Genomic DNA, 70,914 nt, shown 5'->3' on the forward strand with positions numbered 1-70,914 from the left:
CATGTCACTCCCCGTCTCTCCCCCCATTTCCTGTCAGTCTACTGTCCTATCAATAATGGCGTAAAAGCCAAAAAACTAATCTTAAAAAAAAATAGAGAAAATAAAACCTTCCACTGAGAACAGGGGCACAAGAAGGTCAGTGAGTCAGTTCACCACTATTATAGCCAGTGTTATTTTTCTTTCCATTGCATTGCAATGCATTTTTGTTGACTTATTTTTTGACAATATACAGTAGAATAGTTTGAATTTGTTCACAAAATATTATAGTGTGACATTTAATATATTATTTATTATTTATTATATTTGCGGAGCAGCAACTGTTATATTTATTATATTATATTAAGTTGGTACACACACGTTTGGCGTTAACTATAATATGTAATAATCAAATTGTTTCCTGCTTTTGACTCAGTTCATTGATCAAATATTTGTTTCTTTTCTTGTATTGTTTTCATGTAATCGTACCTGTTGTTAATGTCTGATGATATTAAATCAGTTTTTGTTTTACAGATCAATCCCCTGTTTTCACTAATCTAATACCTTTCCAATTATCTTTTTTTGTGTCTTTGTTTACAGAATCAAATGATAAAGGGCAATAACTTTAGTTTCCAGATATTGTGTGGGAGGGTGGGAGAGAGAGAGAGCCAGTGAGGGAGATTGTTGTGTTTGATTGTTGTCTACTGTAATCTGTTTGATGAGCCTTGATATTTTGCAGCAGTTCGAACTTTTTCCTTCATTTATTTATTTGTTTTTTGTTATTTACTCCACCTAAATGACATGAGGATATTTGAGTTCTGGTTATCATTTGAAAGAATACCCTGTCTTTATGTGTTGAGATACTCTGGTTTTGCAGAAGTATTATTTCTTTTTTATTTTATTTTTCTCCACTCAAATGACATGAGGATGTTTGAGTTTCAAGGAGATCCTTTCTTTATGTGTTGAGATTGTTTTGCTGAGATTGTTTTGCTGCTTTTGGAATAAAAGTTTGGAGCATTGAAATGTGACTTGTGAGTCCTTCTGTCATCTAACATACTGCGCTTCAATCATGGAACAAACATTATTATGTTCTCATATCTTTTGAAAATTATTATACAGTGAGCTAAAACATGGGCTACATTACATTATTATTATTCTCAATATATATACCAGTAAGACTCCCTAATCGGGAGATAAGCGACCGTTGGTCGCTTATCTCCACAAATAGGCCAAAAGTTTGTTTTACCAATTATTACACTCTATGTGAACATTTACATCAACAAATCCCAAGTACTATGCAGAACGACCCATTTCAAGTTTTTAATGTACAACAATATTTAGAAAATAGGTCTACAAGCTCACAATGCTACGCATTGTCCTCGTCCGTTATATTCCCATAGGTTATATGGAGATCTCAGTGTTTGTCAGTCCTTGTTCATTTATGCCCATATATGGACATCTCTATATCTACTGTAACAGTCCTTGTCCCTTTATGCCCGGAGATCTCTTAACTGTAAGTCCTTGTCCCTTTTATGCCCATATATGGATATTCCTGATGTCATCAGTATATGAACATATGGGCTTTCTGATATGCCCATATATGGAGATCTCTTAACTGTAAGCCCTTGTCCCTTTTATGCCCATATATGGATATCCCTGATGTCATCCGTATATGCCCATATATGGGCTTTCTAATATGCCCATATATGGAGATCTCTGTATCTCCATATATGGGTATAAAAGGATTCTTCAGGTCTGACATCAGGTTTGTTTATATTGGGTTGCTAGGTTTGACATCACAAACTCCATGGGCCATCTGACCTAGAAATCTATATTTGGGCATAGATGACTCATCGTGACCTCATCATGATTTCAATGGCTATAAAAGGACTCTCAGTGACATACACTCTCCACAGATAAAGCAGTCAACCAGCCTACCAGTCAACCCATTCTTTGATTACTTTGTACAACTAGATTAACTTTTCAATGGCATCCCCACTGGAATTGACCGAAATGTACGACAGACAATGCCGGTCTTATACCAGGAAAGAAGCATTTCTTCGACTCAGACCTTATCGCCAGGGTTGATACTAAACTGCGACCTTACGGTCGCAACTATAACTATACCATGGAATAACATTGCCTATCTCAGCACCAACACTAGAAGAGTCTGTAAGCTCATATCAATTGTTATCTGAGAACCATGTGGAATGGCTTAGTTGGCTCAGCACTAGTTGCTGAACATAATACAAGTTCTCCTCGACAGTACAAAGGCAGGGCCCTTAGCCAAAGGGTAGATCTTTGTATTTCTAGTTGTTTAATTGTTTGAATTTTAGTTTTTGATTTTTGAACCTTATTTCTTGTGCCACGTTGGAATGGAGGATGCAAGTGAGAACAAAATACTTTATATTCTTCCCTGTGGTGCTGCTGGGGTACTGAGCAGGATGTACAGTGTCTTAGGGGGTAGGTACATGACATGAAAAGTTTTAAAAGAAACTAACGCAAACTGGTCAGACGTCAGATGTCTCACACAACAGAAGCTGATGCCGAACAATGTCGATTTGTGCACATTTGCCCATTTGTGCCGATGTCGGGCATGTTTAGCATATCTGCACACCCGCCACAGACAGACCCATAGACAGGCAATCTTCCACATGTTCCAAACTCATCTTTAGATGGGGTGCAAGCAGAAATTGTGTCGCTGAAAGCTGAGGTCTTCTCATCCCCGCTGCTTAGCGCAATTTCTTCAGAGCCTAATATTCACAACAGCATTTCAACATCTTGACCATAGACATCGCTCCTCCAGTAATGCCTTTTTCAAGCCTCATCATTCTCATATCATTTGTCCAACACCAGCACATCCCTGAGCTCATGTTGCAGACGCGGAGACTTTCCTACTTTAAGACGGTGCTAGTCGCCAACGCATTGTGGGCGATGCTGGACATCACGTTTGTCATGCTGTACATCAACAAGGAGGGAGAACTGCGAGGGCCCCCAGGCCTCCCCGGGGAGGGAGGCAAGCCGGTGGTTATTCCCCCGGAGGACCAGGAGAAGATGAAGGAGATGTTCGAGATCAACCAGTTCAACCTCATGGCCTCAGGCTACATGGATGGATAGAATACATTGATATAAAGCCTGTGGCCCTACACTTACACCACGCCATGGCGACACTTTCGTGTGCGAAGGAGAATTACATTGCTGTCCGTCCATTTGTCTGTGCCAAAGATGATACGTCGGCGTGCCTTGCCTTCATGCACAGCTTTTGGGTGTTGTTGTCATTTATGCCAGTTCTTACGGCTCTTAAAGGGGATGACAGGCGCCACGCTGATTCGTTTGATTAAATTAGCCAAACTCGCCCGTGAATAATAATTATTCGGGCCTCCAAATCGTTATTCGATTTTTGGAATCTCCTTAACACATGCGTTAAATACCACGATCTTAATAGGGCCCAAAGACTAAATCAAAATTTGCTGACAAAATGAACACTGCAGCAGGGACACAGCCCTGCGTTGGCCTTGACATGATGTGATATGAGACTCCACTATAGCCAAGAAGAGACCACCCGTTAATCATGTCATGGTCCACTAGTGTTCCATGGACCACAAGTTGAGAAACAGGTCACTCAATGACGCAGTTGTAGCTGACAGAAGTTGTTACTGGGAAGCAGTGGTGTAAGTACTTTTACTGTATTTCCATTTATCAGTACTTTTACTCAACTACATTTATTTGAACACTTTAGTTATTAGTTACTTTACAGATATCAATTATAATATTATTATAAAACATACATTAACCACCTAATCCTATTTTATACATAGGCTATTTGAATTCCGGGCATTTATTTGTAAGGCTGCACCCACAACAATGTCCCTACAGTATGAGAGTGAATTCCCCATTCCGCCAATGCGTTTCAATGAGAGAGAAATCCAGAAATCCTCTGCAGGCATGAAACGGCTCCATTCTCATTGAAATGCATTGGCGGAATGGGGATTCCACTCTCATAGGTACTTTGGTGTGGGTGCAGCCTAACAGAGTATTTCTATATTGAAGTATTGATTCTTTTACTTAAAGGGGAAGACCACCCATTTTCAATTTTGAACTATGTCATTAATATAACTTAGAGGAGTTGTGTGGAAATAGAAAAAAAGTTCCCCCCTTCTGTGTTGCGTAGAACTGGAAGATTGATTTTGAGGTTTGTATTGTAAAGTACTGTACAATGGTGTGATGTCATCAAGTTGTACTTAACCATACAAACCCGAAAATCGATCGGGTATATTAATGACATAGTTCAATATTGAAAATGGGTGGTCTTCCCCTTTAAGTAATAAGTGAGTACTTTTGCCACCACTGCTGGTAAGTAGGAGGACAAAAAGGGCTAGAATCTCAAGAAGGAGAAGTGATACCAGATTGCCTCAGTTATCATTATTATGAATTGTGTCCATGTAATAAGGTGTGTCTGCTCACTCATACATAAGTAACAAAACAGTGTATCAAGCTGGATTAAGAAATTCAAAGGAAAGAAAAATGCTCTGCTCTCTAGTGTAATATTCCAGTTATGTTTTAAGAGCGTGTCCATGAGCAATTGGTTGAGAAATTGGTCTTATAGAGGGTTATGTGTATTGTAGTTCTTATAACTATTATCATAACATGGTTATTAGCTGATTTAATGCATTATAGACATGGGATGCATAGCAACACACACACACACACACACACACACACACACACACACACACACACACACACACACACACACACACACACACACACACACACACACACACACACACACACACACACACACACACACACAAGGACATCCGAAAATCTTCGCGTGACAGCACCTATGGGTAAAATGCAGAGGACAAATTTCACGTAGCCTATGTGCAAATGTACTGTGACAAAAAAAAAAAACACACCCCAAGGCATGGGGTCCATATTAATTTCATAGGCAAGGCCTCTTTTTCCCTGTGCGTAATTGTTGTCTCTATCTAAGCCTTTGTAACAATGTTAGTTTATATACATCCAAAGAAAATGAGAAAGCATTAATTTTCCACGACATCCTTTTGGCTTCCAAGGTCCAAGCACATCATCTCCATTTGCACACTTGTAATCCATGGGTTTAATTGTGACTGTTCAGGGGGCCCATAGAGACCCCTGGTACCCATATATGGAGATCCATGCACTGTATATGGAGATATGCTGTGAGAGCCCAAACATTCTTACTCAGTTATTGTCTCCACCAGCCGAAGGCAGGGGGAGAGTATGTTTTCGCCCCTGTCCGTCTGTGCGTCCGTCCGTCCGTCCTCCGAGTTTGTGTACAGCTAATCTCCGGCACCGTTGGCCCCATCGCTGCTAAACTGAGCACACACACTCCCTGGATGCCAATTCAGAACCTCTGCCCCACATTTTTCAAATGGCCCTGTTCTAGCGCCACCATGAGGCCGATGTTTGCAAAACACATTTCTGTACACTACTCCTACAGATTTTGTCCAAAAATCCTACAAATCGGTAGACAGTATCTCTACAGTCATGTGATCATCATGGATACGTCCGAATTTCCATATTCCATCCTGATTGGCTACAATTGGCTTCCAGAGTTTGCAGGATTGCTCCGTTTGGAACAAAATGCCTCAAATCATGAACACAGCGTGCAATCTTGGTGAAATTGAGCGTGCACGTTCCCACTAGGTAGAGGAAGAAATGCCACTTCAAATTTCTCAAATCAGCCTCATGGTGGCACTATAACAGGGCAATTTGTGTGGCCTGGTGGAGACCTGTGCTCGGAAGAGCACTGCTTCTAGTTCGTTATGCGAAAGTCTTATGATGTCATACACTTTTATGCCCATACATGGAGATCCCTGTCTGTAGAACCAGCCACACAGATATGGGCTGTCTTGGCCATCTGTCTTGGCCATAATATGGATTCTGTTAGTGGTATGTGGCCGATGTGGCCTCCATATATGGGCATTCCTATATGAAGTCCTGTTAGATATGGGCTTAATATTGATGACATCGGGGAACTTCATATATGGGCATAAAAGGTATTCTGTTAGTGTGACATCACAGTGAAGCCAGAGCGTGATGTCTGAGTAGAAAACCCATTCTGTTAGAGTGGTTCCCCTAACATTACAGTGATGTCAGAGCGACAAACCCATAGACCGTAAAAAAAGTGTACACGTTCGGACGGACGGAATCAGCATGTGCCGTTTCACATCGGTTCCAATTACACATAATAATGCAGGAGGCAGCAGGACGTTGTGTTATTGAAAACAAGCGCTTCCAAACTCCAACCACACAGAAAAATAATCACCTGCACAGAATATATTGACAGAAAGGATTGTTATGAAACAAACACTTTGCAGATAGAGGATAATTCAAGCTTTCCATACCGCTACAATGTTGGTGAGTTTAACATTGTTTAATCCATTCAGATAGGAATTTTCTGTTTGAATGTATGAGCTAGCTGTCAATGGTAGATGTTGCTAGATTGAACTCTAGATTCAACACATTAAAAATAAATCTAGAGTTGCAAATTGCGGCTAGGGGCAAACAATTGACTGGTGCATTGCAATTGGTGTGGGGTAATTGATCACACCACCTGCAAATTGTGTTCCCCATACATTTGTGCTTCCATAACAAGTTTTGATCTCCACTCCAGAGAGTGAAGCTGGTGGAGATATTTGACTAAACACGGGTTTTCTACTTTCAAATGGATATGAAACTATAGAGGACAATATCTGAGGAATGAGTTAGCTGAGTACAGGCCTATAGGCCTACACACGCAGTGCAGAGCATTTATGGAGTTCAGTCTGATAACCGTGTTTGGATAGGACATATCTAAGGCTCAGCTCAGGTTTTTATGTGAAATATTCAAGAGAAATATAACAAAATATATAGCCAAGTAGATAATGGGAACCCTGAAAATTGATCAAATTACAATAATAAGAACTGTCTATCCAGATAAGCAAGCTGTTGTTTTGCTTACTTTGCAACTGTCTCCTAGTTTAATTGTTTTGTTGTCTTATGGTAGGCTACCGTCTTTATTCAGTGTTTAATCATATGTTTATAGGATGATGTTTTTGCACTGTATAAAATCTACTTTTACCAGTATGGCAATAGTGTTTTCAATGTGTTGTTCTGTAGCCCACCTGCTATTTACACAGGGCTATACAACTGCTACATGGCCTGTAACCTACTGTATGCTGGACTCATTTAATGAGTTCATTTAATATGCAACTCTCTGGTATAAAGGATTCTCTGACTGCTATTATTATTTACATAGTGTAGTAATGACTAAATCTTGTCCAGGCTAAAATCGCCTATGCTAATAATACTAATACTCCCTATACTGTTCATTCTCTCTCCTGTTGGAACAGGACTTAATGGACCTACAAAACAAACATCACATAGCCTACCTGTTCTCTGTAACTTCAATTCGGGCTTCAGAATTGTTTCAAACAGTCTGTGTCCATGGTCGATCTGTCCCTCCTCTGACAATGATGACAGAGTTTTGGAGGCCATCGCCTTTCTTTTAAAAAGTACAAACAGTTCCTCTTCCGTCCATTTGGATAGTTTATATTTGAAGCACGGTGTCACCAGCTGGGCTCTGAATCTGCTTAACATTTTATCGAGTACAGCAAGGTAATGTCTTGATAAATTATTGCTAGTCTACTCTGCTGCACCTTCAACAGCGTCTGGCTGATACGCAAGCTTGTCTATGAAGGGAGCGCTCGTTTTATGGTTAGATGTCACAGTTATTGTCCACGACGCTCAGTTATTGTCCACGACATTGCAAGCGGCGCGAAGGCCAGCGGACCTTGGTCCTGCTGGCCTTCGCGTTACGAAGCCGTGGTGAATGCAATCGTTATATTTATGCCCAGGCCTTAAGGCCTGGGCAAGCCCACGATAAACGCCACGATAACCTCCTAACGCATTCTATTCACCTCCTCTGCGCGGTCCAAGTGACTACAATGGAGCGCTCCCTACCTCCGGTTCAGCCAATCACAGGGGGCTCGGCGGGGACCGGAACTTGGACAAGCTTGCGTATCAGCCAGACGCCCTTCAACAACACCTCCGAGGTAGACAAAGGCTGTTTATCGATGTGGATTCTTGTCTAGACTTGAGTCCTCGTGAACTTGTGATACGTCATAACTTGCTGCCCAAGTACCCTTCCAATCTCAAGTCTGCATTTGACCAAGTAGAGACCAAATTCCCGGATGTGAACTTGATCCTCCCACTTTACAGAGGATGCATCGGAGCTGACTTCTGTAGACTTTCCACAGCAAATGGCCCAGAATGCAACACGACCCGGATAGGACCGCCCACAAGAGAGCCAGCAAAAAACAAACCAGTATGGCTGACACAGACGGGCCGCAGTAGCCTACAGTCCGAATATTTTTTTCGTTTTGCCACGGAGTGTCGTTTTATGATTTATTTTAGGCTTGAATGTTGTAAATTAACTTCAAACCGGTGCACCGAACGTGTGGACGCTTGAGTCGCCGCCAGCCGCCGCTAACCTGACTGCAGATGACCGGCCATCAGGACTACACTGTTCCAAGCAATTCCAAGCAAGAGGAATTCGTCCAGAGAAATATGCATGTGTTTATTCAAATTTAGTATTAGGGGTGTGTGAGTGTGTAGGGCCACTGTTTATAGGACTAAAGTTGCATTAATAGTTTTCACACCTCTTGACAAAAGCTGTCAACAATGTGTGTCAATGCGCTATATGTATGAATGGAATATGCATATGAATGGTCCATTGTGTGTCATGCATGCTAAGTAGGCTACAGTATACGAATGGTCCATTGTGACATGTGTGACATACAAGTACAGTAGACTGAAGCAGTCCAAAGATGTTTTGATAATGGATTCATGAACTCATTATTTAGCTTAATACGTCTGCAAGGTGTGTGACAGTTGGCTCCATCCATAATCAGGTAAATAGAATAACATTATGCAGTATTGTGTTAATAAATAGGCCTACACATTAAAGAGGTTATCAGCAATTGTTTACTTCATGTCATATACAGTACAGTACATCATTCATGCATTTCATTCCTCTCCTCTTTCTTTCTATCCATCAATTTCATTCTGTTTATATTTTGAGAATAAAAATTGAGATCATCTATGCCTGGTTTGTGTGCGATTTTGTCTTATAGGCCACTTTATGTGTGAACGTAAGTTTTAACTTGTTTTGATGTGCAGAATTAAATTGTAGACACAGTGATGTTTTCAAATAATACCATTAGTCTCTGCTAAATATTGAATGTTTATTTTGTTTAGTTTTATATTCTATTATATAGGCCTACTTTGTACACAGTGGGGGAAATACATTATTACTAATAGCCACCCTAAACCTACAATGATCAACATTATTCCAAACGAGCTCCCAGACCTTCAAAGATGCAGGCAGCAAGCTTCTCTTCTCACCTCCTCCTGGCTCCAACAGAGGTATGACAACGGATGCAGGATGCGATAATGGAATAATAATAGCCTACACCATAGGTGGGCATGAAATGGCAGTGGCACCGCAATGTAAAAAATGCTTTTGTCAAAATGTTAAATGGAATATTTTATAAATGGTCTGAAGTATGTAAAGTAAGCCTGACAGTATAGGCTACTGTCTCATTTCGTTTTACATAAAAATAATGACACATTATAAATAATGCCACAGGAATTGCTATCCAATGTAAAACAAAGATGAGTTCATAAAAGAATCCCCTTAGAATTGTGGCTGTGAGTGGCCATGCAGTGATAATAACCTGCACTGCAGGCTACAGTGTCGATGTGTTTACAGTAGGCCTATGTAACATAAAGGCATGCCATATAGGCTACTTTCCAAAGTTTGGTGCGCAAATCATGAAAAAAGAAAACAACGCATTGCTATATTGTTCTGGTGGCAATGCATTAGGGTCTGTAGCCTACTAAGGCTCTCATAAATTACACAATCGGGCAGTAGCCAGACGCCTATCATAATACATGCCAAGTCGTGTATTTATTTTCCTGGCTGATAGGCCTAACCCTACATTATAAGCATATTAACAAAAACGTTTTAACATTTATATAAAAGAGAATAGGCTATGTTGTGGTTTTATGTCCTCACTTATTTGAATAGCTCTGGATTAAGAGCACCTGCTAAATGCCTATATTGTACATTGTAAACAGTGGTGTTTGTATAATATTTTTATATTGTAAAGTGCATGTGCCTATGCCTATTTTATACTACAAAGAACCCTGATCTACAAACTAACAATGCTTTGCATTAAGACGAGTTGTTAGTTTGTAGATCTGCTCTGGGCATATCCACACAGAGGACAAGCTGAGGTGGTGACGTCACCAAGTACGCTGCAGTAAGTACTGTTCCAATCCCAGAATCAGCGAAGTGCGTCCTCCCGTCCTCGGAAGTTCTTACTCCCAAGGCGAACTTGCAAGTCTGAACTACCAAGGACCCAAGGACCCAGTTACCAAGCCTGCGATCGAGAAACAGCCAGTCACTTCTCTCCAGTGCGTCCGGCGGTCAAATATGTCCAACCGGAAACGTGCGCTTTTTTTAGCGGGCGTGGACTCTAGATGTGAGCGGGCCGAAGGCCCGGGAACCTCTAGTGTTCTACAAAATGTTATGCCTCAATTAGTTCTCCTAAGGTGTGGGGGGGGGGGGGGGGGTCCCAGTTAAAGGTTGAGAACCACTGTGCTATAGAGCCAGTGTGGCACTGGTCCGGGGACCACCACTCCACCAGGGGTCCTTGAGGGGGTTCCAGGGGGTCACCAGCTAAATGATTGTTAGGAACCAAATGGATCCTTACAGGTCTGTGATTTGGATGTAGTTTTAGTCGAATGTCTTTTGAATAAAATTCCATTTAGTTTTACTCATCTCGTCATCTGTGATAGTTTCAGTATAGTTTTAGTGGACTAAATATCACAAGGTTTTATTCAACTGAATCTACAGTTGATTTTGTCGACTAAAATGTATTTTGGCCAGCGTTGATGGTGTTGTAATGCCTGATTTTGTTGAATGCTGAAAATAGCAGATCTACAAGCTCACAACGCGTCAGTGTGAGCTTGTAGAAGAGTATGTTCAGCATGTTGGTGTTCAGCTCTAACATCAGGTTCAAATGGAAATGATTGATTATCAAATCATCATCAATTTCACCTTCCAATCACATTCATGTGAACACAGTCACACATTGCTTGTACTGTAGGGTAATAATAATAATAAAATAATAATAATAATAATAATAATAATAATAAAGCTTTCTAAGCATGGTGCTGTTCACAGTACATCAGATAGTCTGTACCTCAGAGCACCTTGACAAACTCACCCAAACTCCATAGAAATAAATACAAGGACACTTACTGTACATCATCAATATACATTTATTTACTGTTGTTATTGTTTCAGAAATGCTAACAGAGCATTGGGAATATAATATAATATAATATAGTATAGTATAGTATAGTATAGTATAGTATAATATAATATAATATAATATATGTACAGTCAACTTTAGACAACATTATTACAAAACTATCAACCACTTCAGCCCTATGTACATTTCAGACATTTGAAAATAACTGATCTACAAGCTCACAGTGTGTCTCGATGCGACACATTGTGAGCTTGTAGATCAGCTATTTTCAAAAGATTTTTTAAACATTTTGTTAATTTGAAAACTTGTGAAACAGGACATTCTGTATAATGAGTACTTTAACATTTTCATACTTTAAGTGGGCTACATTTTCATGCCAATATTTTGGTACTTTTACTCAAGTACATTTATAATTGCAGACTTTAACTTGTAACAGAGTATTTCTACATTGTAGTATTGATACTTTTACTCAAGTAAAAAAGTGATTAGTTTTCCACCACTCTATTTTCACAATGTGTGGTATGATTAATATATAGAGATGAAGTGGTTTTTATTGAATGTTTTTACAGATAGAATCAGAATCATCCCAGGTTTACAGGTGTAAAACAGAGGGTGAAATTAGTTTTTGTTCAACAATAAGCTCCATTTAAACACAACCCTGAGTGTACTGAATACATAGAAACATAAACTATATACATAAATATATACAGTACAGAACCCTGACTGTACCTTATACTGTACATATAAACACATCAGCGACATTATCTGTCCTCACAAAGACACACTGAGGAGGAGTCAGTAAGCGTAAACCCAAGGTAGAGTGGTTCAGTGAATGTGGACTGGAAGGTATAAAGGTGTCTCAGTGAGTCAGAGGACACGTCATAGAAGGACAGAGTCCCAGCAGCATGGTCTACATACACTGCTACTCTGTTGGAGTGAGAGCAATCAACAGGGAGGTGAGTCTGCCTACTATTGTGATAGACACTGTAAGAGCCATCCCAACAGACCAGACTCCAGGACAGATCATTCCCTCCAAGCAGAGTACCCTCTCCTCTCCTGCTGATTCCTCTGTAAGACACTCCTATCCCAACCCATCCACTCGTCTCTACCTCCCAGTAACAGCGTCCAGTCAGACCCTCTGTACACAGAACCTGATCACACTTATCATCAAATCTGTTAGGATGATCAGGGTATGACTGAAGCTCCGCCCCCTTTGGCAGAGTCACCTTCCTGTTGTTCTCAGAGAGACAGAGTTTTCTGTTCGCTGTGTTTGGATCCAGTGTGAGACGATGGGAGTCTAGAGAGACAGAGAGAGACAGAGAGAGAGAGAGAGAGAAAGAGAGAGAGAAACACGTACGTACGCACAAACGCACACACGCACGCGCACACACACACACACACACAGTGAGATAGACACAGGCAGAGAGACAGGCGCAGAGAGAGACAGACAGACAGACAGTAACTAGAAATATTCAAATGTTTTACGTATTAAGTAAAAGTAGTAAAATACCACAATGCCTGTATTCAACATGTAATTACAAGTCATGGAATCAAAATATACTCAACAAAATAGCAGATCTCCAAGCTCACAACATACCAAGATGCAACGCGTTGTGAGCTTGCAAATCTGATATTTGTTTGCCAAATTAAAGGCTTTAAGTGGTCCTGTGTGTTTTGTAGGTCTATTAATAAAGTAACTATCAACTGACGCTGTCAAATAATTGTAGTTGAGTAAAAAGTACAATATGTTCTCAGAAATGTTGTAGAGAAGAAGTAATGGAAATACTCAAGTAAAGTAAAAGTACCTCAAAATTGTACTTAGACAGTACTTGAATACAGTACCTAGACTATGATAGGAGTGGACAGATGGGGGGGGGGGGGGGGTGTCCTTGTCTTTAAATATTTTCGAAACGCCCCGATTTCACGACAAGAACAAGCGGAATACGACCTGGCAACGTAAGGAGAGCCAATAGAAAAGAGTTTACCCATGAGTTTACCCTGCACGCCTCGCCTTACTGCCTTTGTGTACTATTTTGTCCCCAAACTGTAAGAGGTCCCCTGCATGACATCAAACCAGCAGTCACATCGTCATGAATGGAATTATGTTGGGATATTAATTTAACCCAATATCGGTGATGTGCACAGTGTGCTTTGAGTTCTTACACTAAAATAAATCAAGCATGTGTTCCCCAATCCCCACAGCGCAGGTTTGGAACTTTGGGTTTTATCATCAGGAAGCGTGTAATCTCCATAGGCTCCTATTCATTGCTGCTGCAAAGAAACGGCTTTATCTTGGAATCTACTTTCAAAAACACTTTCATCGCCGAGAACCGCTTTATTTCAATACTACACTGCTTGTCATTGTAACTTGGAAATAAAATCGGCGCACATGTCCATGATGTACGCTTTTATAAAATATTTCCACAGGGATTATTGTCTCCACCAGCCGAAGGCATGGGGGAGAGTATGTTTTCGTCTCCGTCCGTCCGTGCGTCCGTCCCTCCGTGTGTGTATCCTCCAGTTTGTTACCACCTGATCTCAGTCGCCGTTGGCCCGGTCGCTCCCAAAATGAGCACACACACTCCCTGGATGCCAATTCAGACCCACATTTTTCAAATGGGCCTGTTCTAGCGCCACCATGAGGCTGATGTTTGCAAAACACATTTCTGCACACTACTCTTACAGATTTTGTCCAAAAAGAATACAAATCGGTAGGCAGTATCTCGACAGTCATGTCTGTTGGATTTTGCATATTCCATCCTGATTGGCTAAGATTGGCTTCCAAAGTTTGTAGGTTTGAGCCGTTTTGAACAAAATGCCTCAAATCACAAACACAAAGTGCAATTATCATGAAATCGCACACACATTCCCACTAGAGCATCGCAGCGGAAGTGGATTCCTGGGGTCACTTAATATTCCCCATTCATTTTCGCCATAGACTTTTACAAAAGCATTTATAACAATTATGTTAAGCCTCGAACCAAGCCATCCAGGATGGAGGTGAATCATGACCATATAACCTTTTTTTCTATGAAAAGAATATTTTGAAAATCGCTAAACAAAGGGTAGTTATTAAATGTAGTATATCAAATAATGTAATATTAAAATATGTTTTCACATAGGATCAAAGGTTGTATGATCATGATTCACCTCCATCCTGGATGGCTTGGTTCGAGGCTTAACATAATTGTTATAAATATTTTTGTAAAAGTCTATGGCGAAAATGAATGGGGAATATTAAGTGACCCCAGGCATCCACTTCCGCTGCGATGCTCTCTAGGCCGAGGAGGAGATACCACTTCAATTTTTTTTAAATCAGCCTCATGGTGGCGCTATAACAGGCCGATTTGTGGTTTTACCTATAACTCCACCGATCAGTGTCAAACCTTGTAAGCGCACTCCCTAGAGGCCAATGAAAAACCTTTGCCCTGCATTTTTCATATCTGCCTTTTATAGCGCCACCAGGAGGCCGACTTATGTAAAACACAATTTTTCCTATTATTCCTTGAGATTCTATCCAAAAATCATGCAAATCAGTACACAGTATCTCGATAGTCATGTGATCAAGTCCGATCCGTCTGATATTTCATATTCCATCCTGATTGGCTAATATTGGCTTCCAAAGTTTACAGAATTGCTCAGTTTTTGAACAAAATGCCTCAAATCATCAACGCAGCTTGCGATTAGCGTGACATTTGCCACACATATTCCCACTAGGTCAAGGAACGGTGCTACCTTTTTCACATTGGCCTGTTATAGCGCCACCAGCAGGTAGACTGGTGGCGCTATACATTTTTGGAACACAATGCCTCATATCATCCATGCAGCGTCCGCAGCGCCGGAGGAGACAGAAACGCCGCTGTAGGCAAGCACCGTCGGAGCCGCCCCCCGCGAATCAACCCCCCCCCCCCCCCCCCCCGCGAATCGGCCCGCATCGCCGGTGGGTTTTCTAATCGAAACGTTAACATGGGACATTTAACATAGGGCGCTTCACAAAGTAAAGTGTCCATAACCAATAGGTTTGCTAAGTGTTGTAATCATTAACAAAAACGAATAGCCTATTAACCAACTCCTCAAATGAAATAAGAAAAGTCCAATCTCTCTCCATTAAACACACAAAGGTTAAGTCAGCACTCAGCACAGCCGCGTTGTGCATATAACCACACAAGCACATGACACACAAACTGTGTGCAGTCAGCAGCAGTCACCAAGTTGATCAACCACAGCAGCAAATAAAACAAATAATAATGGGCAGCTGCCAGCCAGGCTTACCTTTCAGAAATGAACACGACAGGCATTACTGTAAAATGAGCCTCTGAAAATCCTCTTGTATAATCATCCTTGCGGGTTGCGGCGGCTGCACTTGGTTTTGGGCAGAGCAGTATAATCATTCTAGGGCTCTGGTTTTGGGTAAATTAATTCCTCTAACTGTGTGCCCTTCTCTGGTCCTGCCTGGTAGTGTATTCTCTCCAGCGCTGCTGTCATTGTCAACAGTTTCTTGAGCAGAACATGACGGTGGACACCGTGGATTCACAGCCTGATTATCTGTATAGTTAGTCTTTTTGACATGTTTGCTATTTATATTCATTCGCTATTACTACCTGTCAGTGCTTCTTCCTGTTTACTTCAGTTCAGACTTGGCGGGTGGGTGTGTGTTTACCAGGGCAGGGCTGCTGCTTGGCCATTACGTGGGCGCCTCTCCCTCCCCCGAGGCGGCTTCAGATGCAGTGATTGGCACATTTATTAGCTGCACGCAGGTTGGCCAACACTGCCGCTGCCCGTTTTTCTTTTTTTTTTGTCTTTCTTCCCTCGCTCGTCCCTCGCTCGCCCTCGCTCGTCCCTCGCTCGCCCTCTCTCTCTCTCTCTCTCTCTCTCTCTCTCTCTCTCTCTCTCTCTCTTTTTTTTCCCCCGACGCATTTTCGCCGCCTTTATAAAGTGCCGCTCTAGGCAGCTGCCTAGTTCGCCTCTATATACGCGCCGGCCCTGAGCGTCCGACTGCCATGAAAGGTCTAAGATTGGCGAATAACACATGCCACCCTTTTTACATTGGCCTATTATAACACCACCAGGACGCCTGGCCTGGTGGAGACCTGTGCTCGGAAGAGCACTGCTTCTAGTTTATTACTGTGTTAGATATACATTTTGGAGTGGATACATGTGTCAGATAGTTAGACAATGCTGCTCCGCATGTCTACAATGGAACAAAGTGGTGTAAGATGAATCCTACACCACCTCAGAACTTTACGTGAGATCTGATCCTACCCTACGCCAACGTCAAAGTCACCATGCGATGATAAATGCCCGACAATTTGCCTAAAATGGCGAACGCCAAAAATATGATGTGCACTACGTTGATAAATGAAGGCCAGTGTGTTTTGGGGACATTAACAGAATGTGTGGCAGAAGGAGAGTTTTTTTACATGGGGGTTGAACATTGCAGAAGACAGACAGACAGACAGACAGACAGACAGACAGACAGACAGACAGACAGACAGACAGACAGACAGACAGATACTCACATCTTCTAAGGAGTTGAGGATCAGGATTAGAATTCCAGAGTTCTCCTCCATGTTTCACTCTGTAGGAAGTAGAACAACAATGCATCAATGTGTGACTGTCTAACACAACGTCTCCACTACCTGACACTACAGTGTTTCTGCTAGCATTATCTTGGACAGACAAACTCACTGTCAGAGGAGTGGACTTGAGACTCTACTTGGACTCCAGTTTTGACTTCAGAGTCGCTTGATCAAATAAAAAACTTGACTCACCAATGACTCATGACTTGACTTGACTTGAGACCACAAGTCACTTAACACCTCCCAACAAGCCAAATGTTTAAAAGGTGTCCCACCAAACATGAATTCAGTTCATATGCTGAGCACAAGCAGACCACACACACAGTGCCTAGGGCAGCACGTTCCTGAAGGGGCATCAAAATGCCAAGCCAATCACCATAGGCTGATAATCTTAAATAAGTAGATGAGTTATTTTAATTTATTAGTAAATACATTTCTTACATTTAATACATTTCTGTACAAAAGAAATGTATGGACATTGAATGAATGATGGTGTGGGTGCGTACATATGTATGTCATATCTGTAAAAATGCAGGAACTTGAAAAATATGTGTTTTGATTTCAAAAGGTGAATTTTGACGGAGTTGATCATTTAGACTAGATTAAGTCTGTGCAGCAAGCGCACGCGCGCGCACACACACACACACACACACACACACACACACACACACACACACACACACACACACACACACACACACACACACACACACACATTTCTTTGTTTTTTTTGCTTCTGTGAGTGAACGTGAACGAACAGGTGAGGTGATGACTTTATAAATTTGGGGTTTATGAAATCAAGTCCCGCAAATTTCACCTGGTTAATTTAATGCAACAGATTCTATACATAAACATGAATCTTCAGCAGGTGTATGACTGTATAAATGGGGTGGGAGGAGGGGATTGTTGGGGCAGACTAGCACAATAGACATTATGCCATTGGAACATGAAACAAGGGAATCACTGCACTAACCAACATGGACACAGTCCAAGTCTACTCACTCCAGAGACTCCAGTCCAGAGAAGTTCTTCAGTCCAGACACTGGCAACACGTTGAAGTTCAAGTCTAATTCTCTCAAATGAGAAGGATTACATCTGAGAGCTGAGGCCAGAACTTCACAGCTCCTCTCTGACAACCAGCAGTTCGTCAGTCTAAATGAGAAATAAAACACACAATGTTTGATTGTCTGCTATAAAATACATTATTCCTGGATAGAGAACTGCTTACAGCCACCTATTAAAGGACCTGGTCTGGATGGAAATGTGGGTTAACGTGTCAAAGGCTGAACATTAATTATCTCAATTATAACATGTACATACTGTAGTTACTGTACCTACTCATGTGTGTTACTATGATATCAATAACCTTATTCATAATCTTCAAATAAACAAAGTATTCATATTACAATCACATGATAAATCACTGATGGAAATAATGATTGTAAATTAATCTCACCGTAGAGTCTCCAGTCTACAATGAGGACTTTTCAGTGCAGCACAGAGTAGATCCAGTAGATCCAGGTTCAGGTGGTTGTAACTTAAGTCCAGGTGTCTCAGATGGGATGGATTAGAACTGAGAGCTGAAGACACAACTTCCATGTGTTCCTTCTTGAGGGAACGACCAAAGCCAACAAGTCTGTAATTACAGATTAAATGTAAAATCAGAGATGATCAATCAGAACAAGTTCACTGTCAATCAGACAGACAGACAGACGCACGCACGCACGCACGCACGCACGCACGCACACACACACACACACACACACTGTTGTGCTGAGGCAGCCTACACTCTGCTGTGCTGAGGCAGCCTACACCCAGAGACCCAGCTCCTACTACAAACAAAGGAGCTGGCTAAGTTTGCTACCTGGAGGATCTAACTACTGTCATGCCACCGAAAAAAACCACTGAGAATCCTGAGGATGCTGTCTCCATGACTCAGGTGCGTGAGCTGCTTGAGCAGCAAAAGGACTTCTATAAATTAATTCTCTCAAATGAGAAGGATTACATCTGAGAGCTGAGGCCAGAACTTCACAGCTCCTCTCTGACAACCAGCAGTTCGTCAGTCTAAATGAGAAATAAAACACACAATGTTTGATTGTCTGCTATAAAATACATTATTCCTGGATAGAGAACCTGCTTACAGCCACCTATTAAAGGACCTGGTCTGGATGGAAATGTGGGTTAACGTGTCCAAGGCTGAACATTAAAAAAAAAAAAAATGGAAGAGGGTTAGACAGACAGACAGACAGACAGACAGACAGACAGACAGACAGACAGACTTTACTGGTCTGGTCTGAATGGAAAAGTGTCAAAGGTTCAACATTACAAAAAAATAAAAAACATAATGGAAGAAATAATGGAAGAGGGTTTTTGTGAAATTATCTCAATTATAACATGTACATACTGTAGTTACTGTACCTACTCATGTGTGTTACTATGATATCAATAACCTTATTCATAATCTTCAAATAAACAAAGTATTCATATTACAATCACATGATAAATCACTGATGGAAATAATGATTGTAAATTAATCTCACTGTAGAGTCTCCAGTCTACAATGAGGACTTTTCAGTGCAGCACAGAGTATATCCAGTAGATCCCGGTTCAGGTGGTTGTAACTTAAGTCCAGGTGTCTCAGATGGGATGGATTAGAACTGAGAGCTGAAGACACAACTTCCATGTCTTCCTTCTCAAGGTCCGGGCCAAAGCCAACAATTCTGTAATGACAGATTAAATGTAAAATCAGAGATGATCAATCAGAACAAGTTCACTGTCAATCAGACAGACAGACGCACGCACGCACGCACGCACGCACGCACGCACGCACGCACGCACGCACGCACACACACACACACACACACACACACACACACACACACACACACACACACACACACACACACACACACACACACACGTACGTGCATGATTGTGTTGACTAAAACTGACAAAAAACTTGTGTTGACTACTTTTCACTGTCAAAAACTAAATAAGAACTACATGAAGACTGATGAGTAAAAGACTAAATAATTATATTGACAATTTTGTCAACAAATACAAGCTAGACTAAAATGTTAGGGAGGGACTATAGTGGAGAAGAGATCCAGTAGAACTAAAATACTAAAAGTCATTTCATGTTTGGTTGCACTGAAACTAAATGACATGACGTCATGAAAATAGCAGCACAACATGTGAGCTTGTAAATCTGCTATTTTCATTACAACACCATCAAGGCACCAACAATACATTTTAGTTGACTAAATCAACTGTAGATTTAGTTGAATAAATAAGATATTGTGTGTGTGTGTGTGTGTGTGTGTGTGTGTGTGTGTGTGTGTGTGTGTGTGTGTGTGTGTGTGTGTGTGTGTGTGTGTGTGTGTGTGTGGGGGTGTGTGTGTGTGTGTGTGTGTGTGTGTGTGTGTGTGTGTGTGTGTGTGTGTGTGTGTGTGTGTGTGTTAATTTGATAACTATTATTGTCTCTTGTTATGGTTCTGTGAATTGATAGATGTTTTATATGATGTTTGTGTACTTTGTGATGTGTCTGGGTCAGATATGTGACCAAAATGAACCATCATGTCTAGTTATAGTGTAGTGGTGTGAAGGTACATTGATTCTGTTCTACTACGTTTTCTATTCACATGACTACTAACCGAGCCTTTCTGCTGTTCCTCACAGCAGGGATCAGTCTCCGTCGCCCCTCGTCTGATGTGTTGTATTTGTCCAGGTCCAACTCCTCCAGAACATCCTCTGACATCTGCAGCATGAAGGCCAGAGCTGAACACTGGGATGGAGACAGTCTTGTCTTTGATCTGTCCCCTGACTTCAGGTACTGTTGGATCTCCTGAAGTACTGAGTGGTCGTTCATCTCCATCAAACAGTGGAAGATGTTGATCATTCTCTCAGGAGAGTGATTTTCAGTGGTCATCTCCTTCAGGTTGTTGATGACTCTCTGGATGGTCTCTGGACTCTTCTGTGTTTGACTCAGTAGGCCTCCTAACAGACTCTGGTTGGACTCCAGTAAGAGGCCATGAAGGAAGCGGACAAAGAGGTCCAGGTGGCCATTTTGACTCTGCTGGGATTTTACCATGACTCTCTTCAGGAAATCTTCCAGGGTCATTTCCTCTCCTCCTCCTCCTCCTCCTCCTCCTCCTCCTCCTCCTCCTTCTTCTTCTTCTTCCTCTCCTCCTCCTCCTCCTCTCAGGAATGCCTTCAGAACCTTCATGTTCTTCTGTGTGAAACAGTGGAACAGGTAGACTGCAGCCATAAACTCCTGGATGCTCAGATGAACAAAGCTGTAGACCTTTCTCTCAGATTGAACAGTCTCTTCTTTGAAGATCTCTGTGCACACTCCTGAGTACAGCGAGGCTTCTTTCACATCAAGGCCACACTCTTCCAGGTCTTCTTGGTAGAACATGACACTGCCTTTCTCCAGATGTTCAAACGCCAGCCTGCCCAGCTTCAGAAGAACCTCCCTGTCCTTCTCCATGAGCTGCTGTTGATTCACATCATGACTTTCTTCATACTTCTCCCACTTCCTCTTTGTCTGGACCGACAGGAAGTGGCTGTACATCGCAGTCTGGGTCTTGGGCAGCTGTTTTTTCTCGTCTGTCTTCAACATGTCCTCCAGAACGGTAGCGGTGATGGAACAGAAGACTGGGATGTGACACATGATGTGGAGGCTCCTTGATGTCTTCATGTGTGAGATGATTTTGCTGGCCAGCTTCTCATCACTGAATCTCTTCTTGAAGAACTGCTCCTTCTGGAGGTCCGTGAAGCCTCGTACTTCTGTCACCAGGTCAACACGATCAGCAGGGATCTGATTGGCTGCTGCAGGTCTGGTAGTTATCCAGAGGAGGGCGTTAGGGAGCAGATTCCCCTCGATGAGGTTTGTCAACAGCAAATCCACTGATGATGTCACTGTGACATCAGAAACAATGGCATTCTTCTGGAAGACACGAGAACCAATGCGAATGTTCTCGAATTTCAACGGAAACCGGCTTTCATCCAGACCATCAAAGATGAGGCCAACCTTCCAGACAGCGAGCTGCTCTGCTGTGACCTTCTTTAATTCTGGGTGGAAATGATGGATCAGTGAGAGAAGACTGTGCTTCTCATTTCTGACCAAGTTCAGCTCCCGGAATGAGAAGGGAACCAGGAGAATGACATCTTGATTTTCCAAACCCCTTGCCCAGTCCAGAGTGAACTTATGCACAGAGAATGTTTTTCCAATGCCAGCAATGCCCTTGGTCAGAACTCTTCTGATGGGTTTGTCTCTGCCAAGGAGGAGGGACTTAAAGATGTCAGAGCATTTGATTGGTTGGTCATGGAGGATCTTCTTCTTTGAAGCTCTCTCAAGCTGCCAGACCTCATGTTGGGTATTAACCCCTTCACTCTCGCCCACTGAGATGTGGAGCTCTGTGAAGATGCTGCTGAGGGAGGGCACTTCAGTGACGTATGTCACACGATCAAGACGGTTCAAACCGACCTTATAATCCTTTAAATCCTCCTGTGGACTGACACCTGCTATGAGAAGACAATGAAGACATTTTAAACATTCAGTTGAATGTATAACTTTACATCCACACAGCTGTGTATGCACATTATTAATTTAACCACTTAAACCCCAGCTTCCGTATTCTGGGGAAAACTTTTACAGAAAATAGCTACAAGCTGATATGTAAGCTTGTAGATCTGCTATTTTCGGAGAAGATATCAGATCACTGGTTTTCATACAGAGTTGATAAGATGTTTAGCATCATTATTTAAACATGGATACTGATGACACATTGTGGACATTTAGTCTGACAATGTCTCCTGTCATTTCAAACATTTCAGTTATTAACTGTGTTCATTAATGTACATTGTGTCTGGTCTTACTGTGTCCACTGCTGGTGTAGAAACAGTCTGGCCTCGCGAGACTACTGCTGGTGTGACTGGGTGTCTTCAGTCCAGCTGTGGTTCTGGATCTCTTGGACGCCTGCTCTGTCACAACACAACCACTCCTCTCCCTCTCTCTGTTGAGACATTAAGACATTACAATACTGTATAATAGTATTTAATATGTAAATATAATATAATACGACATATAACATAATGTATTTGTTCACTCTGCATTGTGTTGATGTACAATAATAATCTCCACTATGTCATGGAACTATTGTATATTCATAACTCTTTCATTCATAAATTACAAAGATATAATTTGTGCATTTGTCAATTGTTTTGACAGGTTAAGCCATATCCATTGTTGTCCTTACTGACAGGTGAGCCATCTATTTGACAAAACCCCTGTCATCTGTAAAAGGACTGCATTGCGACCTCTGTCGCAGTTTACCATGGGAAATGTCACAGCTTGTTTTTACAGTCTATTGGTTGGTTCCCTTGACACATCACTGTGACATCACAGGTGATATCACAGGTGACATCACCTATGTAAAAGTCTATATATGGATATTCCCCAGAATCCCTTTTATGCCCATATCAAACTTTATTTTTATTTTGATTTATGAAGATCCCTGATGTCATCGATATATATCACTGGCCAGATGGCCAAGGCATGGCCCATATCTGTGTGGCTGGTTCAGATAGGGATCTCCATGTATGGGCATAAAAGATATTGTATGTTGTGATGTCATTGAACCACTCTAACAGAATCCATTTTATGCCCATATATGGAGATCCCTGATGTCATCAATATTAAGCCCATATCCAGTGTTGTACCCGAACGTGTTCAATGAACGATCGTTCACGAACGCGTTCATATTTTGGGCGAACGTGAACTGAACGTTCTTTGTTTCCGCTTGATGAACGCTATTGTCGAACACGTTCATTCTGACGTCCATGAACGGCGCTCGTCGGCTCGCTCGCTCGTTCGGTCCGCGGTATTCTGTCCTCGCGTCTTTCTTTTCATTCACATTTCACATTATGCTCCAAAAACACCCAGCTGCAGACTTGAAGACCTCGCGAAAGTTGATATGTGAGCAGATTGAGCGCCTCGGTGCTGTCTGCCTGGGTGCTTCTCTTCCTCGTTACGTCTCGCAAAGCAAGTAAAGCCTGACTACTTCGCCGTATGATGTGTGTTGCATGCCGAAAATAGCTGATCTGCAAGCTCACAACGCGTCGCATCCACAAGACAACGTGAGTTTGTAGATCAGCTATTTTAACCAACGCTTAAACATGCAGATGGGCGCGACGTTTAGAAACCTCTGACTTCACAATAAGCCCCTTTTCGACTGCAGCTTTAGCACCACACCACACTACACTACACCACACCACACCACACCGCATCACATAAAAAATATATGCAGTACATTTTCCATTACACAAAAGTAGCCCTATTGGTAAGAAACAAATTGACCCTTAACTTATAGCACAATAGAATCTATTATCATGTATTACAACTATATCCTGGTGGTCTAAATGAAAAGTCAGTGAGTGGCCAGTCATTATGAGGGTGCAGGAAGACTGGGCACTAGTGGTGGGCACCTAAATATTGTGGGCACTTCAATGTTAAGTTGGATTAAATAGGGTAATTGCTGTGTGTGGTTCTATTTGGGCTGGGTCAATAATGTTGACAACAGCAGTTTGCAGCAATGTAAAAAAAAAACATTTGAATAGCCAAAAGTATACAAATATTATGGTTAAAAAAATAACTAAAAAGAACTTAGTATAGTTCATTTTGGGGAACCATGAACTTTAGTTCAAAATGTAGAATTATGAACTAGGAAATGAACCAGTTCATTTTAGAAGTTTTGAACTTGAACTTTTGAAAGTGAACTTTCCCAACACTGCCCATATCTAACAGGACTTCATATGGGAATGCCCATATATGGAGGAAGACAGCCCATATCTGTGCGGCTGGTGCAGACAGGGATCTAAAAGGGATGTACTATATTCACGATATTCCTGGCCCCGCCCCCGGCTTCCTGTTCATATCCTGAAAGAAAATAAAAAACATCATTTGGTTTCCTGTGTCCTTGCATTAAAGTGTCAGTAGAGGCGCTCTGGGCTCTTGGCTCTGAATGAACCGGTGTTGCCATGTCTGCTTATAATAAGCAATTGGTGTCGTTGTTTATTGGGCTTACTTTCTAATATTTTTTAAACCAGTGGTTCCCAAATCTTTTCATATCAAGGACCCCAGATTAACAGATTTGTCCACAGTCGCAGACCCCCATCTGAAAATATGTGGTGCCAGGGACCGCCACACAGATTTGTGTTGTTAAAATGTTTCAAAAATATTCAAATTATTTTCGTTTTTTCTTTCCTCTATATTTTTTAAATAGCAAATATACAAGCTCACAATGTGTCACAATGTGACACATTGTGAGCTTGCTGATCTGCTATTTTCAAATGTAAATGTAAAGTAGTAAAACTGAACCTAGTTAATTCTATTGGGCTTATTATTCATAGACCTGGCCGCTTGTCTCTGGCAATATCTGGCAACAGACAATTCCCTGTCACTTCCTTGGGATCTCTTGTTCTTCGACTTGGGAGGAAGTGAAAAGATGTTTAAAAATGCTCCAGCGCCCTCTGTAAAAGGAAAATGGCAGCCTCCATAGAATGGCCAGGAATATCGTGAATACAGTACATGGATCTCCATATATGGGTAACTGGTCCGATATACATCACTGGCCAGATGGCCAAGAATTTGTAGAATTGACATGCGACCTCGCCCTAAAGGGCATGTCACCCTGAGGTATCTTACTAGTGTATATTGTTGTGACAGTTTGACAACTGTCACTTTTGCCCAGTACCTGTTTATCAAGGGTGCACACTTGATGGGCAGGAAACATGGACAAACAACAAGCTGCAAGATTTCATTCAACAACGTTCAACCAACAAACCACAAACATTTCCACATTTCCCACCATGGCTCTCCTGTGGATCCCAAAAGAGTCAGGGTGGGGTTCCAGTCATTAAATAGGTGCCGGAGGCACACCTGGGCCCACTGAGTGGCCAACTTGGGCCAAGCCATTATGTCTGTGGACGGGGGAATCTGTGACCACAGTACATGGACATTTAAATTGTTATTTGTCAATGAGGGACATTGTACAATGTGTAGAAGACATGGAATGTCTACATTTTCAACTAGGTTCGTTATGATGCATTTTGTATTGTTTATATTGTTCAAGAACACACACACAAACGTATAGTTATGTTCAACACCTTGATGATTTGGTCCCTCTAGTGGGAGGGGCCATGGGGCTATAAAGGGGTGAGCTAGCCTTTTCTCTGACAAGTCTGTACTGGGGTGCTGTGAGTGAGGTGCTCAGGAGCTGCTGTCATAAGGTGATTAGTTTTGCTAATTAATATTTGTTTAAGTTAAACCATGGTTAAAATGTATTATTTATAATAGGCCTATTGTTTGTTTTGCTAATATTTGAGTTTGAGTGCTTTTTGCTTTATTTAGTTGAGCAGTTAAGTGTTATTATTTTGAGTATTGGGATATTTAAGTATTTCATTATTTTGATTTATATATATGACTAGTATTTTGAGTTATGACTATTTTGAGTTTGATTCTTGAATATTTGAGTTATTGAGTTATTGATTTTGAATATTTCTTTATTTTTTTTCTATGTCAATATGCAGAGCTGGGTCTCCATGTAATTGTCACCTTTTCACCTTTGGGAAATAAAACCTGTTAAAACTTGCCAAATCTGTGTGCTTGCCATCTTATGTGAATGCCTGGGTCATAAAGCACCCGTACCCACGGCAGGGGCATTACAATTGTATAGTGTTATATATTGTATAGGAGGATTGACATACTGTGTGTGTGGAGGTCCAGGTTCACTGAAGTCGGGAGGATAATCTTTAGAGCGGTCACTCTTCATAGACACACAGCTGGGTGTTGGAGACTCTGCTCTGTGACTTCTGGAATCATAAAAATGTTTATACATTTATCATGTGAATGAAAAAGTAATTTTATTTGTATGTAGTATGAGAGAGTAGATCTGTTTTGGGCTCTTCAATGTTCAAAAAACAGGAAAAACTACACAAAATAGCAATACAAAGAGTAAAAGAAAGAAAAAGTAGTTTGTTGTATAGACAGATATTCCAAAGTTGGTTGCATAGATATTAGTCCTTGGCTTGCTGTATACATTTAGATATTCAATAGTTTGATACATTGATCAAAAGGTTCTTAAAGTGGGGTTCAGGGCCCCCAGGGGTCCTTGAGGGGATTCCAGGGGGTCCCAAGCAAAAGTGTTTCATATATAGTCAGGATCAGTTGAACTACATTAAACCTGTAGACATCAATTATTTGATAATAGCAGATAAACAAGCTCACATGTTGCAATGCGAACCATTATGAGCTTGTAGATCTGCTTTTTTGCTTGAATAAAATTGAAGTTTTGAAACATTTTAACAACATATCTTGTATGGAGGTCACTGCCACAACATATTCTCAGAAGGTGGTCTGCAGACAAAAGCATTCATTTGGGGGTCCCTGACATGAACATAATTGTGACCGCTCGTGGTGTTTTGAGACACAACGGGGCCATGGTCATTTTTCTACTTTTTACGAAACTACACTACAATGTAAGCTTTCATATGATGTAACATTAATTGAAATTGGATAATATTTGAAGAAGATACGGTCATTTGAATCTTGTTGATCCAGAAACAGCAAAGGAGAGAAAATGCCCTTCAAAGGTTTCTCATTTTAACACCTTTTCCAGGCCCCAGACAATGGGAGGGACATAGTAGTTAACCCCACCTCTAACCACTCCCCCACTAGCTGTCAACTGTCAGTCAATACTTGAAATTTCACAAGACAGGCCTTCAAGCCAGTAGATCAAATAATACTCATGAATGGTATAAAGTAATTAAGTAAATGTACTTAAGAAATCTACTTAAGTATAATTTTGAGGTTAGGTATTTGTTCTTGAGTATTTCCAGCTTCCAATACTTAGACTCTACTACACTGTGAGCTTGTAGATCTGCTATTTTCAAATTAGTATTTTCTACTTTTTGAAAACAATTTGAAATGAAAGATGGTTACTTCATGATGTATTAATAGGCTACTAGTACTATTTGTACTTTAAATACATTTTGATGGAAATACTTTTATACTTTTACTCAAGTAAATTCTGAATAACAGACTTTTACTAGTAACAAATATTTCTGCATTATAGTATTGATACTTTTACTTGAGTAAAGATCTGAGTACTTTCCCACCACTACTCTCTTATTTCTTTGCCCAAAAATGCGCCTCTCTCTCTCTCTCTCTCTCTCTCTCTCTCTCTCTCTCTCTCTCTCTCTCTCTCTCTCTCTCTCTCTCTCTCTCTCTCTCCAAAGTGATGCTCACTTTACCAGTCGCTCTAATTCACCCGTCATCTCTCTCTCACGGGGAAGTTCGAGTAGCAACGCAACATGTTTTGTAACATGATGGAGACGGAGGGAGGGACAGAGTTACAGCGCGTGGCCGTATGAAATGCATGCAATAATAAGAATAAAGTTAATCTGGCGTTGATTTTAAACCAATTGAACCCCGGATCCTTTGAGCTAAACCCACCGAGCCATGACAAAGAAAGGGGGAGGGGGAGAGAAAGAGAAAGAAATGTTCATCGCAAGCGACTCCTCTACAACTCAGTGAAGCTGGACTTTAACTTCGCCGTACGACATGTTGCATTCTGAAACTAGTTGATCTATACAACACGTCGCATTCGCGACGCGTTGTGAGCTTGTAGATCAGCTCTTTTCACCACGCTAAAACTTGCAGGAGGACTCGGAGATAGAGTCACCGCCGCTGTGATTTAGGCAAAGCGTCCTGTTGTATTCCTGGTACATTCACAGCATTGTAACCCACCACTGATTCTCCCCTGTGTCACCGTTTTATTTTGCGTCGGGGAGTGCTGTAATAAGCGCATCGCCTGATTTTCGCCTCCATTTACTGGCTGTCCTGTACGTTAAAAGCTTTAAGCAAGCGTGCTGATACAAAGTGAGTTGCAAACTAGCCATTATAAGAAGATACATTGATACTGTTGTGTTTACTGTTTAGAAACACGTGTGCTTATGGGCGGTGCTCGCCCAGTGGGGAGAACCACCGGAGAACAATAGGCGAGGCCAATCGCAAGCACTCTATGTAAATATGCGGAGAAATGTTCCACCCCCAAATAACTACGGAAAATGTCTTAAAACAGAGCCATGTTTAAGACTATAAAACGATGACTGTATGAATGTAAAACGCCCATCTCTTGTTATTAAAACCTTCATCAACATGCAAACTGTTTTATTATGCCTAGAAACGAAAAAGACAACAAAATAAAATCGAATGCATTTAGTGCTATTGTAGAAATCCATTACCGCCGAGTTGTGTCTCAAAACACCATGAGGGGACACAATTGAGATCCACTGACAGAGATGTCATAGTTTGTTACATAGATAAATACACACAGAAATGACATAATTTGTTGCATAATAATGTATTCCAGATAGACAGAATCAGAATCACAAACGGAACACAACGTAATCGTAACGATTGATTATGAACATATTTCAGCTTCTGTGCTTCTGTGTCAGCTTCTCTGACATCACTGTGATGTCAGGGGAACCAAATCCCTTTTGTGTCCATATATGGAGATCCCTGATGTCATCAATATCTAGCCCATATCTGTGAATATCTATGGGTACCAGGGGTCTTCATATATGGGTAACTGGTCCGATATACATCACTGGCCAGATGGCCAAGACATGGCGTGACCTCGCCCTTTAGGTCGCTTTTCACCCTTAGGACACTGATTGGACACTGGTCTGTCACAGAATTATTCACGATTCTTATTTGCTCTGTAAATTGTGACAAGTTAACACATCGGGTGCCCACGAGGTGTCTACACGCCAATCTCTTTGATGTCTCTGGAGGCCCACGACGCGTTTGACGCGTTTTACAATAATCTATACTGTACTGTAGTTACTGTACATTGCTACCGCAATGAAGGCTCTACCACGGTGATCAAACGCCAACAATATGGGAAAAACACTACATTTCCCAAAATGCAGCGCGGTACACGTGACCAGGATGTGTAGTCTCCCTGCAGCCAATCACAAGCTTCTGTTCCTATCCTGCACTGCACTCTATCGTCCCCTCGCAGGCTCGCACGACCCGTATGTATCATGGATACTAGTATTTTCCCAGTAACGGAGTCTTGGCGGAGATACACGTAACATGGCGGATTCTTCTCCTAGTCTAGCTTTTTCAATCACCATGTTCAATGCGCGGTCCTTTCTACCTATCGTGACACAAACGCTGTGGCCCAGGTTTGATAAAAAGATGTCCTGACTGAAAGAAAACTTTATCGTAAAAATAAACAGGACATCCGTGGATTACATTTACTCGTATCATGGATACTATTTTCCCAGTGACACGGCGGAGGTAACGTAACATGGCGGATTCCTCTCCTGGTCTAGCTTTTTCAATCACCATGTTCAAAACGCGACCCTTTCTACCGCCCGTGACACACACGCTGTGGCCCAAGATTGGTAAAAAGCTGTCCTGACTGAAAGAAAAGATCATTGTGAAAATAAACTGGACATACTTGGATTACATTTACTCAACGTATTATGGATACTTTTTCCACGACGCGAAGGTACGGAAATGACGTGTTGCCATGGAGACGATGGGCCCCTGCGAGGGTAAACCCTGAATTAACGTGGGCATCCGATGTGTTAATACACTTCTATAACCTCATAGACTGTCTATGACACAGCATTTATATTCATCTACAACTGATGTCTGTCTATGACACAGCATTTATATTGATCTACAACTGATACTGTCTGTCTATGCCACATCATTTATATTGATCTACAACTGATACTGTCTGTCTATGCCACAGCATTTATATTGATCTACAACTGATACTGTCTGTCTATGCCACAGCATTTATATTGATCTACAACTGATACTGTCTTTCTATGCCACAGCATTTATATTGATCTACAACTGATACTGTCTGTCTATGCTACAGCATTTATATTGATCTACAACTGATACTGTATCTGCTCACTGACACAAAGACACAAACAATGTCTTGTATCTGAGATACAAGACATTGTTTGTGTCTTTCCAGTTGAAGTTCACAGAGATCAGTGATCTTACCTTGTGTGTGGAGGTCCAGGTTCATTACTGAAGTTGGGCACAAATCCTTTAGAGCGGTCACTCTTCATAGACACACAGCTGGGTGTTGGAGACTCTGATCTGTGGTCAACACTGCTGAAACTGCTGAAAGATATACCGTAATTATCATGTGGATGATTTTCTTAGTTTCTTTTTTTCTTTCCTTTTTTTATTATGCTATATAGAAGTATAAGGGATCTTGAACACTGAGTCCATAGTTTTTGTAAGCATTTTTTCATCAAATACAAATAATTGTAAACCTGCACAAATTATTACTGTAACATTTCACAGAACTAAAAAGTAAATGTAATCATAATTTACTTTTGTCTCTCCATTGTTTTGAGGGCCCTCAGTGAGTGAAATACCAGACTTGATCACAGATTGGAGGTGTAGCAACCTTTGATATGTACATTGTATTCTAAAGTTTAGAATGTGTGTAGCAACCTTTGATATGTACATCTTATTCTAAAGTTTAGAATGAAGGTTCACAAACCTTTTACCCTGTGACCCAAAAGAGAAATTAAACATTTGCCTGGGACCAAAACTAGTGAAAACAGCAGATCTACAAGCTCACAACGTATTGCTTCGCGTTGCATTGTGATCTTGTAGATCGGCTATTTTCACTACTCCTTAATGATCATTTTCTAACATTTATGACATTTCTTATTTGTATTTGTTTCAAAACGTACTAAAATGTGGAGGGGAAAATGTTTTGAAATAAACAGTACCAGTGGAGTGTTCTAAACTACTGTGTGACTGATGCCAAATCAGAGGCCTAATTTCAGAAAGAATGAAGGCCCATTTCCCATCTTATCTTCATATATCACAGCTATTTTCTGCAAAGTGATTTGGTGTAGAGAGGAAGATATGTGTGGACCAAGTACAGAGCCCTGGGGAACCCCAGTTAACTAAGGCCATGGCTACACAGAGCTGGATATTTCTGAAGCTAGACATTTTTTTGTGCTGTTGGGGCTTGCAGCCACATGAAGCTGGATATTTTGGCCGCAAAGCTGGATATTTTTTAAACCGGATAAATAAGTGAAGACATTGACAAATATCTGATTCACTGGATCCGTGTAGACAGGGAACCCGGATATTTGAAGACTTTACTGTGTGTGTGCTTGTTAGACCTAGATATCTTTGTTGTGTGGACCTAGATATTTTTCTATGTGGATATCTGAAAAAACGGGATATATGAAATATCTAGCTCCGTGTGGACCTAGCTATTTTTCTATGTGGATATCTGAAAAACCAGGATATATGAAATATCCAGCTCCGTGTAGCCATGGCCTGAGTATATAGAGAAATATCACAGTGGAACATGCTGCCTTTCGGCCTGGTGGAGACAATTAGAGCAAGGAGAGTTTCAACTGATGATCAAGGAGCTTCAGAATTATTCTCATCATTTAATTCATTTATTTGACCAATTAATTTCAGTGACCAATCTTGCAAGCACACACTGTTTTATTGGCATTCCAAAGTGATCTTACCTTGTGTGTGGAGGTCCAGGTTCATTACTGAAGTTGGGCACATGTCCTTTAGAGTGGTCACTCTTCATAGACACACAGCTGGGTGTTGGAGACTCTGCTCTGTGGTCAACACTTCTGGAATTATACAAAATGCATCATGTGAGTTTGTTCAGTAAGGTTTCAAGTCCATTGCAGCAACCAGAAAAACTGAAAATAGCATTAAAACAAAAATAGAAATACACTTTCAAAAATAATTTGATTAAAGATAAAGTACAGCAAAACTGTTGCGTAGATCGATATATTCCATATACTGTAGCCCTGGCTATATTTGTGCACACACACAGGTTTGTTTCTCTTTTTTGGGGGGAAATTAGCTTAGCTTTTTGGGGTTAAGGCCATAACTCATTGAAGACATTAATATGTAAAGACGGGCGGGCTGGCGATCAACGAGCCACGCAAACCAGCGGCTCGAGGGGAGTAGCTGAAGTAGTTGAAGTTGATTGACACAGACACCTGTCAGTCATTCTGACCTTATGAATTATTACATTGCGATAATGTGCATTATCATGCATTACGTTTTTGTTTAGGGGCTTTAACTGTCTTGTTATAATACTCAAACACAGGATGTTTTCACTTGCCATCTACTGTTAGGAATGGCCTTACTATGCTCTAAAAGTGTGAAAATCATATTTTTGATTTCACTAGGTCTTTAATGTGTGCAAATGACCGGCCAGTAGGCGGGCTCTAGAACAGATCTGAGCACCGAGCAGTAAATTAGAAACAGTTTTCCAGCAAATCCACAACTTGTTCGCCTCGTCGCACAAGCGTAATTTGATAGGGTTTTTGGGTTTTAAAAACCCAAGGGCCCCCCCTAGTGGCAAAAATAAAATGTGTTTTTAATAGGCCTAAATAAAAAGATGCGCCCATATCTACATAAATTCATACCACTGTGGATTAATCAATGTAGTTTGCGCTTAAATCGCGCAAAGACAACAGACCCGGGCCCCTTTGATCAGGGCCCCCTTGATCTGAAAACCCATGGGGAATAAGGTCTAATTTCGCCACTGCCTGGTCGGCATTTGCGGGAGATTTATGGCCTCTCGGGGGTGTCCCGGAGCGGACGCAAAATCCCAGAAGACTCTCGGAACTACCGGGAAAGGTGGGATGTCTGTTATTGTGGTGTGTACTGTATATGGTAGTGTTCTAGTGTATTGTTCAGGAGGATTGTCATACGTTAAACATGGAGGTCCAGGTTCATCTTCTCTGTGATGTTTGTCTCTTCCCTCCTCCTCTCTCTCCACACTCTCACTCATCTTTGGGTCTTTATTTAACCTGTCAGGGTTACAGAGCATACAATAAACCCTCTTTAGGTCTTTATTTAACCTGTCAGGGTTACAGAGCATACAATAAACCATCTTTAGGTCTTTATTTAACCTGTCAGGGTTAAATAAAGACCATACAATAAACCATCTTTAGGTCTTTATTTAACCTGTCAGGGTTACAGACCATACAATAAACCATCTTTAGGTCTTTATTTAACCTGTCAGGGTTACAGAGCATACACTAAACCATCTTTAGGTCTTTATTTAACCTGTCAGGGTTAAATAAAGACCATACAATAAACCATCTTTAGGTCTTTATTTAACCTGTCAGAACATAGGAAATGATTAATAAATGAATGAATGAATGAATGTACAAACACACGCGCACACACGCACGCACGCACACACACACACACACACACACACACACACACACACACACACACACACACACACACACACACACACACACACACACACACACACACACACACACACGTTAAATGTTAACAGAATCTCTTTCCATCACAGATCTAAAATCAGGTTTTGCTTACATGATGAATCCTCCTAAGAATAATCACAGCATGGGGTGTGGTGGTGGAGGGGATTTGGTCATTATTTATTTAGTTTGTTTTTATCACATTGACACAGCAAACCAGGAGTCAGCCCAGCTCCTCATCATCCAGACATCAGTCATATCAAAACTCCACTACTGTAACTCTCTCCTTCCAGCATGTGCCCTTAAAGGAGTAGTTCACCCCAAAATAACATATTTTTCTATTGATTACTCATGCCATGGAGACTTGAGTTCAATAATATTTTTTTGTGTTTGTCGACAAAAAAATTATTATAGTAAATTTTCCCCCATTGATTCCGGATGGGGACCCAAATGCATTCGGGTCCCCATCCGGAATCAATGGGGGTACATTTATTGTAATGTAATTATTGCCTTAGGAATGCAACGAATACAACAAAAAAATATTATTAAACTCAAGTCTCTCAAGTATAATCAATAAAAAAAAAAAGTCATGTTGGGGGTGAACTACTCCTTTAAACCTCTCCAACGGATCCAAAATGACATGTCTGATAGCCTAGTGAAGTAAATGCATATCGCTTTCCTCCAAGATGGCTCCACGCACGCACACGCACGCACGCACGCACGCACACACACGCACACGCACACGCACACGCACACGCACACACACGCACGCACGCACGCACACACACACACACACACACAGCATCCTGTGCAAAATGGTTTTGACGTCATCACCAGAGAAAGAGAGAGAGGGAAACAGAGAGAGAACAAGGCACACAGCAGCAGCAGCAGCAGCTTCCTGTCAGACAGTTTCTGTGAAACGGCCTGATCTGCGGTAAGCACATGGCACAGTGTTTTTACGGGACAGTGTTTTTAGCAGGTGTTTCAGTCAGAGTGTATCAAAAAGGCAACTGGGTTAAGGCAGACCGAAGCTTGTGATTGGCTGCGCAGAGGTGACTAAAGTCTGGTGGACGGAGATGCACCTCAACTTAACCCTAACCTCAGTAAAACTAACACTGGTGAATGCTAACCTGGTGAATGCTAACCTGGTGAATGCTAACCTGGTGAATGCTAACCTGGTGAATGCTAAACTGGTGAATGCTAAACTTGTGAATGCTAACCTGCTGACACTGGTGAATGCTAACCTGGTGAATGTTAAACTGGTCGGAAGGTGTTTAACCCAGTTGCTTTTTTGATAAACTCGGACTGAAAGACCTGCAAAAAATACTCTCCCGTAAGCGCACACACACACACACACACACACACACACACACACACACACACACACACACACACACACACACACACACACACACACACACACACACACACACACAGTGACACACACACACACACACACACACACACACACATGCGCACCTGCATGCGTGTGTGTGTGTGTGTGTGTGTGTGTTTGCACTATATGTACTATACTTGTGAGGACATCAACATTTTAAGACAGTGATTTTTTTTTTCCTCTTTTACATTTTGGAAATTTTAAACATTCGTCTAAAAACAGCAGATCTACAAACTCACAACTTGTCACGCTGCATCTTGTGATGAGCTTATAGATCGCCTACCTTTCTGTGCATGACATTGGCTGAAAAGTATCGTAACATTTAACAGACTGAGTGGGGCCGGGAGACGGACCCCAGCCCCCCCCCCCCCCCCCCCCCCACTCAGAAGACAGGGTAAGCAACCCTGCACCAAGCGAGTTACGGCCAGATCTCTTGCAGGGTCGTTACAGTATAACATATACTCAACTATCAACCCTTAAACCTCTTAAAAAATAAATAAAAAATCAGCCGATCAATTATGCTTTGATGGCAGATTGATTGATTGTTATAACAACTACCTCTGATCAGTCAAGGCCTCAGCCCCTCCCTGTGATCTTTGATTAAAGTGCTTAATGTTTATAGAATAATAGATTAGGCTACATGTAGGCTATGTGTTGTATTTAATCTAATCTACATTCATGTATTATGATGTATAGAACAGATGGATTAGTATTATTAAACACACTTACCCTCCATTAAACTGTGTGTGTTGGTCCTTCTGCGTTGCTGTTCTTCTCAAAATGGAGCCTGTTTTCTAACTGTCAAACTTGTTGTTTCATATGAAGTGAGGAACTTGTATTATGACTCAGACTTCCTCCCACTGTAAGGAACAGTCCTGGTCCCATGATGCCCTCCAGTGGTCACTGTGTGCAACATGTTTAATGTTTGTTAGATGTGTTGCAGATGTGAGTGTGAGCCAGCATTGATTACTCTATTGTGATTGATAAACTAGAAGCTATGGGTGTTGACAGCACAGCAGTGAGATGGATGCACTCTTACTTGGTGGGGAGGGAACAGATGGTGGAAGTCAACGGAACCCCGGAAGCCTCTGACAGAATAGAAATGTAGGCTATGATATGCTTTTGTTTTAAACATGTTTGTATTTTAGTTTGTTTTAATGTAGCCTACAATGCTGTATCAATGTTTGCTTGCATATTATCTCTGGGCCAGCTGTGGGTCTGGCAGGCTAAAGGTGTCGTGAGGTCGCACCTACAGTGTATATTGGAAGGGGAGAGTGTTTTCTGCTGGTATTTCAGTCCCAGTGTATCGAAGGGTGCGTTCGGAAATGCGCACCGGGTGTATGCTCAGTGTAGTGAGTACCTAAACCCAACCCTAATCCTAACCCTAACCTCAGTAAAACTATGCCTAACCCTAACCATAACCCCTAACCTAACCCTAACCTCAGTAAAACTATGCCTAACCCTAACCATAACCCCTAACCCTAACCACACCCAGTGCGCATTTACGAACGCACCCTTTGATACACTCTGACTGAAACACCAGCAGAAAACACTCTCCCATATTGGTAGAGCGATGATCAATCAGGCCTTCTGGTGTGTGTGGACCTCTTCCTGTCCTTTGATGTTAAGCTTTGATCAGTGATTTCCTATTTCCTGTCATTGCTTGAGTCAGATGACAGCTGTCTATCAGGTGTCACTTTTAGGAGGGTCCATCTCTATGGACCAATACAGTATAAAGTCAATGTATTCATTAAGTTAGACACAGTAACCTGGCTGTCACACCGCGAGGTGGGACAGGTCCCAGCTCTCTGTACAGGCTTTTGCTATGCTGTTTGCCATTCTTGGATTATGCTGTTATTGCCTTCTAAAATAAACGCTTGGACATCTACACGTCATCGTTCTGGAATCATATTCTTATTAGATATAGGTAGGAGCTATAGTCAACTTTTTCTTGAAAAACAAAAAAAAAAAAAAATGTTTCGAAAATATTTTATAAAAAAATAAGCTTCATATATGTGTTTCTATTCAAAATGACCACAAAAAGCGTAAAATAATGATAAAATAATCATTTTGGCCATTGTCAGACCGACACTTTGTTTACATTCTAGTCTATAGACTAGGATGTAAACAAAGTGTCGGCCCTACAATGAAAAAGTTGACTATAGCTCCTTTAAGGTTTTAGAGTGAAATTCTTATTTATCAGCCTCCTTCAAAATTGGTGTGAAAGGTCACCTTCAGACGACCACTACTGGTGACTTGCACATCTGTTGTTTTTATCTAACCTGTTTTTATTATTGTATTTTCTGCTTTTGTAATTGATGTTATCCTATGCAAAGTGCTCTGTTCTATCAGTCTGTCTTTCAATGCTATATGAGATACATGAAGTGGTTCCTGTGTAAATAAGCCATAAAGCTTACTAGGATCTCCTCTCCTTAGTTGACCTTGTACCAGTGATTTGTGCTGTCATGAAACTGTACTTTTATCTATAATGCAAACGGCTAATAAACTCTTCAATTAATCAACACACACACACACACACACACACACACACACACACACACACACACACACACACACACACACACACTATGATAGAAACCAGTAAGACTCCCTAATCGGGAGATAAGCGACCGTCAGGTCAGCCTGATGGTGGCGCTATATGGGACAGATCCATGTTGATGACATGAGTGTAGACATAGTGTGTACCGATTTGTGTGATTTTAGGGCAAAATCTGTAGGAGCAGTGTCCAAAAATGTGTTTTGCAAGAATCGGCCTCATGGTGGCGCTAGAAGAGGGGCATGTGAGAAATGAGGGGTGGGGTCTCCGCGTTGCCTTGGCGGACGAATAGGTACCGGCCCCGGCTCTCCCGGACGCTCCTAGCCCGAGTTACGGCATTTTATGTGAGCTGCAGTGGAGGGGGTCCTCCACTGGGGGCGCCACCACTTTTGCATCCGTTGTGGAGCAGCAGGAGTTGGTGGTCCCCGGGAATTCCCCGTGAGCAGCCCGGTTGGGGTGGTCATTTGGTCATTTTTGCACATTTTGGAATTTTTTTACATCTGGGGGTCCCCCAGGGACATGGGGGTCCCTGGAGCTCCGGGGGTCCTTGGAGGTTGTAGTTTGGCAGGCAAGGAACGTGTGTGCAAAATTTGGCATGGATCAGGGCAACGGTTGCGGAGATATGAGCAGGGCAAGAGTGTGACGTGTGAGGTGTGACAGACAGACGGAGGGAGTTACTTACACTTTGTGGTGGTTTTGATAGTAAGTGCGACCTGACGGTCGCAATTAATTAATGTTCCACAAGGATGAAGGATTTGAAGAGTTGACAAAGATTTATTCAAAGAGGCAAAAAGTTGAACAGAGTAACAGCAGTAGTAGATCCTTTGAGGAGCAGGCCTCCTGGCCTCTTGGTTGACCATTCATTCAAAGAGATTGAATGGAAGGAAAGCAAGTATATCATATACACATTTGTTGCTCTATAAATATTTCTACTACATTCCACACTTTTTTTGGTGAATGAATAATCTATTAATTTACATACAACAGGATATTTATAGAGTGCCAAATCAATAGACATTTCAGACAATTACAGTACATGTTGAGCTATACCTTACAGAATAGTAGATCTGCTTGTTTGGGTTTGAGAGGTTTCTCTCGTTCTTCTAGAATTTAGTAAATGTGAATCTATATTTGTTTGTACTTTGAAACTCTGTATTACAAAATCAAGAGCCCGCATGCACTCCCGTCTGACTCAAGTGTTTTCCTAGAGAATATTTTTGTCTGGTTACGGTCATGCAAAATACTCTATATTTATATCCTAGTCACTTGAGTTTTATGTTTCCGGAGCTGCCCGACAACTCTTCAATGTTGGAATACCAGCGTTTAGACCATAAAACCAAATATTCTCACATTAGTGGCAAATGCCTTGTTGACTCATATTTTAGATATCAACTTTTCCTATATAAATTACTCAGCTTAATATCAAACATATAGTTGTTGTAGTCTTCATGGCGTTGTCCTCCCATCTTCATTTGGATTGAATGGAATGTGGCGGTTAATGTCTCTGCTTCAGCGATCTCCACTGGGCTGGTGGGGTCCAGTTCAGTGGCTCTCTGATGTGTCACACAGCATGTGTCTCCTTGGCTTGGTCTCCTCCTACTGTGGCAAAAGTCTGTTGGTGTTCGACGTGGTGTCGATTTCGTCACCTCCGCTGTCAATCTGTGTGATTTGGTGGTAGGCTTGCTTTCCTTGTTAGCAAAGCTTCCCTCTGTCCATGATGTTGGAGCTGTCTTCACAGGAAAAATCGATCCGCGAGGTTCCATTCTTGTAGACTTGATGAAAGTCAGTTCTTGTTGATTTTGCATAGCTTGCAAGTTGCTTCTGTAGTGGTCTCCTCTTTGTCCTTCATGGTGGTGGACCTGCTTTAGGTCTGCTTTCAAAAATCTCCTTTTCAAAAAATTCCTTCACCCCAGAGTTCTTTTGACCAAGTATCCATCTATGGTAAAGATGACATTTCGGTCCCTGTTCAGGCGCCAAATATGATAGAAATTAATTAATGTTCCACAAGGATGAAGGATTTGAAGAGTTGACAAAGATTTATTCAAGGAGGCAAAAAGTTGAACAGAGTAACAGCAGTAGTAGATCCTTTGAGGAGCAGGCCTCCTGGCCTCTCCTGTCAGCCCCTCCGGGCACAAGCCTCTCCTGTACCATTATCATACAGTTCTTATAGTCCATTCTGACCGAGATGCTATTCTAAACATGTTCTTATAAGGATATGTTCTAAACACAGCAACATAGAAACAGTTACAGAAATAAGGATTTGCTGACAGACTAAGAAGTAAGCTTGGGGGAGAGAGCTCAGCTGTTAGATTGACAGCTATAGTTGAGTTGAATTAGCATGTGCACTTTGGTTGAATGGAAGGAAAGGAAAGCAAGTATATCATATACACATTTGTTACTCTATAAATATTTCTACTACAACACACACACACACACACACACACACACACACACACACACACACACACACACACACACACATACATACAGTGATGTCAGAGGAAACCATGCTTGGCACCAACCTGCTCATCAGGAGCAGTTAGGGGTTCAGAGTCTTGCTCAAGGACTCTTCCACACTAACTCTGGGGGAGCCCGGGATCCAACTGGGAACCCTCTGTGTTCTAATGACGGCAACTCTACCCCTGAGCCACTGCCGCCCACAGACATTCATAGACATTGAATGTCTATGAATTGAGTACAAAGGACCCCAATGTAAACCAGCCATAGTTCTATCTTGGGTTTAAATTAGGGGTGCCACGGTTCGTGTAGTCCACGGTTCGGTTCGTACCTCGGTTTTGGGGTCACGGTTTCGGTACGGTTCGGTACGTGTTTTCCATTAAAAAAAACAAGAAGTTTGACTTTCCAAAAATCTCTTTTTATTTTGCTTCTAAGCAAATTGAATTATGACAGTGCCTCTTAGCCTTAATGTGGGTTAAAAAAATAACAATATAAAATAAAAATAAAAAGGGGGAAAAAGGATTTTCTTTCCTATTATCATTATCATCAATATTGGCCATCGTCTTCAGTTACAAGGTGCTTTATTTATGAACAAATTGTTTTGCACACAACAAGAGATACTATAGTAGGCTTCAAGCTTGAGCAAATAGCCTGCCTCTGTAAGTTTTCAGTCATTACTATAACCAAAATAGACGGGTGTGAGTGTGTTCACTGTGTTGCCAAATTTTGCGAGAGGAATAAGCAACCAGGTCTATGAAAACAAGGCTTAAATAAGTGAATACAGGCCACGTGAGGTCTTTAAACCTATATACGTCGGCTATTTGAAAGTGGCCAAGCCGATCTACAAGCTCACCACCGCATCCACCATATTATTTAGCATACAAGCAACTTTACATAAAAACAAGCTCAACGTGGCTTATAATAATCAGACATGGCAGCACACCATGCGTTGTCCCTCCACTATGCAGCCACTGAGACAAGCGGGTGTCTGACACTGGCTGGGGGCTACGCTACGTTTGGCTTTGTTGCTTGCTAACGCTGCCTGCTATGGCCAGTCTAAAAACAGTCTGGTCGGAATCCGCCTGCTGTATCAATTAAAAGCCCGTAATTCTACATTTACTCGAGTAAAACTACAAAAGTCTTTTTCCATCAAAATGTACTTAAAGTACCAAAAGTAAAAGTACCCACTGAGCACGCCGTCTAAAAGTGGTCTAATAGACGTATAGATTTGGAAATTTATTAGTGGTCTAAACTTAGACTAGACGACTAATAGACTTCTAATAGTCGTCTAAATGTAGACGGTCTACATTTAGACGACTATTAGAAGTCTATTAGTCGTCTAGTCTAAGTTTAGACCACTAATACATTTCCAAATCTATACGTCTATTAGACCACTTTTAGACGGCGTGCTCAGTGGGTACAGACGCATTGTGACCAACGTAACGTCGCTACGAGTTTGAAATGTAGTTTCGTTTACCTGACGTCACAGCGGGGCCGCGGATTGGTCAGCTGACGGCCAGCGGGCCAATCAACGAGCAGCGACTTGGTCTCGTGAAGTGCGCTGCTTTTAAATACACCGCGGAGCAGTTGATCCAGAGCCGTATAATGGATCTGATTAGACGGCTCTGAGTTGATCTGTCAGATGCTCTCGAATCTTTGACAGAATCAGACGTATCTACCCTTGCTTACCAGCAAACACCTGCTACCAGCACACTACCGGACCAGACGACACATCGCCAGACAGACTACCAGAATCTACCAGAATCTTTTGTTTGATCCACTTTTTGCTAACTTTTTTGCAGCTAATTTCTGTTTACCACCGGTGACTGCTTGTTTTCGACGCTTGTCGTCCAACTGTTGCCATTACCGGTCATTTCAACTTTTAATTTGATATTTTTAACACTTCTTTTTGGATTCCGAGTCTTCAGCTTGACCAACTGAACTGAGGTAAGTACGTTTGCTCGACGACACACACACACACACACACACACACACACACACACACACACACACACACACACACACACACACACACACACACACACGGACGTATTTGTAGTTATTTACACCGTTAGAGGCTTGTTTAAGACAGTTGTGGCTCATTTTCAACCATTTTTAGTACACTGTTGTGGTTACATTTGTGGCTTACATTTTGTTGAGGTGGTTTACATTTTGTTGTGGTGGTTAACGTTTGACTGAAAGACGGGAAGCCGTTGTCGTTTAAATCACTGACTCGGTCATCCTGTCGCTTGTTAAAATTAAGTGATCTAATCTAGTTAGAACTGTTAGGTGCTTTTGGGTGAGTTTTGTTTATTTTCTAAAGTTGTCAGGGTTGTCGTTGTCATCATGGGTCAGAGTTGTGTGAAACACTGCAAACCCTCTGTTGGCTGCAGAAGCTGGCGTCGAACAGAGCGGTGGTCCTCCACCCAGCAGCAGCAGGGCACAGACGACGCCCCGCCAAGGATAGAGACTTTGTAGGCCTACCCCTGTGTCAGTGTCTGGTGCCCTCTGTGTCGAAGGTCCAGGCAACCATTGAGCCCAAGGTCGCCTATAGCACCCCTGTGGAAAAGCCCCGGTTGGCCTTCCCCGTTACTTTTGTACGACTACGCTCTGAGTACACTCAGAGTGACCGTGACATGTTCAGGGAACGTACACGGAGAGCCCGTCAACAGGCCAGAAAGGAGAGGACTTTGCACCAGGCCGACCTGCTAATTGCCTTCCTTTCACAAAGGAATGCAGCCAGGTACTCTACAGGGTGTCAGGCATATTCGCCTAGAACATATTCGCCCACACGCATTTGGTCCTTTCGCCTGGCATTTTCGCCTTGAGGAGAGTCTTTTCACCTACCTGTCTGAGCCATTTCGCCTACCCTCAATTCTGCTGTCAGACTGTCCATGTTTTCATATTATCTCTTTGTCATTTAAATATTATAGTGACTGTGACAGTGGTGTTACATGTCAAACCTACACACGGCTATCCTATGCACTCCATAGTAATCACATAAATACAGAGCTATTGGAATCAGGTGCGCCCAAATAATTCATTAATCCATGTCCCGATACTATACATTCTTTGGTGCAGTATTGAACAGTATTGTAAAATGAACAGTATTGTAGCTGTAGGCCTATATTGTTTTAACATTAGGCTATACAAAATATATATGTAGGCTATTAGCCTATAGGTCGATATAAGATATATGCTACACCTAAATAGCCTATAGAATCAACCTTGCCTGTAACAGGCATAAAAAACTATTTTGCCATTTTTTAGGAATAAAATGTGATGTAAATAATAAATGTCAAATAAACTGTTAGATTCACTTGACACCACTGTCACAGTCACTATAATATTTAAATGACAAAGAGATAATATGCAAACATGGACAGTCTGACAGCAGAATTGAGGGTAAGCGAAATGGCTCAGACAGGTAGGTGAAAAGACTCTCCTCCACGGCGAAAATGCCAGGCGAAAGGACCAAATGCGTGTAGGCGAAAATATGTTCTAGGCGAAAGTGCTGGTGACCCTCTACAGACTGTAGAGTAGAGGTGGGATCTTAAGACTTTGAAAAGTTGTTTGTAGGTAATTTACACCACGAGAGCGAGGCTTGTTTACAACAGTTGTGGGGTGATGTTGATAGGTTGTTTAAGTTTTAAAGGGTGGTTGTTGACTTTTGTTCCTGTTGGCTGACTAGGCCTACTTGGTATTAGAAATAATTGTTAAGATCTCATTATCATTTTTATAGCACTGAATTTCGCCACTTTTATATGGTTTAGATTTTTAACTTCAAGTAATAATGGTAGGTATTATTAGAAATATATATGTATACTAGTTGTTGTTGTACCAAAAAAAAACTATAAAAAAAAAACAAAAAAAACACAAAACTAAAACTAACCAAAAAAAGTGTCTGTCTATCTAATGTATTTTCACAGGTTTCTACTGACGTGGCTTCATCCTCTCCCTTTGGAGAGTCTGTCCTGCGTGCAGTATGTGTCATCACCACTCTGTTGGCCTGGCGGGCTCGCTCGAGTCAACCTTCAACCCTGTGATGGTGACTGGCATTGACGTCTTGCGGGGCCAGGCTCTAGGTAACCTCGCCCACCAGGCTTTCTGAGAGAAAGCCTGGTGGTCGTTCACAACAGCCCGTTTGGTTTCCGCCCAACGCGGAAACCACTAGAAGAAGCGGCGTCGATCTGATTTGGTTCCCTCCGTTTGTTTCCCCAATCCCTTTTTAAAAGTAGTAGCCTAGTGTAGTCTTTCCAGTCGCTACGAGTTGGACTAAAAAAAGATGCATATACCAAACACATTTTTCAAAAGCAAAACTACTCCGCATCAAGGAGTTTATTAGGTAGGCCATAAAAAGTATGTCCTTGAGTGCAGGGGAATTATTTTGGGTTAAAACTGTTTCCGGTGGATAGTTCCGGCCAAATTGTAGTCCTTTGAGTACTACAACATGACGTTTTATGGTTTCCGCTCCAGACCGGTTACAAGCCCGAAAAGTGAAGTGATCCCAGACTAGGCTCTAGGTAGCGTCTTGCACCTGAGCCTGTCTGTCTATGGAGCGTGTGGGAGAGATAAAATCACTCTTCCCACCACCGCAGCAGTAACTGCGATGCCTCCAGCTTGGCCTGGCGCTCCACCAATCTAAACACAATTGGCCGTGTTTAGACAATTTACAATTGAGCATTTAGCAGACGCTCTTAACCCAGAGCAACTTAAAATTGGGGTGGAAAGCTGGCTGGATCAAGTGACCGTTCTTTTTGCTGCACTACAGAAGCTACTGGCAAGTGTATATGGGAGGATACACACAGTAGTTTATACATCCCCAGCTGTGGAGGTGTTAGTGCAGCAACAAGGACTGAAAGGACACTTGGGGACAGTTGGGAATTGACAACGACTAAATTGGGACTCCTCCGATGGATTGCCGCCGTGTAGTGGCGGAGGGGCTAATGACCCAATAACCCAAGCTTCTGGCAGGTGCTACCATCATGCCAGACAGCTCAACAGGGTGAGGGATCAGACCAAGAGCAATCCATAGATAAAACTAACATGTTACAGAAATCACCCAGCAGACGTCCACAGAGATGGCAGCCACAGCAACTCCTGTGCAAGGTAGAAGCCCCTCCTGGGAAGGTTTGGGCATGACATGGAATCTCCTGGACTCAAAAGAAACCATCGAGATGGAGGTTTGTAATGTATGAACCATTGTATATTAAACTGCATGACACATTATGCCAAAATTACAGGGCTCTGCTGTGAAGGAAACTTGAGATAACACTTTACTTAAAGGCCGAGTCTATAATGCATTCATAATGTACTTAAAAGGCTGCATAACACTTGTTATACATGTTTATAATTATGCACAAGAACAAGAACTTATAACAAGGTTTATTATAAGTGCTGGTAATAATTCTTCCCAACCCAACCTTTACTTAAGTGTTGGCGAAACCGATTTGTGAGCTTGCATTGAAGATCATGTCCAACCGTTTATCCGGATCCACTGGAACACTGGTCATTTCCTGAGAAGTAACACTTTTGGACATAATGAGGTTTCCTCCTGACAGAGACTATAACCTTTGTTTATTGTCATACCTCCAGACAAGGTCCCCCTATGGGATAACAGCGCCATCTGGCGATGCAACAGAGTAAAACTCATATCCTCCCGTACGAGAAATGTCATTTGTCGGAAGGGCTGTCAATCACAAACGAGGGCACCGCCCCCGAGTGTATATAAGCCCTGTGGGCTATCATAACTTCCTCTTCCGCACCTCTGCTAACCTGCAACTAGAGTGTCGCGAACTCAGCCATATAAGTATTAATTCTGTAAAGTTTAGCCTAAAGCGACGGCTAGGAAGTCGGCCACTGGCCTTTATAGATTATCTCCCGTACGTTTTCTCTTCTATACTCTTCCTACAGTTCGGTGGTTTCTTCGCTTTCGTCTTTGAGTCTTTTACTTCTTCTCTGTACGTTCTGCCACGTGTCTCCCTGCCCTAGCTTAGCTTCGCTTAGCTTCGGTTAGCTCACGATGGTGGCTCGTCGGCCCACAGTTAGCAGCCTGCTAGCCAGGGTACCGAAGAAGTGCGGCCTTCCCAGCTGCAAAGGCCTCATCGCCAATGAAGATACTCATCCGTTCTGCATTGTCTGCATGGGGGTAGGACACGCCTTGGCCTCTCTGTCCCCTCCGGCCCCGGCCACGGGGGTGAACTGTACTGACTGCCTCCAGTATGATGTTCCAGCCCTCGAGGCCCGCTGTGAGATCGCTGGCGCTGGTTACGGCCTTCACACCACGGTCTCCGCCGGATCCCTCCCAGACACCTCTCCTCGTGTGCCGGACAGCGCTGTACGCCACAGCGCTGCTTCTCGCCACGTGGTTAGGCCTCCAGCGGCCTCGCCCTCAGCTAGCTTCGGTAGCCCCGAGGCTAGCGGGTCTGCTGCCCCTGCTATCCCTGCTGTTTCTCCAACGGGCTCGACTGGTGCCGTGCCCAAGAAGAGAACATGCAAGACCGCCCACGTTGCTCCACCGCCAGCTGCAACCTGGACCGTCCCTCCCAAAGAATTCCACCCTCTAGTCGTCGGTGACATTCCTCTCTCCTTCTCCGTCCCCCAGCTACGGGCTATGCGGCCACCTAGCCCTGTCTCCTGGCATGCTAGCGACGGAGACGAACCGGAGCAAGAGGACTACGACATGGATGAGGTGGACACGGAGGGTGAGTACTCGGAGGAAGACGAGTCCACGCTCCCCTCCGGCCAGGGCGGAGGCGCGGCCAGGGTGGTTCCTCATGCCGAGGCTTCCACCTCCGCCGTGTCCTCCCCAGCCCCTTCTGCCTCTCTCCCCCCTTCCATGCCGGCTGGGGCGAGAGGGGCAGCGGCACAAGACCCAGACTCCATCCCCATGGACGAGCTCTCGGTGCTGGAACGTGCTACCATCCGTTGCGGCCTGGAGCTGCCGCTCGGAGACGCGCCACTCGGACCACGGGCTAGAGTTCCCCTCCTTGGCCAGGATGTGGAAGCCTCTCCCCCGCTACGAATGGAAAAGCTCCCACTGGTCCCAGGCTTTGCAGACGCCCTGCATTCAACCTGGACTACACACAAGGACCCCCCCAAGCTCCCCTACTTGGTCGACTGCCGCGACGCAGAGAAGGCGGGAATCCCCTTGTGTCCTCCCATGGACAAACTGATGGCGCAGTCCCTCGTCGGGAGCATCAAGCCAGGTTATGAGCGGACCGGTCCTGGAGGCCGCAATCCCTTCAACTTGTCCGTGGGGAAGAAGCCTCCTGGGTTTGCCATCCCCTACGACGACAAGCAGTCTTCCAGGGTCAGGAACTCTTACAGAGCCTCCGCGCTGGCAGCCAGGACGATGAACGCCACCCAGCTGCTGCTTTTCTCCACCAGGCGCCTCCTTAGCTTACACTGGACTCTGGCGGGGTCCCCCTGAAAATTCAGGGGACCCCCCCTTGCAAGCGCAGACGTTTGGACAATATGAACAATTTTTCTTATGCCAAGAAAGTAATGTTTATTCCTCCTCTGTGCTCTCCTCCAGTGCCTGTATTAAAAAGTGTGTTGATAAAACAATGCCTGTTTATTTCAAACCCACCTGCTTTAGTACAGACGACCCCATTTTGCATGAATTTAGCCAGTGTAGAGAAGTCCAGGCTGGAATTTCTTTCCACTCAGAAAATATCGCTTCCTCCAGTCACGCAGACAGGTTACAAGCAGAATATTTCTCTTTGCAAAATGTTCCCAGACAAGCTAATTCCTATTCACAATGGTATGGTTTCACTAGTGTGCAATACCCCTCTGTCTCCACCGAGCGGCACTGTTATGCCGACTCTAGTTCAGGACAGGAGTTTGGTCTTAGCGTCAGGGAAGAAGCCAACACATATCACCCAGGGTCGGCCTCGTCTTCCCGTAAGGAAGCATATAAAGGCCTTAGCACAGGTTGTAAACGTAAATACAATTCCCCGAGCCGGGGATTATGTTACTTATGCGATGAACCCTGTCCCCCGGGCTCCACGCTATGTGCCGCCTGTATTTTTAACAAGCGAGGCTTCTTGGAGGTCACGTGTCCGTCTCCCACCGGATACGGAAATAAGCGTAACGGAAACGCTCTTTCCGCCGGTGTCTCCGCGCCTTCCGGCCTGGCGTCTAGCGGATACGGATACGTGCCCGGATACGGAACCTCTCGGTCCCGTCCTTCCTCTCCCTCCCGGCCCAGTAGTCCCGCTCAGGCGGTACAACCCCAAGGCTTCTCCGTTGCTCAGCAACACGTTAGCACAGTGTGCAGAGCAATGGAAGCGTTGCAATCCGAATCACTGGGTGTTTCGGACAGTGACACGGGGCTACAGACTACAGTTCGCGGAAATACCCTCCCTATCCAGCAAGGTTATTTACACTCGAGCCCGCGGCTTGAAAGCGGATGCCTTGAGGGAGGAGATAAGCTCACTATTGCGCAAGGGCGCTATAGTGGAGTTATCACGCGACCAGAGCCGTTTAGGCTTCTGGAGCCGTTATTTTCTGGTTCAGAAAAAAGGAGGGGGGCTGCGTCCGATTATGGACTTACGTGCTCTGAACAAGCACTTGAAAAAGTTCAAATTCAGGATGCTGACGTCAGAGTCACTGATGAAATCAGTGAGACAGGGGGATTTCCACTGTTCAGTGGATCTGAGGGACGCTTATCAGCACATCCTCATTTATCCCCCACACAGGAAGTTCCTGCGGTTCGCCTTCGAGGGGCGCCTGTACGAGTACACGGTCCTCCCTTTCGGTCTTTCCCTGAGCCCTCGGGTTTTCGTGAAAGTGACCGAGGCAGCCATTGCTCCACTGAGGCATCAGGGAGTCAGGCTGGCGAACTACATAGACGATTGGATGATTTCCGCCGCCTCCTGCTCAGAAGCGGCGCGCCATACCAATCTGGTGTTGTCACACCTGAAGGCCTTGGGTTTCAACGTCAATTTTGGCAAAAGCATGTTGTCACCCTCCCAGCAGATTTCCTTTATAGGAATATCTCTGGACTCGGCCACAATGTCCGCCCGCCTCTCCCCGGAGAGGGTGGACAGGTTTCTGACTTGTCTCGGCTCCTTCCGACTGAACCAGGTGGTCAGGTACAAGGAGTGCATGAAGTTGGCTGGGCTGATGGCATCAGCGGTGCAACTTCTGCGTCTGGGCAGGTTTCATATGAGACCTTTCCAGCGGTGGTCACTGGCGCTCAGGATTCCTTCCCTGCAAGGGTACAGGAAGGTGACAGTCAGCCAGGTCTGCATGGACGCTCTGGTCCCATGGAGGGACCAGGCGTTGTTGACGAGTGGGGTCTCCATGGGCGAGGTGGTGTCACGCAAGGTGATCACCACAGACGCCAGCCGCTCGGGGTGGGGCGCCACCCACGAGGGGCGTTCGGCCAGGGGTCTTTGGACCCCGGCCATGTTGGAGCGCCACATCAATTATCTGGAGTTAATGGCGATCTACTTGGCGCTCAAGCATTTCGAGCCATTTCTTCAAGGTTGTCATGTTCTGGTCAGGACGGACAACACGGCGGCCCTGTATTATCTCAACAAACAGGGTGGCCTCGCCTCGCGCGTGCTGGATCAGCTGGCGCGCGAGATGACCCTCTGGTGCTTGCCTCGTCTGAGGTCCATCAGAGCCTCCCATGTCCTGGGCCTTCAGAACGGCGGCGCCGATCTGTTGTCCAGGGGGGAGCCTCGGTACGAGGATTGGTCTCTCCACCCTGCGGTGGTGAGGCAGATTTTCTCCAGGTTCGGTCAACCTCGAGTCGATCTCTTTGCCTCCCAGGAGAACGCGAAGTGTCCCCTTTACTTCTCAGTGAGGGGACCTTCTCCTCTGGGGACGGACGCGTTTGCTTACGAATGGCCACAAGGTCTTCTCTACGCGTTTCCACCCCTGGAACTGATCCTTCCCACTCTGGAGAGGATCAGATGTTCCAACCAGGAGGTTCTTCTGGTGACACCATCCAGGGGAGTGTGGAGGTCTCTGATCACCCCACTGCTCTCTCGGCCCCCTTGGCGGCTCCCCTTGCACAGGGATCTGCTGCGCCAGGCAGGGGACGAGATCTTCCATCCAGACCCACGGGGCCTAGACCTGTGGGTTTGGCCCGTGAGAGGGAGAACCTGCTCTCAGCAGGCTTCTCACTGATGGTTGTAGCCACTATTCAGAGTGCTAGAGCCCCCTCTACTAGGGCTGTGTATGATGGAAGGTGGAATGCCTTTTTGGACTGGTGTGAGCTACAGGAGCCACCTGTGGTGGCTCATTTAGCTTCGGCCCAGAGGGTGTTAGATTTCCTGCAGGACCGCCTGGACCTTGGTCTGGCGTTCTCTACACTGAGGGGTTATTTAGCGGCTATTGATGCCTGCCACCTGGGGGTGGCAGGTAAAGGCCTTTCTAAAATCCCTGAGGTGGTCCAGTTCATGCATGGTGTTGACCATTTGAGACCTGTGACCAGAGCCTTGTTTCCTGTGTGGGATCTACAAGTGGTTCTTGAGGGCCTTTGCAAGGCACCCTTTGAACCGATTGGGAGGACCTCTTTGAAACATTTAAGTTTCAAAACAGCTCTTTTGCTTGCCTTGTCTACGGCTAAGCGTGTGAGCGACCTTCATGCGCTCTCTGTGAGCCCTGATTGTATGAGGTTTCTCAATAATGACTCCAAGGTTCTTCTTAAACCTCATTTGAGTTTTATTCCTAAGAACCGTGTGGTCCCGAAGGAACCTGTTGTTTTAACGGCTTTCCATCCTCCTCCGTTTGCATCGGAGGAGGATAGGCGTCTTCATTGTCTTTGTCCAGTTAGGGCCCTGAAGGCCTACTGTGATAGGACGGTGGACAGCAGGTCTACTTCTCAGCTTTTCGTGGTCATGAATGCCCATCAGCGAAAAGCGGTGTCCAAACCCACTCTGTCGAGATGGCTTGTGGATGCAATTAGGTTGGCTTACACCCGGTCTGGGTCTGAAGTGCCGGAAGCACTTAAGGCCCACAGTACTAGGGGTGTGTCTACCTCTTGGGCTTTGTCCAAAGGTGTCTCCATTGAGGAGATTTGTGCAGCGGCGAATTGGTCTTCGCCGTCCACCTTTGCGACCTACTATCACCTGGACGTTGCGCCTTCTGCTATGGCGCATACGGTTTTGGGTGCTGCTGCCCTTCCTACTATGTAGTGGGGCGGCTCTCTCCCCTTCCTGAGACAGCATGCTACTGTTTCTAGGATACTTGGGGGGGGGACCCTGAGTTTTCCCTTATATTACTGCAGTTTTATAAGGCGGACCTGTGTCTGCCCTTAGTGCATAAGGCAGGCCTCGGTCTGTCAGGGTCTTTTTCTGTCTGAACACGCCCAGGCCCTGTGGGCCTGGGTCGGATCAGTCCTGAAAGGGGTCACGTCGGTTGACGGGACCTCCTTCCGGGTGTGGTCGGTGTGAACGACAGTCTTGTCGGTTCATGGCTTCTCGGGGAGTGTATGAGTCCCATAGGGGGACCTTGTCTGGAGGTATGACAATAAACGTATAGGTTCCGAACGAAACCATGTTTATTTAATACCGGAGGACAAGGTCCCCCGAATAAAGCCCCTCGGTTCGCTAGTTGCGGGCACAGAGGTGCGGCTTTAGAGGAAGTTATGATAGCCCACAGGGCTTATATACACTCGGGGGCGGTGCCCTCGTTTGTGATTGACAGCCCTTCCGACAAATGACATTTCTCGTACGGGAGGATATGAGTTTTACTCTGTTGCATCGCCAGATGGCGCTGTTATCCCATAGGGGGACCTTGTCCTCCGGTATTAAATAAACATGGTTCCGTTCGGAACCTATACGTTTTAAGTGCTGTGCTCAATAGTCCCAACAATGTGTGTTTGTGGCCCAGTAGCTGCTTGCTGGAGGAGCTGCCCTGCTCTAACTGGACCTGGACTCTCTGTCTCCTGGTTGGAGAGTGGGCACTTCATCAGTGGTGTAAAGGAACTGTACTGTAGGTACATTTACTAGTAGTGTACTTAGGTCAAACGTTTTGGTATTTTTCAATTTCTTTGTATTTTTCTGAGAGGAAAATGTACTCCACTACATTTATTTGAAAACTTGAGTTACTAGTTACTTTGTAGATTTGGATTCTTATTACAAAACATGCATTAACCATTTCAGCCCTATGTACAGTACATTTCGGCCTTTTGAAAATGGCCGATCTACAAGCTCACAAAAGATTTGCAAACTTGAAATGGACCTTCTGCATAACGAGTACTTTCTACTTTTGGTAAAAAAGATACAATTTGATACCAATGCCTTTGTACTTATATTTGTACATGAAAAAATGTAAATGAAATCCTCAGTGTTGAGTGTTAATTTAACTCTGACGGTGTAAAAATGGAAACTAATTAACCTGTAAGCCCATTTTCATTGTAAACTAAAATGAGTACATTTCCTTGTTTTCTGTTCTTACCACAGGCAGAGGAGACCAACAAGGCAGAAGGCACTGGAGGAGATATAAAGGAACGTCTCACTGAGAAGCTTACAGCACTGCTGACCAGGTGAGCAGTGGGCAGCCATTTAGCACTGTAGATTTAACTGACTGGGTTGCAGAGAAGAAAGGGGCAGTCAACCAGTGTAAAATGGGCCTGGAATGGAACAGCAGGACTATCTATTTAAGCAGATGTATTTCTACAAACATGGACCCTAACCCATGTGAAGGACCCCCAAAATGATATGTATTTGGCCACGGACCCCCATCTCAAAATATTTAGTTCCAGGGAGTAGGGACCCCCCAGAAGCAAAATTTGAGTTACAAACGTTCGCTTTAAAAATACATATATTCAAAGATTTGCACATATTTTCACAACTTTTCAAAACAAGCTCGCAGTGCGCTTTGAGCTTGTATATCTGCTATTTTTTAATAGTTAAAGCATCCACAAATTTTAGGCCTAAAAATGTATCTGCTTTATGGTAATGTTGTACAACCAAATTAATGTCATCTTTAATATTTGGCCAGTATGGTTGTACACAGTGCCTCTGTGGTCAAAACGTAAACAAACAGTCTATGCTGTTTTTAATATGCTGCTTCATAAGAAATTGTTTTATTCTTAATTTTTCTAAATAGGCTGAAAAATTTGTTTTGGGGCTTTTATGCCTTTATTGATAGGACAGTAGACTGACAGGAAATGGGGGGAGTGACATGTGACATGAGGTCTTCCGGATCGGGAATCGAACCGGCGACGCCGTCAGGCATCCATGCCTTTGTGGCGATGCCTAAGTGGTATGCACCCGGACCAGTAGGCCAGTGGGCGCCCTTATTCTTTTATGGAGTGATTGATGTAAAAGAAGACTAAATGGTTTCAGATGGTTTTTGCCTTTCTGTGAGAGACTTGTTGTCCTGCATTCATTCATCTAACATCACTTTTCTGTGTGACTCTTCTGTTTAAAGTGGACACTGTGAGGAAAGAAAACTGCTCATCGTGACTGGAGAACCCACTTCTCATCCTGCCTCTGTTTCCTTAGGAGAACTCACCACTGTACACGTGGACAACTTGGGTACTTCTATTCTCCTTTTTACCTTTTGGAGTTTTAATTTTCTTTTCTTTTTTTGGTTCAAAGGCAATAGGCTACATTTCAGGTGGATCTTTTGAAGGTTGAATAATTTGAAGGTTCATGGGTCAATGTCATTTTGTATAGACATATAAAGTTTCCTTTTCATTTAATGCTTAGCTACTCTGAATTTGATTGTTCATTAGACTGTATGATATATTATTATTAGCATAAGTACTGCATACATAGTGGCACTGAGAAGCATGACCCTACATTTGATCTCACGTCTCCCAGTTGTGTAAAGTTACTAAGTACATTTACTCAAGTGCTGTTCTTAAATATATTTTTGAGGTATTTCTACTTTAGTGGAGTATTTTCAATACTTTTACTTCTACTCCACCACATCTCTGTGGAAAGTATAATAATTTTTGTCCACAACTACTTTACTTGAAAACACAAGTTAATAGTTACTTTTTAGATTTGTATTACTAAACATTCGTTAACCATTTAAGCTCTATATTTCGGATGTTTGAAAATAGCTGATCTACAAGCTCACAACGCTTCACATCGCAGTGCGTTGTGAGCTTTTGATCTGCTATTTTACATTTTGAAAACTTGAAATGGGACATTCTGCATATTGAGTAGTACTTTTACTTTTGGTACTTTAAGTATATTTTGATGCCAATACTTTTGAATACTAGACTTTTACTTGTAACAGAGTATTTCTACATTGTGACCATTTAAGCTGTGTACAGATCCTTACAGAACATTTTGAATATAGTGTAAAAGTAACATTTCTTGAAACCTTCATATATTTCTTGAAACTTTATTGGACATTCAGTGAATTATTCCAAACCTTTTTTAGTTAAAACTTTGTTTTTTATGACATACAGCTCATGAATATCAAAAGTCCATATTTCAAGATATTACAATATTACACAAGACCACTCAAAACAAGGATTTATAATAGAGAAATGCTATTGACCATGTTTAACAAAAACAAACGTTTCAGTATTACTCGTATTGGCTCTAAGATATCGGACTTCCCACACTTCCTGATAGTCTTTGGAACAGACTTAAAGCTGAATATCCCTGTGGGACGATAAAGACTTATTAACCAAGAAGTAGTTCATGTTTGCCTTGTATTGATTTTATCATTATTCATGTTACATTATTACAAGCAGACTGTTGACATAATGATCTCAATCAAGTGTATCGTGTATTGATATGTTTATGATATGTGCTCACGTATTGTATGAATTATTTTGAAGTGCATGTCCGGAATTGCTTGTTACAATGACATAATGTGACTTGTATTTAATGAGTGAGTGAATAAACCTGCCTCCGTTACATTCTTGACTGAGTTCCAGCAACAGCTGATGGCTCCCTGTGAATTCTTTATTCTATTCCTCGGTCAGTTTTATATTATTTCACTTTAGTATTTCTGGTCTACACGTGTTAACTCTGTCAACAGAGACAATAGTACTCTACATGGGTTGTATAATATTCATGCCTTCTAGACATTTCTACAATATATTGTATGTAAAGGTTAAAACGAGTATGTATTAAATTGCTCTATAGTCTAATATTGCTATAGAGTTTTTGTTCAGTATGGTATGCTCTTTAGTAAACACTGGTAGTAGATCACAACCTACCTTTTAGGCACCTCTGCTCTAGGTCGTCCTCAGACAAGCCCTCCATCGTGGCTTCCAGTCATCCCGGTTCTCCATACATCTGGCCAGCTCGTAGGTGCTTTGCCCTCCTGCGTCTTTAATGTGGGATGTCCTCTGACCGGTGGGTGTTGGTTCCCACAGCAAGCATCAGTTTGATGGCTGGCAGCTCTTGGTCTTGTCTTTGGCTAGTCTCATTCTCCAGGTTGCTATTTTATCGCTCACCCTTGGTATTCCAACATACAGATTCTTGTCGGTAACATTGCTGATATTGAGTACTACATGCAACATTCTGGTGTAGCATCCGTCCAGAGAGTGCAGGGTTTGGCCACTTTGTTTATGATAAGTGGTATTTGGTTCAAAATGGGCAAACCTTGGAAGCCAACAGGGGAATTCTGACAGATGTGTCTTAATAGGATTACTACAGAGGTTAATGAGTACCGAATTGCTTGAGGTTTGGTCAACATCTGTAGGAGTAATATAAAAAAAATGTTTTGCAAAAATGGTGACACTCCAGGGAGCATGCATGCAACGTTTTCACCCCAACAGTGCCGGAGATTATCTGTTAACGGACGGACAGATGGAAGGCTGTACGAGCGGATGGACGGGGCGGAGACAATAACGGCGGAGACAATAACACCTAGTCAGTAGGCCTACTTCTGTATAGAAATGGTGTTATCAGCCTATACTTCAACCTCAGTGCAAACATGAACATGTGTGTGCCCTGCCCTGCATGGCATTCCTGGCCAGTAGATGTCTCTGATGCTCTGCAGATAAACAGCATGCCCATCACAGAGTCTCATATCAGTGCTGATCTGATTGATTTGTTTTCAGCACGTGACTTCAGTCTCCATGCTCAAAACCTACGTGATTTCTTAGCGGAAACACAGATTTTACTTTACAGCCAGTGGTCTGGTCTGGTCTGGTCTGTTCTGTGTACATGAAAGCCAAGCTAGATATAAAGCTTTTTACCGATTAGCTGCTCGGTCTAACTACGTTATTTTGTCTAGATTGATATTTCTATGCATTTGATGTATTACCTTGCTTATTGTAAATTGCTTTGGATTAAGAGCGTCTGGTAAATGCTTAAATTGTACATTTCTTGACAACTTAGAAAGTATAGCCTAATATCTATACAGGCCTGTCAGAAAGCTATTTCCTCATTAATGTGTGGATCCTACATCCATAATTATGTTCCACTGTAGTCACTCTGAAACAGTCCTTAAAAAGAGTGGTCATTGTCATATTGATCGGTCCTATTGACCTGTTGGTTTTCAAAAGTGTCTCCTGGAAGACAAATGTCGCATTCCAAAGGATTATTTAGTCATTATATTCTCATTTAGATGGAGCAGCCTGAGGGGCCTGTAATGAGCCTGAGCAGCTTTGACTAACAAAGGTGTCAAGTCAGAGTAGGCTACTAGTCCTCCATCTCATGTTCATAGATGATAATGGAGTCTACTGTAGCTATTATCTGCACCGAGTGCTGCGCTGCGAGCTTGTAGATCTGCTATTTTTGAAAAATCGTGAAAATTTGAATTTTGACCCGATTCTATAAGTGTCTTTTGAATCCTTCTAAGATTTTTGGAGAAAACCTATGTTTCTATGTCAGCAATCTGGCCAGCCATCGTCAAAGAAAAGGTCCTTTTCACTTAAATGGAGCTCAGTTAGTCTGTTCTTGAGAGACTACTATGTCAGTGGTGCTCAAACCTTTTCATGTGAAGGACCCCCAAAATGATATTTATTTTGCCACGGACCCCTATTTCAAAATATCTAGTTCCAGGGACCACCCAGAAGCAAAATATTTGTTGTGAGCTTGTATATCTGCTATTTTTCACTGGTTAAAGCATTCAATAATTCTAGGCCTAAATGGGTTTAAATATAGAATATTATAGAATACTCAGAGAAAGGTTACCAGGTGCATGCCCAACATGTTGGAGGAGAGACAGCAGAAGTTGAGCTTGTGATGTCATTCCTAAGTAACAAACACAACTAAGGGAAACAAACAGGAATTACTGTACTAAACAAATATTGAATTACTCCCATTTGATGTAAATTTCATGTGTTTGTTTCTTGTGTAAGAGTAAACTATAAAATGGACAAATTAATTAGCTGCTGTATTATGATGACATTCACAGCCATCACTCCTCCTCCTCCCTTGGTTCCATCTCCAGATGGAACAGTCTCTACAGTCACAACAGAACCAGATTCAGAGACAGCCGTTGAGACCGCTACAGAACCTGTAATGGTCTCACTATGTGTCTCTGAACCCTCCACACCTTCTGTACGAGAGGAAAACTCCTCTCAAGAAACGGTCACCAGCGTTTTCGCCTATGTTTTTTTTCGCCTACATGGATATGGTCTTTTCGCGTGGCACTTTCGCCGTGGAGGAGAGTGTTTTCACCTAACCTGTCTGGCCGTTTCGCCGCCGTTGAAGAGCCATTTCGCCTATGCTCAATTCTGCTGTCAGACTGTCTTATGTTTGCATATTATCCCGTTGTCATTTAAATATTATAGTGACGCCGTGCGTCATGCAGAACAGTTAGATTTTCACTTTTCAGCTCAGTCCCAAGCTGAACAATGACAATCACAGTGATATCCACAACAAACACCTGGACAGTCTGAAAATGTCTCTTCAACGGCGAAACGGCCAGACAGGTTAGGTGAAAACACTCCTCCACGGCGAAAGTGCCATGCGAAAAGACCTAATCCATCAAGGCGAAAAAAACATAGGCGAATATGCCTGACACCTCTGATATTACTTGATCCTTGGAGCGGTAGCAGTGACCAGCATTCATATGGTGATCAGACAATGTAACAACTAAAGTCAATGGGACCGCAGTGAAAGAATTGTGCAGGAAAAGATCAAACACAGATCTGTTCAGAAGGATCTATTTGCTACAAAAGCAAAGGAGGGCAGCACTGGACAAGTAAAGCCTGATGAAAAAGATTTTCACCCTTGAGAGAAAGTGTTTGAAAGTGTCCAAAAATACAATATGCTGTAGTAAAACTCCATAATGACCCTTTATCATTATCTAATCACTGGTCATGAGATGTGACATCATCACATTGGAATGTATTGTCAAGTTAGTTCTGAGGCTCTCTAGACTGTAGATCAGCTGATCTCTGAGCTGTCGCATGATCCACTGCAGCACAGCCCAGAGAGCAGAGAAGAGACTGGTGACTAGTTTAGGGAACAGCACCATCTAGTGGCTGAAAACGACAGGATGTATGTATCTTTGGCAGGGAATGTGTGGTCAGATTTTCCAGTGGGCCCTGAACTAGTCTCGCGTAGCCAGACAACTACAGTATTCCACAATCTCTGAATACTATATCGAGTCTGGAACGGCAGCTCCTGAACGGCGAGTATCGGAAGTAGCCACTGCTGCACGGAACTGTATAGTCCCCTGGTAGTCCCATTGGAAACATAACAGAAGCACACTCGCGCAGACAGAGTCATTCGAGCGGCACATTCTTGTAATGGGTGTATAGTTTAAGAAAACATTCGAAAACATCATGGAAGTAACACCAACAACACCAGAGAAAGACGAAATAACATCCCTGTTGAAAGGAGACATAACGCTTCCAGTAGGACTTGTTATTGCTACTGCACCAAGGGAGCGGTTGCGTCACATCCGCTCTATCTCGCACTCATCGTTTCTATTTCCGTGCCCCAGACTGTATGCCAGGAGCATTTGCAAATCGCGGAGGCAACAGTCTGGCCACGCGAGACTAGCCCTGAACCAGAAAACCACTAATGTAGCAACACACACATACTGTACAAGTTTACTGAATACTGTATGTATGTACGTACAGGCAAGCACCACGCTAGACTAGACAGCTCTTAATTTCAGGTTTATTTCAGATGAAAATAGATACATGAACTGTTACGCTGTGGACATTGACAGGGTGGGTTAGTCTGGATGGACAAAAATAGAAACCGTTAGAGCTTTTCCGACCAGACCATACAAAACTTCTAAGAACCCGTCCAACTGCGTTTCCATTTGCACACGTTTTGGCACAGAACCCGTTAATCTAGAGCCTGACCAATTAGCCGAGTGCTGGACCAATCTGGGAACTAAATCATTACCAATAGCTTTCTTCACAAATGTGTTCATAAAGGTGTCTACTATCACCTCTGAACTTTTTCAATCACAACTTCCTTGTGAAACTTTGTGGGAGCCAATCAAAGTTGGGGGTATCGGGATACCCTGGGCCTGGGATTAATGGGGAAAAAATTAAAATTTGCCAATATGCGTGTATGAGGTGTGTAATTAGGGTATTTTTGGGCTGCTGAATCCATTCCAACCATTCATCTTCAGTTAAAATGACTCCTTGGCCATAACATAGGCCTACTTGGCTAAGGCTTAGCCAATCATGTCATTCAAGATAACTAATGGTTGGAATGGATTCAGCAGCCCCAAAATACCCTAATTACACACCTCATACTGGCCATATTCGCCATTTCCTTTTTTATATATATTTTAATCCCAGGCACTCGGGATACCCCAAACTGATTGGCTCCCACGAAGTTTCACAAGGTGATAGTAGACACCTTTGTGAACACATTTGTGAAGAAAGCTATTGGTAATGAAGATATAGTTCCCAGATTGGTCCACTCGGCCAACTTTCCCTTACTAAATATACAAGTTTGGCCGGTAATTCGGCAACGAGCTATGAGCTTGTAGATTGGCTATTTTCTAAACATTTTTAATAGAGGATAAACATTAACTTGCTTATTGTAATGATGCATTACCTTGCCTACATTTTAAATTGTATGTGTGTAAATTATATTTACTTGCCATTTTTTACCTACGAAATATTGGTCCAAACATGACCTATGGGTGGCCTAGGACTCTCTAAAATAGGTAGCTATTGCAACAGACCCAAAATTCTGGCATCGGTCTGGCTCTAGTTTAAACATAGGCATTCATTGTTTTTTTAGGCCCTGCAGTGGTGAAATTCCAATGCATAGCTATAGGGATCTGGTCAAAGCATAGACCTATTGAAACTTTTATCAGTAACAGTTGACCACTCTCAGATCATCATTTTACCTCATTGCACTCCATGTTACTTTACAGGGCATGAACACTTTTCAGTTGTTTGACAGACTTTGCACGCATGCACACGCAGAAATGGGCACAAAATACAAAAAAGGATTTGAAATACAACTTAAAAATACTATTGTGAAATACCTACCAGGATGCTGTCAGGATAGTATCTTTGGTGACAGTATGTATCCTGGTCAATATAAGAACAAGTATTTTGTTTTTTCAAACTACCGTTTTGTATTTTGTGCCCATCTCTGCACACACACACACACACACACACACACACACACACACACACACACACACACACACACACACACACACACACACACACACACACACACACACACACACACACACACACACACACACACACACACACACACACACACACACACACACAGCGGTGTGTTACAAAGTATGCCATATACAAATAAACATTGTGTGTGAGAAAAAGAGAGAGGGACGGAGGAAGAAAGATACAGGGCTCTATTTTCTCCAAGCCTTATCCCTGTCATTTTTCTGTTTTACTATAATAGCTCACAACTTGTTTAACTTTCAGATATAACAATATCATAGTACTGCACATGCCATTGCTTTTCAGTTTTATGTACAGTATAAGTACTGTCAACTTGTCTAGCCACGGTCTCACAGCAAATGAACAACAGCGACGTCTCAGTTTCTTCTTAAAGAAAGGGTGCCGTGATGTTTTCCCCCCTAAAACATGTTCGTCAAGTATTATGATTATACTTAGAGGATGATCTTTCTCAGTAAAGGGTACAAATTGTGTTTTTATGTGGCGACACCCACCTGTTCATTAAGTATACCTGTTTTCCAGGTGGGTGGTGACCCAGTTGAAATTAGCCACACCCACAGCTGTTGCTGAATGGAAAAAAGGGGAGATGATTTTATGTGTTAAAGCAGTGAATTTCAATTGGGCCTTTTGACTCCAAGCGAGGCAATTAGAGTATTGTGAACTCCATGGACACATACAAAACAGAAAAAGTAAAATAAAAAATAATAATGCACTTCTTGAAACACAAAGATAAGAGTTGACAGGTCTCATTTTTCAAATATTAGAAAAAAAGAAAGAAAAGATTTTAAAAAAAGTGCATCAGATGAGACCTTAAGAGAAATGTTTGTAACGCAACATTAGTCACAGTAAACATAAATGTTCAAAGCAGGCATTCATGGGAAGGCCCATGATAACAACTACCTACAGTATGTATATTTAAGTAGACAACAAATTCCAGTGGAGCTCGTCCAAACCAAAGCAATGATTAAGAGACCTTTTACAATGGTATCACAGTCCCTCCGAGATATGGGATATGTGACAGTCCACATCAAGGCGACCAGCAGAGATCATTTCACGTTTCCAAAGCCCATCAAGCAGTGTGAATAGCTTTAATGTGTCTCTTTAAGTGACTGTGACGTTTGAACCATTTCTCACACTGGTCACAGAAGTAGTAGTTCTCTCCATGCATTATCTCGTGAGATCTCAGGCCTGCGTCAGTGCTGAACCATTTCTCACACTGGTCACAGTGGTAGGGTTTTTCTCCTGTATGATGAATTCTCTGGTGACGGTTGAGATCAGTCATCTGTCTGAACTTTTCCCCACACTGCTGACAGTTGTAGGGCTTTTCTCCTGTATGAATTCTCTTGTGCTGTATGAGATTACTTCCACGGCTGAATGTTTCCCCACACTGGTCACAGTTGTAGGGCTTCTCTCCTGTATGAATCCTCTGGTGTTGTTTGAGACTACTTCCACGGCTGAATGTTTCCCCACACTGGTCACAGTTGTAGGGCTTCTCTCCTGTATGAATCCTCTGGTGTTGTTTGAGATTACTTCCATGGCTGAATGTTTCCCCACAATGCTCACAGTTGTAGGGTTTCTCTCCTGTATGAATCCTCTGGTGTTCTTTGAGGTAATCCTTTCGGTTGAACTTCCTCCCACAATGCTTACAGTTGAAGGGCTTCTCTCTTGTATGCATTCTCTGGTGTCGTTTGAGATTACTTCCATGGCTGAACCTTCTCCCACACTGGTCACAAATAGGTTTCTTCACTGGTAGTTGGGGAGGAAAGACATCTGGGATGGAGAATGAGGGGAGATAAAGAAACCACAAAATGATTAGAAATAACATGTGTTAACAAGTGATAATGTTCTAATTTTCAAAGCATCTTTCACAACGTCTTTCTTCAGACTGTAGACCTGGAGTCTGTTGAATGCACCATTTAACTAGTTAATGCAAGAAAAAGGTAATAAAAAGCCTTCCTCACACATAAGGATAATATCAAATGGTAAATGGTGCCATTTATATAACGCTTTATTCCAAAGCGCTTTACATAGATTGTGCATTATATTCACCCATTCACACACACATTCATACACCGATGGCGGAGGAAATGACTGGCTGATTGATTGATGATTGGCTGAAATGAATAGCTTTTAGAAACGCACCACGCCGCGGCAGCGCCACATTTCTTGGGTTGAATCCAAGCTTCAAGCCGGCGGTCAGCGGCAGACCTCCGGGTTGGGGATTTCACCATAGCGATTTTCATCATTTCAACAAATAAGCATAAACTAACAACTTGAGGGGTAACATATAAACTCAGCACAAAAAGAAAGGAAACTTGACTTTGGTCCATTGTATCGCCCCTTTAATAATACCAAATTGTATTGTGTTTTATATCATTTTTATCGTTGATTTGTCACCTTTACAACGAGGTACAGCTTGTAAGCATCGGGCATTCAAGGCATGAGCTACACAGCCAAAGGTTTGGGTAGCGCCGACCAATTCTTTGCCAAAATGGCTTGCAATGCAAAATTAGCCAACATTCGGTCCATTATATCCCCCCTTTAATTATTGCGAATGGTATTGTGTTTGATATCATTGTTATCGTTGATATGTCACCTTTACAACAAGGTACAGCTTGTAAGGAAATGGTCAAAATGGCCTGGCAGACCTGCAATACTGTTCTTTTGGTGTTTGCCTGTGTTGCTCATTCCACAAATTAAACAACATTAAACTCTACCACATTACAGATAGAAAGAGGATAATTCAAGCTTTCAGTACAGCTGCAAAGTGTTTGTTTCATAAAAATCCGCCGTAGACATGTTATGAGCTACTTTCTTCAATACATTCCATGCAGGTGGTTATTTTCTAAGTGTTGGAGTTTGGAAGCGGTCATTGGAACTCACTCAACGGTCCTGCATAGTGCATACCACCCGTTTCTAAATTGCACATAATACAGCAGGAGGCAGCAGGACATTGTGTAATTGAAAACAAGCAACTCCAACCACACAAAAATAATCATCTACAAGGAATGTATTGACATAAAGTAGCTCATAACATTTTATGGGTGGATTTTTATGACACAAACACTTTGCAGATACAGGATAATTCAAGCTTTCCTTACAGCTACAATGTTGGTGAGTTTAACATTGTTTAATACAATCAGAAAGGAATTGTACATGTTTGGATGTATGTGCTGTCAATAGTTGATGAACAGATAAGCAAGCTGTTTTGCTTACTTTGCAACTGTCTTCTAGTTTCATTGTTTTATTGGCTTATGGTAGACTACTTTAAAGATTGAGTACCGTTTTTATTCAATGTTTAATCATATGTTTATAGGATGATGTATTTGCACTGTATAAAATCTACTTTTACCATGGCAATATTGTTGACAATTTGTTGTTCTGTAGTCCACCTGCTATTTACATAGGCCTATACAACTGCTAAATGGCCTGTAACCTACTGCAGTGGTTCTCAACCTTTTCAGGCCCCCAAAATAATCATATCTTAACTGGGGACAAAGTTTGAGAAACACTGATGGCAACATACGTTTTTTTTTTCAGAAGACATTTGTAGAATGTGCCTATCAGTGGTTAAGGACCCCCAAAATGTGTTTTTGGCCGTGGACCCCATCTCAAAATATTTTGTTCCACGGATGGACCCCTATTGCAAACTTTTTTTGTTCCAGGGACCCCCAGAAGCACAGATTTGAACTGCATCTAGCTTAAGGCCACAGACCCGTTGGGAAACGAGTTTGGGGCGACTTTGAAAGAGGGCGAGTTTTCTGGTATTCCTTAAATTGGCACTTTAACTTAAATGTTATGTTGGTTTGTTTACTGTTGAGTGAGAAAACAATGTTGCACATTAAGTTAATCATCTGGGGACCCCCCAAAATAATTTGAGGACGCCCCTGGGGGTCCTGACCCACAGGTTGAGAACCAGTGGTCTACTGTATGCTGGACTCAGTTACTTTAATATGCAGCTCTCTGGTATAAAAGATTCTATGACTGCTATTATTATTTCTTTAGTGTAGTAATGTGACTAAATCTTGTCCAGGCTAAAATCGCCTATGCTAATAATACTAATTCTCCCTTTATTGTTCATTCTCTCTCCTGTTGTAACAGGACCTAATGGACCTACAACAAAACAAACATCACATACCTGTTCTCTTCAACTTCAAATCGGGCTTCAGAATTGTTTCCAACAGTCTGTGTCCATGGTCGATCTGTCCCTCCTCTGACAATGATGACAGAGTTTTGGAGGCCATCGCCTTTCTTTTAAAAAGCCCAAACAGTTCCTCTTCCTCTGTTTGGTCAGTTTAGATTTGAGGCACGGTGTCACCAGCTGGGCTCTGAATCTGCTTAACATTTTATCGAGTAAAGTAAGGTATTGACTTGACAAACTATTGTTCGGTTTGTTCCACTACACAACTCCAGTTACTCCACCAGTACAAATGATGATCAACACCTGACGATACTAATGGAGATTGGAGACCCACAGAGCAGCAGCACATGCTTGCTTCAGCCAGTGTTGCCATGTCTGCTCATTATAAGCGACTTTGGGCTTGTTTTTTTTTCTTTTTCTGTAAAATCGCTTGTAAATATTGGTAGTTGCAGGTAGCGCTTAAAAAGAAAGAAAATAATAACTTGTGGCTTCCTTAATGTTGTTTTTGATTGATTCATTGATTCATTGATTGATTGATTGATTGAATACTAGCAGTCTGCATAATGCACATGACAGTAGGTCTAGTTCATATAGAGCCTACAGGTCTACTAGGATTTAAACCCACGAAACCACTATGGATGGTTTACATTGGGGTCATTTGTACTCAATTCATTGAGAATTCTTTAACTCAGTCATTCTGAAACATTTTCATGTCAATATGAGGTATGCACATGCATGAAGTGAATGGCAAATCGAGTGGCAAAGTGAGTTTAACTTCGTTTAATGAAATCAGATAGGACTATTCTGTCCTTTTCTGTTTGGATGTATGGGCTAGGCTAGTGTCAGGTTGATGATGTCACGCGCATACCAGACCAAATTAATACGGTAGGCCTATGTATTTTGACAGCAGACCCCCATCTGAAAATAGTTTGTGCCAAAGACCCCCATTAAAGATTTTAGTTATTAGAAATGTTCAATTATTAAAACATTCAAAAATGTTGTACATTTTACTTCAAGATTTGCTGTTGAAAGTAGCACACCCATAAGGGTAAAATAGGGTGGGACGGCTGAGTCTACCACTAATAACTAAGGCTATTTAAATAAATCTCGAATTGTTTTCCTAGACTTGGCCGCTTCCGCTTGTTTGTTTTGCAAAGTCTGGCAACGCTGGCTACTGTTTGAAACCAAATCAATGAGGGTAACGAGCAGCAGGTGTGTGGAGATTTAGATGGGGGAGATGTAGCCTGGTTAATAAACCAGACCGCACAACACCACCCCCTGGCGGTAGTGGAGAAGAATGACAATAAAGTTCAACATGAATGTGGACGAATATCTCCAAATTAATCTATATAAAATATGTTGAGTAGGCTACTAGGTTTTTTCACTGGGTGGCAGTGCAATACTATGCAATACTCAGTGAACATATGTTTCCACACACATGCCAGTTTAGCTGTTTTTAACAGGCAAGTAGAAGATAATTATATTAAAGGCCATTCACACTGAGCACTATAAAGGATATAGTTTTAAAATCGTTCTAAATCAAGTGAATGGCAGTCTTCACACCAACTATATAAAAATACAATAGTGAAAGATATAGTAGTAGTAGTAGGTCTATGTTTCATGTCCATTAAAGAAGAGAAAAACAAGAAATAGCCTACAAATAAAAATAAGATTGTGGCTCTCTCTCTCTCTCTCTCTCTCTCTCTCTCTCTCTCTCTCTCTCTCTCTCTCTCTCTCTGCTTCCTCCTGCACACACACACACACACACACACACACACACACACACACACACACACACACACACACACACACACACACACACACACACACACACACACACACACACAACGTTACGACGTTCCCTGCGTGATGACGTCAGTCTTTGTGAGGAGCTGGGGTGAAGGCGCGAAATTTCCCGCCGTTCCTCTGGAGAAGACAAGAAGACAGAAAGAAGGAGACGTCGAGTGTTAAACATCTGTAACTATTTATAGTGTTTTAAACATCTTTATAACTTATAAGATAACTATTTGTGTTGTTTGCATTGAACTGCAGGCTATAGAGACACAAGGTAAGGTGACATAGAACATACAGTCAGTGTGACATGACACTTCACATGAAAACTATCAATGCACATGAAAAACACTAATTCTATATATCACCATATTGATACTGTTCTGTATCTAATATCACCATACAGTATTCTAAATTGATACTGTTCTCTGTATCTAATATCACCATACAGTATTTTATATTGACACTGTTCTCTTTATCTAATATCACCATACAGTATTCTAAATTGACAGTGTTCTCTGTATATCACCATTTAAAGTATTCTAAATTGATACTGTTTTATATTGCTGCTATTTGAACCTAAATGGTGTTTCATCTCCACTGCAGGTGTCAGAGTCACAGAGCAGTGAGAAAGATAGGCAGCAAACATGGCCAGTTTGGAGGTAAAGGTGAGTCAGAACAAGTTACAGTGGATTGTAAATGTATTCTGTTGGTAACATTAACATAGTCTGTTTGATAGAGATGAGCAGCTTGATACCATAAACTGTGACTCATGAGTTTTTTATTAATGGAAGCTACATTAATTGAATGAAATTACCTATAAAGTGCTTGTATTATAATTTAGCTGACATGTTTTTTGTAAGCTAACTAAGTCTATGTGACCAACACAGTTTCCAGCTCACAGCTCCTGTACAATAAGTGATATTCCCCCCTCCTTTCTGTGTCGCTCCATCCATTACTGGTTCTCAAAGTGGGGTCTGGGGGTGGGGACCCCCAGGGGTCCTTGAGGGAGTACCAGGGGGGCCTCCAGCTAAATGATAGTTAAGAACCAAATGGACCCTTATGGGTATGTAACTCAGAGAGTGTACAAACAGAACCAAATGGACCCATTTTGGTTCAATTTGTACACTCAGAGTTAAATTGACATTGATTTCACAGTATAAATGGGGTACCAGAGATAGAATTGCCATTAACTGGGGGTACGTAGCCTAATACATGTCAAACTGGGGGTCCTTGAAATCAAAATGGTGGAGTCCCTGGCATATCTTTTCAAATGGGGGTTCCGCTGGCTAATAAGTGTCGATGTGGGGGTCCTTGACATGACAACGTTTGAGACCACTGCCTTACATTACAGGACACGCTGGACTTTGAGGACCTGAGACGTTATTTCACCAAAACACAGTGGAGCGAACTGAAGGACATGGAGAAGATCAGATACAGCAACATGAAGAGCAACCACCTGTTTAAGCTCTCTATAGGTAATGTAATATGACATGCTAACATAGTAATGTCATTTAATAACAGGTAATAAAATGAGTTAGACAGTGAGTGAGTTAGTCACAAGGCTGCATGTTTAGAATCCATATATGAAGGAGCGTTAATCTTAAGGCTTGATGTGGTTGTAATATTACACTGTGATAGTAGATCAACTCCATACGCTATAGAGCATTGGTTCTCAAAGTGGGGTCCCGGGACCCCCAGGGGTCCTTGAGGGAGTCCCAGGGGGTCCCCAGCTAAATTATTAGTTTGGAACCAAATGGACCCTAATGGGAAAGTAACTCAGAGTGTAGAAATGGAGCCTAACGGGTCCACTTGGTTCCATTTGGACACTCTGAGTTGAATTAACATCGATTAAAATAAAGAAATGGGTTCTCAAGAGATTATAGAAATACCATTAAATGGGGGTCCGTAGCCTAATGCATGTCAAACTCGGGGGTCTTTGAAATTAAAATGTTTGGGAATCACTGCTAGAGACCTAATAATCTTCTCTTATGGGGGTCCCTGGCATATCTTTTCAAATGGGGGTCCGCGGGCTATTAAGTGTCAATTTGGGGGTCCTTGACATGAAAAGGTTTGAGAAGCACTTCATAGAGAGTTGTAGGCCTAAAACAAGACTGATGTATTATCATTATCATTTGTTTTTAAATTACATTTCTATGCAATGACTAATCCTGGGAAATTAATAAGCAAAACTACCGCTAGACAGTATGCTAGGTGCAATGGTGGAATGTATCTTAGTCAACTGACATTTTTACAGCATGTCACAATAATGGTAGATTGAACCGTTTTGTATTTGCAGTAATGATGCAGCAGAATTTAATTTTTTAATGAAATAGAATACACATCAGTTATTATCATCATCAGGTGACGTAACAAGACGATATTGACATGTTCCATATCAGATCAGATCATCACAATCAATAGTAGATTCCTGAAGTTAGTTCTTTGTCAAGTGCATTAGTCATGCTGTTGGTTCCATGAGTCATGACTGCTCCCTACTGGTGAAAACATGAACTTATTTCTCAACTTATCCACCTGTTTCTGTGAGAATTTACTGTAGAATTATTTGCGGGAGACTTCCGGTTAACAGCAGACATGCAAGCTCACGTTGCGTTGCTTGTAGATCACACTCAGCTGCGACGCCGGAAGTGCCGCTCGCCTTCTGCGCAATGCACGATGGGATGTTGGAAACTTGTGGATATGTTTGTTACAACTAAGCAAAGGTCCAATATTCAACTAAGTGAACATGTTCTATCGATAGTAAATTATACAGGTGTTGTATTTAAATATTAGACAATCACTGTTGGGAAAGTGTCCCAAGAATATGTTGATCAGTCTTCATCACTATATAACCGTTCCATCTGCGTCTATCTGTCTCCCCCTCTTTCTGTTCTCTCTCAACTTTCTCCTTCAGGTCTGAAGTCTCAGCCTCCAGACTTCATGAGGAGACGCAACAAGAGCGCTCCGCTTCACACTTCCTCACTTCAGCTCACCTCCTCCAGTGAGGAAGAGGAGGAGAAAGAGGAAGATGAGGAGTGGACTCCTTCTGTGTCTGGTAATCCTAAACTCTTCCCATAGTTACACTACTGTACTTAATAGTGTTAGTGAACTGTTCCCATAGTTACACTACTGTACTTAATAGTGTTACTGAACTGTTCCCATAGTTACACTACTGTACGATGATATGTTACCTTTAGCCATGTTCAATGAAAAAGTTACACACACCAGAAATGTTGATGACAGCACGAAGAAAAGAGGTGTCACACGTTCATCTCCAAATGCATTTCTATTGAGAACAAAATGTTCTGATCTTGAAGGAGAGCAGATGGAAGAAAGCTTCTCAAAAAGATATAAATGCATATTGAGCTGGAGGAGAGTGAAACATCTTTCATTTATTGTAGTATTAGCTTCATGAGCATAGACAAGTGTTGCTGTTGAGTGGAAATACAGTATTGTCCAAAATTCATAGACATTCTTAACCACTTAACTTTCCAAATAGCAGATCTACAAGCTCACAATGCGTTGCGATTCAACATGTTTTGAGCTTTTAGAATTTCTGCTACTTCCGTGTCACAAGATTACACCAAACGGGGCATTCATTTACAAAAGAAACAAAGTCTTCTGCCCAACAGCGCTGTTAATATAGTATTGTTAAATCAATAACATGTGGGCTTGGTTTAAACAGTCAATGATATGAGTCATAGAAAGAAAACATTGAGTGGCTTCACAGTCAGAACACATGATGGTACACTAGTTTATGGAGCCAACAGTT

General features: G+C 42.5%; 1 protein-coding gene across 1 annotated transcript; it reads right to left on the reverse strand.

The window, feature by feature from the left end:
- Positions 1-11,642: 11,642 nt before the first annotated feature.
- LOC308289763 (NACHT, LRR and PYD domains-containing protein 12-like) lies at positions 11,643-36,457 on the reverse strand. The gene is made up of 12 exons (XM_080731514.1): positions 36,396-36,457; positions 33,743-33,841; positions 32,531-32,644; positions 31,023-31,145; positions 26,693-26,797; positions 22,805-22,941; positions 20,578-22,447; positions 19,465-19,644; positions 18,381-18,560; positions 17,927-18,076; positions 16,865-16,923; positions 11,643-12,642 (listed from the first exon to the last, which is right to left on the reverse strand). The coding sequence occupies exons 2-12, from the start codon at positions 33,820-33,822 to the stop codon at positions 12,107-12,109; spliced, it is 3,534 nt and encodes a 1,177-aa protein (XP_080587640.1). The 5' UTR covers positions 33,823-33,841; positions 36,396-36,457; the 3' UTR covers positions 11,643-12,106.
- Positions 36,458-70,914: the final 34,457 nt, after the last annotated feature.

The sequence above is a fragment of the Nannobrachium achirus genome (assembly GCF_963921795.1).
Source record: "Nannobrachium achirus genome assembly, chromosome: 8".
Lineage (NCBI taxonomy): Eukaryota > Metazoa > Chordata > Actinopteri > Myctophiformes > Myctophidae > Nannobrachium > Nannobrachium achirus.

Coding starts and splice junctions, on each gene's coding strand:
- LOC308289763 (XM_080731514.1), bottom strand. CDS start 33,822: ATGAGTGAGAGTGTGGAGAGAGAGGAGGAGGGAAGAGACAAACATCAC. Junction 32,645..33,742: donor CCTGGACCTCCATGTTTAAC/GTATGACAATCC, acceptor GTATAATTCCAG/AAGTGTTGACCACAGAGCAG. Junction 16,924..17,926: donor TCTGGACTGGAGTCTCTGGA/GTGAGTAGACTT, acceptor TACTTCCTACAG/AGTGAAACATGGAGGAGAAC.